The sequence below is a fragment of the Lontra canadensis genome, unplaced genomic scaffold (assembly GCF_010015895.1).
Source record: "Lontra canadensis isolate GAN:19392208 unplaced genomic scaffold, GSC_riverotter_1.0 scaffold127, whole genome shotgun sequence".
Lineage (NCBI taxonomy): Eukaryota > Metazoa > Chordata > Mammalia > Carnivora > Mustelidae > Lontra > Lontra canadensis.
In genome coordinates this window covers 999,157-1,071,245 of record NW_022631121.1, presented here as the reverse complement: position 1 = coordinate 1,071,245, position 72,089 = coordinate 999,157, and the positions used below count along the sequence as shown (strand labels likewise).

At 43.5% G+C, this 72,089-nt stretch overlaps 1 protein-coding gene across 2 annotated transcripts; it reads right to left on the bottom strand.

Annotated features, from left to right (window-relative positions):
- Positions 1–18,558: 18,558 nt before the first annotated feature.
- PTCHD1 (patched domain containing 1) lies at positions 18,559–70,737 on the bottom strand. Of its 2 annotated transcripts, XM_032842311.1 has the most exons (5): positions 70,363–70,737; positions 70,072–70,147; positions 69,301–69,652; positions 31,921–32,581; positions 18,559–20,282 (listed from the first exon to the last, which is right to left on the bottom strand). In XM_032842311.1, exons 3-5 carry the CDS (start codon positions 69,649–69,651, stop codon positions 18,628–18,630), a joined length of 2,667 nt encoding a protein of 888 aa, XP_032698202.1. In that variant the 5' UTR covers position 69,652; positions 70,072–70,147; positions 70,363–70,737; the 3' UTR covers positions 18,559–18,627. The 2 variants fall into 2 exon arrangements, with proteins under 2 accessions (XP_032698202.1, XP_032698203.1); XM_032842312.1 differs by lacking the exon at positions 70,363–70,737 and having other exon boundaries at positions 70,072–70,160.
- Positions 70,738–72,089: the final 1,352 nt, after the last annotated feature.

Genomic DNA, 72,089 nt, shown 5'->3' with positions numbered 1-72,089 from the left:
TAGGAGGTAGGAATATTTGATGGGTGAGTGGATGCAAAGAGTTTAAGAAGAGTTTTAAATAATAGTAGTAGAAAATTATCGTTCATGTGTAACAGCTAATAATTATTTTCGTTCCTAACAGTGGACCACTTTGCCAGAGATGTCATTTTTCACATGGACAATTTAAGTATATAAAACTTATAATAAGATCAACAAATTATTTATTTACTTATTTATTCAATCAAGCTCTGATTGGGGGAAATAACCTTACTCTTTAGGACTTCTCTTATGGTGTTACATATTGGTTTCATTTAACCAAGGGGTTCTTTGATATAGCAGTTTCCTTAGTTCATTAAGGAATTTGCTTGGCCCTTATTACTTGAAAGTCTGATGGGCAGAACAATTCAAACCCAAGAGTAACTTAATTGAAAATTAATTTGTAATTAAGAAAAAAATTTCTGGAATGATAATATAAATCAGCAGGGTTTCAAAAGAAAAATCCATTTAGATATCTTTTTATAATACTATGATTTTTTTAAAAAAAAGGTATGCTTCCAGCATTGACCAGTTCTAGGATAGCAAGAAAAGACAGCTCCAAATAGCCAAGCACCTGATAAGAAGAAATACTCTAAAAAATACTGTGTTAAGGAAACGAATTTTATTTAAATACAGATGAGGCTCTCCACTCTCCCTCTTGCCACTCCCACCCTGTATGTCATAGTACTTTGCATATCCAGGTCTTTAAGCCAGTTGTGCTTCCTAAGTGACAGCCTGCCATCTTGTATCCTGTCACTGTCACTGGAACTCAGTTTAGTTTTGAGATGAAGCTGAGAATTTAGAAATGTTGCCTTGGGACTTAAGATGCTGGTATAGGTTAAAGCTGACACATTCTTGCTACCAGGAATGAAGAGTAAGTACTTGGAAAAACACATATCAGGCAGTATTCCTAATTGTTCAATGGCCAGTTGTTCTTGTCTGATTATTTCTTCCACTAATAAGAAATACCATCTGGCTGCTGTAGATAGAAGGATGGGAGAGATGTGGTAGAAAGTGAAATATTTTGTAGATCACAATTTCTCCAAAGGAAAATCTGCCACAGAATAGTAAAGAAATGTCTCTATTTGAATAGAAATACTGGAAATATTTGAACTATATTGAAAAACTTTGTTACTCACGTTGCTATTTTCTGCAGCTAGGCATCAGATGGGAGCAGAAAATTATAAAAGGGGCTTGAAAATCATAGCCTTGTTTAGACCCTAGGGGCAGCTACCATGAAAAGAAACCCTAGAAAGAGAGAATTGTGAGCTTCTGGTTAGTTCCTTCCTTTAGATGCCTTTTGGACACTAGAACATGCAGAGCAGCCAGGTACAAATAATCAGAACTTTGTATCCTTTTATCCTATGATACTCCAATGGACATAATTAAGAGGGGTTTTTTATGCCATGAAACATGGGAACAAAAGAATTCGACTTCAGTTTGCCACATTAGCAGCAAAGAGGTGTAGGGAGAATTTACTGAGGTGCAGAGAAACCTAAAGAGTACATGAGAGGTGTCTTAGTATCTTTGAACTTATGTAAGACCAGAGAAAGAGAGGGAAGGGGAATATTTACTTTGAAAATAGATCTGTATTTCTTTTTGAACACAGAAGAAACCACCAAGAAATTGGGACACAATTCAGCATGAATCCAGAGTAGAACTTGTGTAGCTGTCAGGGAGTTTATAAAAATGTAGAACTTAATAGTTAAAGACACACAGGGTTTAGGTGATATAAATCACTTGGGAGGCAGTAATTATTTTGAAAATAGGAAGGTTATGGTGAATGCCAGGTAGTTGGGTGCAGCTATTTGGGCCATTTCTTAGAGAAAAGAGGTGGCTTCTGATAGGTTTGGTTGACAGTGACTTCTGTTAGGATGTGATGGGGAGAGAAAGGGATCCCTGAACTCTGGGTGGGAGAAAGCTAGATATTGTATGAACTGAACATGCTTCTCTATTTAATTGCATGTGTAACTTTCTGTTCATGGTTGAGGCAAAGTCTGCATTAAATACAGTATCTATAATCTTGAGCCACAGGGCTTTGCTACAATGAATGTTCATTTACTTCAGTACTCATGACAGTTCCAGGTTCTGCTTTTGGGTATGAGTATACTTTGATTTTACTTGTATGTACATGATGCAAATATTAGTTGGAAAAGACATGGAATGGAATAGACACATTATAGAGGTATGCCAATGTGCAAGTACAAGTAAAGGACTGACAAAGTCTAACGCAGAGGCACTTCTGCCAGAATCTCCAGTTCAGACACAAAGGGCTTCAAAGGCTCTAAAGAAGATGACAATGAAGGAGAATCAGAGGGTCTCAAAAGGCCATAGCCTCTACTGAGTATCCCCAAGACCCAAATCAACAACATCATCCACCCATACAGGTACTGAGATCATTTCAGGCATAACCCCCAACATCAAGAACTAGATATATTTGAGTAGTTAGCTGTTAACCCTTCAAACCTCAAAAACGTGACTGAATGTTGGGTGGAGAGCTACTGGCAGTGGTATGCTGGAGTCAGCTCATGCCATTTTGTGAGAGACAATTATTAATTTTTTAGGAATTCTGTGAGCCAGTTATTAAACTGTGAATAGTTTGTAATTGGCTATGCCTCCTGTTCCCAAGAAAGCCAGTTGTTAAAGTTTATAAGCACAGCACTGGATACAAAGCTTCTTCTATATATGAAGATAAGCCTGGGTGGCTCAGTTGGTTAAGAATCTGACTCTTGGGTTTAGCTCAGGTCATGATCTCGAGGTCATGAGATGGAGCCCTGTTTTGGGCTCCATGCTCAGTGCAGAGTCTGCTTGAGATTCTCTCTCTCCCTCTGCCTCCTCCCCTGTTCTCTCTCTCTCAAACAAAATAAATAAAATCTTAAAAAACCCCAAAACCCACAAAGATAAACCTAGAATTGGAACTCTTCTTGGTTCTAACACTAGACCTGATTTTTCTGGAATCATTTGGTTTCTTTTCTTTTTTTTTTTTTAGTTTTTATTTATTTATTTATTTGACAGACAGAGATCACAAGTAGGCAGAGAGGCAGGCAGAGAGAGAGGAGGAAGCAGGCTCCATGCTGAGCAGACAGCCCGATGTGGCGCTCGATCCCAGGATCCTAGGATCATGACCTGACCCGAAGGCAGAGGCTTTAACCCACTGAGCCACCCAGGCACCCCAATCATTTGGTTTCTTAATCCTGTTCATATCTCAGAAAGACCTAGCTTCCAGAGCACCTGATTGACCATCATCTTTATCTGTGCTGAGCACACCTAGAACCTTCATTCTTCTGTATCCTTCATCAGTTTTTAGTTTTCCCTTGGTGGTGTTCCTCTACCTGAGACCTTCACCTTAATTGTCTTCAGTTCTAGCATGGTCCTGAAACTCCAACATCCATGATCTCTCAGAGAATTAAATAAGATTCTGTTCATTATCTGTACATATCTTGAAGAATATTTCTAATTGCAGCAGACACTGCTGGTGCTCTGTCCTTATCCTTTGACACTCACCATTTTAGCATATGCCAACAGCACCTACAGAACACCTGCAATTCGCTCCTAAAGGCTGTTTATTCCTCAGGTCACAGATGGAGCAAGCTGGAGGGGCTAGTAAGTTAATGCCCCATAAGAAACCCTTATCCAATGTCTGATGGCAGTTGGAAGTTAAATACCCCAAATTTCTCATTCCTCATGTGGACCAACTCTGAAGCATTTCGAAAAGTTATTTCCCAGAAGTCTCCAGGGGGATTGGGCTCTGGTTGTCCAGAGGTAACCTGTTTATCAATAATCACTCCCCTGTCTTCCTTCTTGTCCATGTTCACTTTTCCTGTGCTCCTGGGGTCACCTCCTATATAAACTACTTACACATGTAATCCTTGTCTCTGGGTCTGATTCTGGGGGAGACGCAGCCAAAGATACTCATCACTGTCATTTTTATGCCAATAACAAACTGGAAGACATGAGCCATATTCTAAAAAACACTTGAATTCTAAAACCTGAATGGAAAGATTCTTGGTTGGCAGACCACGTACTAATAAATGTTCAGCTTGGCATCTACTTTATTTTTAATGCTGTGTGATGGTCAGACATTTTGTAGTGGTGCTTGTTGTGTTTTCCCTTTACCATAAGAGTAATGCAAAAGGGACACATATATATTTGTTTTTAGTCCTGTGCTTTATTTTTAATTCTGTATAAACAAATACAAAATGACAAAAAATGTATGTTTACTAAACATTGCATTTGATTGTATGACATCACACAATGTGTCACAGTATTTTATTTTCTGTGTCCTTTAGTTGTTAGTACTTATTTCTATAACTTTTATCAAGAAGGTGTATCAGCCACCCTTTTGTAGAACCCCTGCATGCTTACACTTGAAAAAGTTTGTTTGGAGAGCTTCTGAGCCACTCTGTCTGAAGTCTAGGGATATTTTTGGAAACATCTAAAATAGTAAAAGTATAAGGGATGAAGAGGATTTTCTTTTTCACATTCATAAAAGGCATGCAGGGATACAAATCTCAGAATGCCATAACTATAGTTATTTCAAGTTTAAGCATTGGACTCAGTATGTATTTTTATAAAAATTATTCAACAGCACTGATTCTAAAATTTACTTTTTAACCATGGAATGTCAGTTACCACGGCCTGACAACATTCAGTACTACTTCTAGGGTTTTGGGGTGTTTTTTTTTTATCACTTTCTACAATACAAGGTCAATTGAAGTGAAAAAAGGTACACACTTTACAACCTAACATTTTTTAATTCATGTAAGTGCAGACAGGTTAGGATCTTTTGTTTGATGGCCTCAAGTTCATGAGACTCAACATTCTTACAGATTCAATATCTGTATTCCTGTTCAAGCTGTTGTGGTGGGTATTTATTACACATTTTTAGGGTTCCCTCTCCTAAATGATGTTTTTGATTTGGTGACTTAAGTCCTGTGACTCAAGGGAATTTCTCGTTTTTATGTTCTTGTGAACCAGTGATGCTCCCTGCAGAAATGAGGATTTTCATGTAGATGATGAAATGTCATCTTGATGTAATACCCTTGGGAAGATAAAATAACACTTGCACCTGAGGGAGAAGCCTGGCATCTTGAACCATGCCTTTGTGATAAGAAATTTTGGTTTTGAAAAGTCCACAGTGGATATCTTTCTCTATGGGGAAAAACTGAGAACTTTTCCCCTAAGGTAAGGAATATGACAGAGACGCCCATTCTCACCACTGTTGTTCAACATAGTACTAGAAGTCCTAGCCTCAGCAGTTAGACCACAGAAAGAAATAAAGGGCATTCAAAATGAAAAAGAAGAAGTGAAACTCTCACTCTTTGCAGATGACATGGTAATTTTTCTGGAAAACCAAAAGACTGCACCCCAAAATTGCTAGAACTCATACAGGAATTCAGCAACATGGTATAAAATCAACACACAGAAATCAGTTGCATTTCTGTATACTGAAAATGAGACAGAAGAAAGAGAAACTAAGGAGTCAGTCCCATTTGCAATTGAACCAAAACCATAAGATACCTAGGAATAAACCCAACCAAAAAGGTAAAGGATCTGTACTCTGAAAACTACAGAAAGCTTATGAAAGAAATTGAGGAACATAAAGAAATGGAAAATTATTCCATGCTCATGGATTGGAAGAACGAATATTGTTAAAATGTCTGTGCTACCCAGAGCAATCTACACATTCAGTGCAATCCTTATCAAAGTACCATGGACATTTTTCACAGGGCTAGAATAAGTAACCCTAAAATTTGTATGGAACCAGAAAAGACCCTGAATATCTAGAGGAATGTTGAAAAAGAAAACCAAAGCTAGTTGTATCACAATGCCGGACTTCAGTTTCTACTACAAAACTGTAATCATCAAGACAATATGGTAATGGCACAAAAACAGGCACACTGATCAATGGAACAGAATAGAGAACCCAGAAATGAACCCTGAAGTCTATGGCCAACTAGTCTTCAAGGAAGCAGGAAAGAATATCCAATGGAAAAAAGATAGTGTCTTCAATAAATGGTGCTGGGGGAATTGGACAGCCACATGTAGAGGAATGAAACTGGACCATTCTCTTACACCATATACAAAGATAAACTCAAAATGGATGAACGACCTCCATCTGAGAGGAATTCATCAAAATCTTAGAGGAAAACATAGACAGCAACCTCTGACCTCGGCTACAGCAACTTCTTGCTAGACATGTCTCCAAAGGCAAGGGAAGCAAGGGCAAAAATGAACTGTTGGGACCTCATCAAGATAAAAACTTCTGCACAGTGAAGGACACAGTCAACAAAACTAAAAGGCAACGTATGGAATGGGAGAAGATACTTGCACATGACTTCTCAGATAAAGGACTAGTATCCAAGATCTATAAAGAACTTCTCAAATTCAGCACCCAAAACTCAAATAATCCAATCAAGAAATGGGCAGAAGACATGAACAGGACATTTCTCCAAAGAAGACATCTAAATGGCAAACAGACACATGAAGAAATGCTCCACATCACTTGGCATCAGGGAAATACAAATCATGATGTGATAGCACCTCAAACCAGTCAGAATGGCTAAAATTAGGAAGTCAGGAAACAACACATGTTGGCAAAGATGCAGAGAAAGGGGAATCCTCTTACCCTGTTGGTGGAAATGCAAGCTGGTGCAGCCACTCTGGAAAACAGTACGGAGGTTCTTCAAGATGTTAAAAATAGTGCTACCCTACTACCCAGCAATTGCATTAGTAGGTATTCACCCCAGAGATACAAATGTTATGATCTATAGGGCCACCTGCACCCCAATGTTTATAGCATCATTGTCCACAGTAGCCAAACTGTGGAAAGAGCTGAGATGTCCATTAATAGATGAATGGATAAAGAAGATATGGTATATATGTATGATGGAATATTACTCAGCTATCAGAAAGGAGGAATGCATCAGTCTGGATGGAACTGGAGGGTACTATGCTGAGTAAAATAAGTCAGTCAGAGAAAGACAATTATCATATGGTTTCACTCATATGTGGACTAAAAGAAACAGTGCAGAGGATCACAGGGGAAGGGAGGGAAAACTGAATGGGATGTCATTAGAAGGGAGACAAACCATGAGAGTCACTTAACTATAGGAAACAAACTGAGGGTTGCTGGAGGGGAAGTAGGTGGGGGCTGAGTAATTGGATGATGGGTATTAAGGAGAGCACGTGATATGATGAGCACTGAGTATTGTATGCAACTGATGAACTGTTGAACTCCACACCTGAAAATATTGATGTACTAAATGTTGGCAAATTTTATTTAAATAAAAGGAATTTTGGTTTTTCCACCCCTTACTCTTCATGCTTATTTTTTTAATGCTAAGAAGTGACTTTTCCATTTTATCAAGTAAAATTATTGCCCTTCCCCAGGTGTTGAATACAGACTGTAACCTTGTAAGCCTACCCATCCAAGTATGAAGCGCAAATGAGAATATGTTGCAACGATGTTTAAAACAAAAATCTCATGTTTAAGATCAAACATGAGTTTTGTCCTATTGCCCTGTTGATCTTTGCCAGCTGAAATGTATAGCTCATCATTCTGTTTTGGATTCTAGCAAAACCTAAATACTTCATGAGTTGCAAAACTCACCAACATTGCTGAAGGGTATGGTAAGAGAATCTAATTTAAGATCCAAAATCATCATCTACAATTCATTCTAAAATGAAATTCTTTTAAAAGAAATCCCGTTTTATCTTTTCTTATCTTTTCTTGTGGAAAAAAGGAACAGAAATAGAAAGTAAAGTATTTCCCCCTATCAAAAACTGTCCATGTATAGAAGGAAGGAAGTTGCCTGATGACATCATTCATGAAACATGGAGAGGGGCAGTATTCATTCTTTTTCAAAGCTTACTATAGGTTTTAGCAGTGCCCTTTAATAGATAGTAATTTGAATGCTGATCTATCTTCCAGGCAATTGTGGACAATAATGGAATAATAGACTAAATATCTCTATAAATCTGGAACGTGTGCATATTATTTTGCCATTAGATTGGAAACTTAACCAAGTATATGTTGAAATATTAAAATGAACCCATTCATTTTCTCTTTTCCCTTGGCCCTTATTTTTCTGGGCTATTTAGGGAAATGTCAAATGCTTGAGAGTAAAGCAAAGTGGGCAAAAGTCCAAGGGATTAAATTTAGTTCCTGTGGATGACTTTCTACCATAAAATATTCCTGAGTTAGTTAACTAAATTAAATGAACATGCAGTTATGAAATGGAATTCTCTAAGGAATTGGTAAGAAAGGCCTGGGTGTGATATGCTTATTTTTCTGACCTGGGATTTTTATCTACATTACAGATTGGCTTCTGAAAAAGGAAGTCAGTCTGGCCTTTCTTCCACTGCGGGCATTTCTTCCATTTGTGGAAAAGTTACCACTGATGAGAGAGTGTCCCCACAGAAATTCTCCTGTGGACGCTTACATGGGCGCACACACACACAGACACATGTGTGCACACACCAAACTATATACAGGTTTTTTCTCTCTCTCTGTGTGTGTGTATGTGTGTGTGTGAGTGAGAGAGAGAGAGAGATCTGATTTCAGTTTCCATGGAAATGGGCTAAATAAGGATTTTAACAGACAGGAGTATAAGTGCAACTTCTTTGCTATTCCCAGCTCAGAACTATTGAGATAAAATCTGAAATCATTCCAATCCTTTACATTAGGAAGTCAATAGCATAATTTGGTACCTGTGACATGTAATTTTGGATTCAAACTTGTCATAGTGACAAACATGCATCCATTTAGTTAACCCTGTGAAATAAACTAAAAAATGAAAACCCACTTGCTACTCCCGCCAACAATTGATTTGACACCCCGTTCATATATACTGCTTGTTACCCCTGTCTCAGGCTTTTCTCATCCCTCTATGCACCAGCGTTGACGTACAACTATTACATACAGCATTTCCTCTCTCCTCAACCCCAAATGCCTGTAGAAGACCAGAATGCTACAGAAGGGAAAGGCTGAACATATTTTCTTAGGCCTCTACTGACATCCTTTAAGCTCAGGCATGTAGGTATATAGAGTGCTTCCTGCTATGAGTTTTGTGTCCTGTTTATGATCATATATTAAACTAAGACCAGGAAATGGACTTTTCTTTCTCTAGAGACAGAGGTATAACATTGTGACCTTTAAGTCAATACACAAAGTTGTATAAAAAGACATCTGCTGGCTAAACAAACAAACAAAAAAAACAAATCTTTATCTCCTTTATCTGTAAGACATTAAGTTATATAAACTTTTTGACTGTTCATTTGAAAAAAATGATAAAACAAGAAAGAACACATACTAGTTGCTATTAAAGAGTATTGAAATAATCGGGATCTAAAGAAAGAAAAGGAAAAAACAAAAATGAAAATATTCCCCTGGCTCATTGCCATTTCATTCTTTGGTGTGTGTCTATCAGAGAATTAAAAACACGTATGAAAAAGTGAAAGCAATAAATATGAAATCTTCTTTACACTTGGAATTGGAGATCAAGATTAGAAACAGGATGCTTCATTGGCAGATGGGAGTTTAATATGAAAGGACAGTCAACTAAGAACTCCCATGATTTGTCATGAGCCATTTTCAAGGTTTAATATGCTAAGTAGCTTAGGGGCTTTGGCAGTCTATACTTTCCATGTGTAAGCCTGAAATATTGCCCTTTGGTGAAAGCTGGTCAGATGGAGAGGAGCTGTGGGATTGCCAATCGTCAGTGGGACAGTTTTCCCTGCTGATTTTGTTTTTGTGTAGCTGTGGGATGATGTAAATACATATTTTAGGCGTCAGAGAGACTCAAGTGGTACAAAATAGAGGATATCATTTTTTTTCCTGAAAGAGCTGGTCACTTGTTACATTGACTTTCCTTAAACATCTTCAGAACATCTTGACTTTAAGTAAAAAGTATAGTTTATTAATGTTCCTTATTAGACAAGTGTTTTAACTCTTTGTGGGAAATTTTTCTAGGCAAGTTTTCAATTGATTCCACCCAAGTGGGTGTGCCTGTCATGGATCAAAGGTGGTGTGACCCATGTTTTGTCAAGGTGGGGATGCCACTGTGCTATTTTTCCCGATAGGTTTTGATGCTTATCTCTCTCAAAACTGACCAACCTGAACTGATTATGTACTCTAGGATTTGGATATTCTTTCTTAGTTTAAAAACAGGTTACTAGAGGCACCTAGGTGACTCAGTTGGTTAAGCTGCTGCCTTCAGCTCAGCTCATGATCTCAGAGTCCTGGCATTGGGATCCCTGCTCAGTGGCGAGTCTGCTTCTCCCTGTGCCCCTCACCCTACTCTTGTATTCTCTCTCACTCTCTGTCTCAAATAAATAAAATCTTTTTAAAAACAGGTTATTACTTCCCAAATCACCTACTTGCCCTGTATGAAGAAACACAACTAGAAAACTGGGAAACATAACATAATGCTGGGGGGTTTCTTTTGGAGAAAAAGATCAGATTACTAAATGCTGTATGAGTGATAAATTTGACTGACAAGATGTGATCTTATGACTAATCCCCATGGATACAACTTAAAAATTCATTGTGATTTAGCTCAAAACTGTACAAAATAATACACAATTTCAGGAACTTCTTTCATCAGTGATGACAATAAGAGAAGGACCACATTTTGCCACTTAAACTATTTTATATCTAAGATGAGGATCTTTTCTAACATCGCTAGATATTTGATAGGGACTCACTTCCTTTTTGTCACTCACTAAAATTGGACTAAAGGAAATTTAACTGTTATGACTATGTCATTGTTAATAATTATTGGGAGGGGATATCTTTGATGTTAAAAAAGTTAAATGCATTGGGTGTCTAGACACACTTTTTATAGCTTTGAAACATTTGCACATTCAGAGAAGTGAGAGAGATTTGACCAAGGAGCTATTAAACCAAAGCTGTAACTTTCCTTGTTTGGGCCTGGCATTCAATAATTCTGCTCACAGGCTCTAAGCTGGAGTGTGAATACACAAGCAGGAGTGGGTGGTTGAACATGGGATCATAGACAATAGAAATAGAACCTGAATGTGTCCTTACCAAGTTACTAAAGAGAAATTATGGGCTGTGAATGCAAAAGAAAATGTGGAGTCCTTTGACTTTATTCAAAAAGTACAGATCAGGCTCCATATTTTTATCTTACAGAGATTCCTGAACAACTCCATGATTTGCAGCTTATATTCTCAGTCCTTTTGCACAAATTTCATTTGTTTCATTTTCCCAATCACTACTTTTTTCCTTCTACATTCTGTCTAAATTTTAGGAACTCTGCTAGGGTTCTGCTCCCCAACTCTTCTTAATGTCCACTTCCCAAGTGTGTGCATGTGTGCACTGTAAGTGTCTGGTCTTGGATAGTTTTGTTACGTTGGTGACTTTTCTCCCAAAGAGATGTTTCCTACTACCAGGTTTCCCTGGATGGCACCTTCTTTCCTTGAAGTGGATGAAAGGTACTGGCTTTCCTATCAAACTAATGGTAGGGATAAATGGAAAATTCCTAGTCCTTCTTAAGTTTGGGAATTGCTAAGATGGGGTGATCACCTGGTATGTCCTTCCTCTTTCCTCCCGAGTCCTTTTCCCCTTGTCTTGATCACAAAGAAAAATTTTAGATAAATTTCCACAGTTCCAGACATTGGGAGTAATCTCTGTGATTTTGGGTCTCTGCTGTTCTCACCTATGACTTAGGGAATTCCATCAGCAGTTTCCTGCTATAGAACTGTTAGTAATTTGTAAATTCTAAGAAACATTCACTTCCCTGGTTTTCTTTTTTTAAGTGTACTGTATGGCTGGTCTCAAACATACTCATGCACAGGAAACAACTAGAATGGGAAGATAATTTTTTTAAGGTTTCCTGCAGATAGCTGAAGACCTTGGCTTGCCAAGCACCACAGAACCACAGGGCTGGGGCTGCTAAAGCATTTTAATATATCTTAAGATGTGTCAGATATGTTGTAAAAGGCAGTGTGCATGCATTATGTGTGTGCATGGATGTATATGTGTTTGTGTTGTACATGTGTTATGGGTGTGTTGAGTGTACTCTGTGTGTGTGTGCATGTGTGTGTGTGTGTGTGTGTGTGTGTGTGTGTACGAAGCAGACCCAACAGATGATTACCAGTTTTGAGTAGTCATCCATGGTCCTAGGAGGCATCATGGGATCTGACTTGGTGATTCTGGACAGGATGCAGAGTCAATTTTGGCAGGATGTTAAAGAATAAAGATCTGAAATTCCGAGTTAAACATGTTGAGGGCTCACCTTGGAAATTAAGTACATTGTTTTGCCAAAGAGAATCCTGGTTTCCCAATGATGAACTGGGATGGGAAATGGAAATGGGCTGAGTCTTTGCCATTTTGTAGAAAGTAAACAAAGCACTTTAGATATCTCAGTGAATAAAGTCTTCTAACTTTACATCAGATGCTACAAAGTGGAATGAATATTCTTCCATCTCCCTAGAAGTCTTCCCTTATCATGGCTGGGCAGGGTGTCATATAAATGGACTGTTTGGCTACCTTTTTTGTGCTTCAGGGAAGACCAAGTGGTGATTCCCCAAGCAATGCCATTAGGACAACCCAGGTATGTTCCATTGTGCCCAAAGTTGTACCAGAGAAAGTACAACCAACAGGTACAAATAGAGTCATTTCTTTTCCAGCTTCCTCCATCAATGTACACTATATCTAGCTTATGGCTAGGAGTCAAGAAAACTGGGCTTCTATTTGCCTGTGTCCAAGACACACCTGTCCTTACATGTAACCATATGTTCATGGCCATGATTTCCTATTTGCCTGCTACACATATCGTGATGAATGAGACACTTGCTCTCCCTGTTTGTTGATGAAGCAGCTGCTCCAAGTGTGTGCATGCATGCCTCGTGTAGACATCTCAGAATTGCCTGGGATCAGCCCTTCTAAGTATGTGGTATATTGCTGCCCCACAGCTGGTACCTATATAACTTGGAAGTAGGTTCTTCTGACCCTGGTTCATTGACAGGACCTACTTTCATATGTTGGCTTCGTTGGATGCCCCCTCTGTATATGTATGTATGTGGGCTGTGCTTACTGTAATTTTGAGGCTACATATACTTTGTTGCAATAGTGAGAATGTAGTAGCAACCTGGTATTCTTTCTGTCAAGAAAAGCACAGGCAGAGGAGTCCTTTCCCTAGTTCTTCCCTGGAGATTACGTTTAGCTGCTGCTGGAACATAAATATGCAAAATAAGTAAACAGATGAATGAATGAAGAATAAATGAATGGAAGTAGGCACTTGGATGGGCATGAAGGTACCAATATTTGGAAGCAGTTTTGGCTTCTTGGAGAAAGAGTGGTTGAGGAACTCTTGATTGCCCATTAGCCAAAATGAGGACACCAGAATCACACTCCCATTGAGGTCTTTATTAATTTAGGACAGTGGTTCTTCACCCTTTTTGGGTCACGGACATCTTTTAGAATCTGATGACAACTATGAACTCTCCTTTTAAGAAAAATGCACATATTAAAACATATACACACATTTTTGCATATAATTTAATTTTAGGGAGTTCAGGGCCCTGCCCTCCCACCAACTCATTCATGGCCCCCAGATTAAGACCCCATAATTTAGATACATAGAATTTGGCAGTAAAGTGGCAGAATGGAAAAAGGACTGAGGCTAGGAGACTTGAATTATAGTCCTGTATCTGCTTCTAACTAGCTCTGTGCACGTCATTTCACTTCTCTGGGTTTCGGTTTTCTCAGGTGAAAAATGAGGGAGTAAGTGTAATTCTATCCAATGATTCAACTAGTGTCAACATTCTGGAGGGGGAAGAGGCTGGCACATTCCACAGCAACAACATTCCTTCCACCAAGGTTCCTCTGTGGGCTGCCTCCTTGGTATACATTGCTTTTATTGTACTTTGAGAAGAAGCCTTCTTTCCCTACCCAGTAAGCTCTTCTGATTACTTGTGGTGCTAATTTTAATCTTACTTGAAAATCTGCACAGAGGCCATAGCTCTCTGGTTGCTTCACTTCCTCTTCCTTGCATGGTACCCTTGTAGATAGCAAAGAGGACTTCAAACAGATCACCTGGGTAGAAGGGGGGCAGGGGAGGGGCAAGACTGGGGAAGACATCCTGACACTGCCTACTCAGGTGAACGGATTCTAGCTCATTCACTTTCCTATTTGCTTGCTCGTGGACTGGCAGGAAACAGAAATCAACAGTTGTAACCACCACGGGGAGGAACTCTGCCATGTGCTGGCTGCAGCCATCCTCAGGTCTTTGCCAGAGAATCCACTAGTACTAATTTAATATTTTCCTCCGTGTCACAGCTTTACCATGCTTTTTAAAAGTGGGAACTTTTTCTTCAGATACCTGGTGCTTTTTGTGGAGAACAAACTTAAAAGCAAATTTCCCAGCAGGAGTGTTCAAATATCTTCAATCAAGTCAGGCATAGTAATTAAATAGCAAGTGGCCTTCCCTCCCGACTCTCATCCCCAAGTGCCTATATCCCATTTTTTTAAAGGATTACAATCCAACCCCAACATCCAGAGCTTGTGCCCTTTTGACAGTTGCCCCACTGAATGGTGATCCAACCAAATTTTGGATGTCCTGAAATGACCGGGAGAACTAATTGCATCTTCATATAGCCCTAATTCTGTGCCCAAATCTGCAAAAATTTACTTCTCTGAGCTTTATTTACATCATGGGCCCTAGTGCTACTGTGTGGGATAGAGAAATTATAAATAATGTCTTGAGTTTCTTCTCTACACCAGCCCTTGCCATGAGCACTTTCTTAACATCATCTCCCTTGACCCTCACAGTAAATCAAATGTAGACTCTCTGAGGGCAGGTTTACTTTATCTGTTCACTGCTCTATCCCCAGTCTCTAGAATAGTATCTGGGTGGTATTAGGCACTCAGTATGTATCTGCTGAATTTAGAGACAGTTCCTGTTATTATCCCCATTTTACAGATGAGAAAACAGATTCACAGAGTTCAAACACTATTACAAGCTGCAGGGCTACTTTAATAGGACCCAAAGGAATAAAGCCATTGTGAGGAGGATACCATTTGTGTTCAAGAGGCTCTGCCTCTGCCACACCCCCAGTGTGGCTGTCCAACCCACCTGTTCTTGAGATAGACACAGCCACGCTCCACTGCTGGAGCTGGAGGAGAGTGGTACTGGGGTCCCGGAATGCCACTTAGAACAATTGGGTGGTGGTTAGTTAAAATAACAGGGTTATTAAGGGCCTCATTTAGAGCAGCATTTTGCATAAATAACCGTAGCCATGGAGGATGGCATCTGATTATCTCTCTTCTGAGTGAAGATTGAGGGGGTGAAAATGGTAGGAAAGACGGGAGCAAAACAAGGAAACAAACAAACACTACAAACCAAAGCAGAACAAAACCCAAAATTCCAAAACCAAACCAAAACTTAGGAGCTGGAACAATAAAGAGGGAGTTTCATGAGGGTTTGTCTTATTTTTTTTTCTGTGGAGAAAATGGCCTTCTTTTAGCACAAGGAGCCCTCGTGGTACTTGTTGGACCATTGGTATGGGGCTAAACAATAATGCCGTGTTTCAGTATCCTTTTCTTTGTTGCAAACCCCAAGCTTCTTGTAAATTTACATATTCTGCAGAGTTCTATTCAATGAAAGAATATCACCCTGACCCGTTCCTTTTCTTCATTATGACTGGTCAAGAACACCCAAGTATCACAGTTTTTTAGTTGACCAGGAGAAATGCTTTTGACGAATGGAATACTTTCTTTGGTAAACAAACACCAACTCAAAACCAACCAATAAGTTTCTTTGGTAAAGTGAACATTAATGTCTTGGTTGGAATTAATTGAAACTAAAACTTTTGCAAGTGTTTGCTAGGCTTGTTCCTTCCCTCTTTATAGCAATTGAAAAAGAAAAACTTCATGAAGTAAAGATAAAGACTTAAATTTTATGGGGATGTGATTTGGAGTTGCTTCTCAAGTGTCTTCTCCATGATGGGGCTAACCCAATGCTGTCAGAACAGTAATCATTAATGAGTAAATAATAATTAACGAGTAAATAATAATGATCTAACAATAAACAATAAATCTTGGCATGCAGAGTCCCCTGGTAAAAAAAAAATCATTCCATAGTCAGAATTCCATAAGCCTTGATTTCAAGTGCTGAAAAGGGAAGTTGACAAAGTTGAAAATGCCCTTCGTCTAAAAATACAATATTCCAAGATATACAGAGACTCAATCAAGTTGGGAAACTACTATCTATCATAAAACAAAGTTCCACAGCAAGTCATTCTGGTTGATCAAATTGAGTGATTAAATTCTCAGCAAAATCCATTTAATTGGTGTGTGTATTGTATCAGTGTTTGTGGAGTCGCTTTAACCCGAGGTGCTCCACGTGGCCGACACTAAATCAATGGCTGATTTAGAACACATTGCTCAGAAAATGATTTAGCAACATATGATTTAAGAATAAAACCGATCCCCTCTTCAGCTGTGTTTTATAAATAATAGCCTAGTTGCAGGCCCCTTGGAGAGAGAATTGATCGCAGATCTATTATGCGAACTTGCCCTTTTTCGAGGACTTTACTTGTCCTCAGATTAAAGCTCATTATCTTCTAGTTGAGTGCATAACACGTTGGTATGATCACTTAGTGTGTCTGCAGGAGAGACTGAACAAATGTGTAACGCACTAGCTACGTATTGAGAACTGAGTGAACGACAGTACAGGAAATAGAAAGCACAGGTTTGCACTTGGTGCATTTACACTGGAATCATTTGGGCATTTTTGCTGTTTGGAAAGACAATGGCAAACCAAAATCCCAAACATTACCCAGACATTTAAAAAAAAAATCTGCCATGTGGCCAATAAAGTCCTATGTTCTTTTCCTTGGAAATGTACTTTGAAGGGAGTAATAGCCCTCTTAAGGGAAAATCTTAAAGTGGCTTGCCCTGTCTTAGGCATGCTAAAATGATGGAAACCCTCTAGTGTTGTGACCCTGGCTGAGTCGCTTTACTCTCCTAGGTCTCAGTTTCCTCCTGTGCGGAGGATGGGGAAGTTGCACAGTACAGAGAGCAAAGGTGCTTTTGGGAAGCGCTTCCCACTATAAATGTCTAAATAAGCTACATCTCTAAAAGGGAAAAATACTGTAGACATTTGCCTCAAATGTGACCAGGAAATAGCGTCATTTTTATAGACATAAAGAAATGCAGAGGTCTGGGGCAACATACACAAGCCTCTTCCAGTCAAAGTTGTTTCTGTTTAGAGCCTGTAAATACTGTGACCAACAGTATAAACATCTAGGCTCGTTAATGTACAGAAGGGCCGCGCAGTGCATTGGACGGGCACCAGCAAAGGTATGGGGGGGGGGGGGGGGGGGGCACCAGGATGATGAAAGTGCAGCCAGCTTAGCAGAAACGTTTGACCACCATCACTGATAAACGTGTATTGGTGATTACGTCTTCCAGTCATTTCCATCTGTCTCCCCTTCAGTCCTTCATCTCCCTGCCTGCACTTCTAGGAAGCTTCTCAGTTTCAGGACTTAGCATTCACCAAAGAACTTCCTTTTCTCCTCTGCGTCTCTGAGCAGCCATGTCTCATGGTGAAGGCAGACTGGCCCTGCCACTTGAAATGTTACGGCAGATGACCATTTCAGGGTTCGTTTCTCCTTCCTCAGCTATGCACAAGCAGATGTTGCTTCTGGGCAGCCACACAAACACTGCATGTAGGATCAGACCACAAACAGCTGTACCGGTTGGCCATATTTTTTGTTAAAATGGAGACACTGCCTCTGGTTCAAGTAGACACCTGCTTTTCCTTCATCCTGCCAGGTATTTGGGTTTGGCTCTGCAGCTTTGGGTACCCGGAGCCTCCTGCCAAGAGCTGTAACTAATAAAGCAGATCCATTTGGTGACAAGCAACAAGATATTCCAAAATAGAATTGCTCCAACTCCACAGTGCTGGAGCTGTCATTGGTTTAAAGGTGTATTTACCAAATCATACACATGGTCAAAGTATGCTGATGGGGGGCTATGATTTCTTCATTCTGCACAACAAAACTGCCTCACTTGGGCAAATTTGGGAATCACTCAATTTCATTCCATGGGTGATGGCCACTCTACCATGGGTCACTTCCAAGGTTGTGGCTTGCTTTTGCTGGCTAGAACTTTTGAAAGCATCTCCTTGGGGTGCTGGGGAGCTAGATGAGACAGCTAAGACCTCAAACCACAGACTCTGCCCGGAGCTACTGCTCTGCAGAAGTTCTGGAAGCTTTATTGTTTGAACAATGCTTAAAGCTATTTCTGCTTTGGCAGCTGACCTTTCAATCAGTAGGTTTTTGTCACAATACCAGCAACATCTGCAGTGTGAATAAAATAGGATTCTGCTTGCTAATAAGCTTTCTTCTATTTGATCTTAGTTTAAGAGATGTGTCTGTGTGTGTCTGTGTGTGTAAATTCTTTCTGGTAACAGTCCTTTTGTTTAAAAGACTGAAAATATGCAATGCCCATTTCCCCCCTTGTCCTTTACTTTGGCAATGTCTGTTTCTTAAAAAAGAAAGAACAACTTTGAATTTGTTTCATTAACATAATCTCTTTGCTCTCAATAAGACCTAGGGTGAAAATATAACAAGCAGACTCTATCACACTGTTGTAATTTGGTCAACCACTCGGGTACTGTCAATATCCACCATTTCCACACATTCAATTTCCTCCCGGTTTTCAGGATTTTTCTTCTCTTTCCTTTTTTTCTTAGAGGGTGGCAGGAAAGTCAGTATCACAGGTAAAATGGCAAAGCAGTGAAAGAAGGTGACAAATGCTATTAAAAACAAGCACCTGAACAGTGTACAGGTCAGATTTGAAGGCACAGCTGCGAGAGGAATCAGACCAACGATATAGCAGAGGTAGCTCTGTAAAATCGCTACCCCGTGCACTTCCAGGGCATTCTTTACCCATTTAGTTCTTGTGAAATCCTTGCCCAGAACAAAGGTGGATAACAGTGGAGCACAATTGTCAATTGTGTAGTTAATTCCATAAATTAAGCATAGCACAGAAATGCAGTCCAGTTCTACTTTCCATAAGGTCATGAAACCTATAACTCCAAACTCCACGGACACAACCGTTAGAGTGAGCCAGACATTAATCAGAGAATCTGCCACCAGGAATGCCGAGAAGAAGAGCAGGAACAAAGCACTGATGCAGGAGTTGTGCAGGGGGGCTCCCAGAGAGGAGGCATATCGATCCATATACACGAAGGATGGGTTGAAGACAATGAACTTCACCTTAGAGGTGACAGAAAGTCTCCTGAGGGTCTCCAGGAGATCATAGAGTTCTTCTCTGTTAGTTTCCATGGTCTTGGCCACCAGAAACATTCTGGAGGCCACTACATCAACCTCATCATTGTACTTTTTAGAGAAGATGATGTCCTCTTGAAAATGTGAAAATTGGGGAGCTTTCAGGAAGGAATTCCTCAACATGTCTGTGAAGTTTTTCTTAGGCAAACCAGTGGACACATTGAGTTTCCGAAGGTAATTTAAATAGCTCTCAAACCAGGATATCCGCACGAACCCCTTGGTGTATTCTAGCACATCTTCTTGGACACTAGTGTTCCAGTATTCTATGGACTCGTATATGTAAAACCCAATCACTGGACTGTAGTTACTAAAGTACTTTTGCTGGGCAGTAGTGTACTCAATGGTTTGCGTCGCAGTTGCTACGATATTACTAAGGTCTGACCCTTCACTGACCTGCAGATAGCCCATTAAGGCAAAGGAAATATAAATAAGGTAAAAGAGAACTACAAAAGGCTTGACATAGGTGTTGGTTATCCAGTCACAGTAATAGCGTTTGAGGAAACATACCAATAGGTGACTCTCGTAAGTGTTCGCTTCCTCGCCGTCGGTTGTGTCCTCGCTGAATCTGGCTGTCAGGAGAAACCTGTACCATGCCGGCTTCTCCTGCAATGCCTCGGGCTTTGGGACTTTCCTACAGAAGATACTATGCTGGTAATTGTTTTCTATGTAGCCAGTGAATACCAGGCTGGAACCATAAAACGAGAGTACATAGAGGTAGTTGAAGAAGATTGCAATACAGGAATTGCAGCAGAAAATCCTGGCTGCCTCAATGTTCGTGAAAGGGCTGGCCCCTATGCCGAAGGTGACCAGGTACATGGCAGTGGTGAGAGAAAAGGAGAGCATGGAGTCTGCATAGACTGCTGCAGTTCTCTCTTTAACATGTTGGTCTTCTCTAGTTTTCCTCCAGGAGGATAACATTTCAAAAGTCCCATACAATCCATGACCTGAGGGGGCAGAAAAAGACCAGATCAAAAAATTGAAAAGACTAACCTCTTTCAAGAGAGGAACCGACTTGGTCACGGGCAACTACCGGGTCAAGGGGAGTACAACCAGCCTTGGTGGTGACAGATTGTGAATGCCAAGAATTTCTCCCGTGGAAGAGAGCCCTGTCTTTTAGTGAATCCTAAATGTTAATGGCAAGTGAAAGAGAAGATCGAGGAGCTAAGATCTCCATTGCTCCCTTCTGGCTCAAGAATGTGGGCTAGACTTTTGCCTATGGAAAGCCGAGTAGATTGGCATCTGTCTCTTGGGGATTATATACAGCGAGAGGTTAGGGCTGTTGAGGCAGCTTGCAGAGTTTTTGTTTCCCTTGCTTGGTGGAACACTCCAGAGAGAGCTCCTGGCCACTCATCAGTTGGCTTGGCATCCCCATAAGTCTGGCTGGAGGTCAGCACAGAGGAAGGCTGTGGGCAGAGGGTTCTGAGTTAATGTCTCATCATCTCATCTATGTTTGGCCAAATGGAGGGCGTTAGGAAGAGAAAGAGGCACTGTATTTAATTTGAGTCTTGACAGGAACCTAAATCACAGCCTCTTCCCCCCACCCCCACCCCCAAGTATCAGTCCAGGGAACAATAAATCTGAGACACAGAGGGAAGCACAATAAGTAGTACTGAGTTTGAGTGAATAGGAAAGATAGAAACTGCAACACGGTTCACATGAGCTCTCCCTGCCACTGATAAAAATTAAATTTCTGCTTCTAGGTGTATAGCTTGCATTTTGTCTTCAGGGACCTGTTTGACTAATTTTGCTTGTTCGTAGATGACGTATCAAGCAGGGGCTGACCCTGCTGGCTTCTCTGCACTATTTGGCAATAGCCTCTGAGGAAGAGACCCAGATCAATAACCTTTTCCTTAACTACTTAGTGCCTTGGCCTCCTTGGTTAGTACTCCAGAAGCACGGGAATAGCAGAGGTATGGGAAATGCCCATGTTTTTATTCCATTCTCCTGCTTGAGGCTGGATCTAGCTTGCCTTCCCCCACCTCTCCTGGTTGGAGGTAGACACTCTCCCAATGGTTCTCCCGGGGTTTCCAGGCCCTCGCGACACTGAAAAGCCACTGGAAGTGACCTGTTGTAGCTTTCATTCACCCCTATCTTGGCACTAGGATCAGCAGATCTAATTTTCTGCTTCTATGCCTTGGCATATTCAATCCCATTATTGAGGATAATAAAATCTTTACCTGCTGGTACAATAGTTTTGTTTTTAAAGAGGAATTAAAAATCTCTGGCCGAGCATAATGCTGAGTGAAGTGAGTCACTGTTCTCTTGTGTGCTCAGTAACTGGGTGAACACCTTCCCTCATGCCCAGGGTGGCATTTACATCCTTATTGTGAAGTCTTGTTCGCTCTCACACCTGAATGTCCATTTTGTAGTCGTGATACAGGCCTGTTTTCTCCGAAGGATTTGGCATTTATCTGAATTTACTAGGCATCATTTTGCAGCCACTTTGAGAGGGCAGGTTGGGACTGTCAACCCGATAACTAGCACTGTGGCCCCCCTAAATTGGAGGCACCTGAACTCCCCAGACATGCAGCCAAAAGTGCACTCATTGACTGGCATCCTGTTAATTATGTTTTAGAAAGTCAATGTCTAGTCTCCGAAGGGAAGACTATTAAGTCTGTTTCCACATTGTTCTCAGGAAGGACTGACTGACCTTTGTTCCAGGACAATGAGAGTAAAAAGAGGATTAATCCCTCCAAGGCATCAGCACCCTGGGCAGACAATACTGACCATTTCATCTGCAGCCACGTAGACTAAGTTCTGTTGGACTTAAAACACACTTTAAAGTTTCACTGAAAATGGCAAATGGAGTGTTTTTTTTTTTTCAACAGTGTTTATATGCTAGAAACAAGAAAAATGTTTTAAAACAGGGCTTTAGTACTGAGTCATTAAATATGTTAAGAATATAAGAATGCATATAGAAGGATTACAATTAGTCATATAGTAGAATTTAAATTAAATCTAAGTCAATGTGATGTTTTATGACATTATCTGATTCTGACTCTTGTTGAAAAATACCCTAAGAATCCCATTTCTTACAATGTTGTTGGAGTAGTCTTAGAGGCTAAGTGAGGAAAGGAATTGGAATTAACAAAGCTATTACGTGAAGAGTGAGGCTCGAGGGTCCAGAATGAAAATAATCAGACTCAAGGAAAGTTGGAAATAGACTGTGAGCTTGTCTCCTGAGTTCTGTTGCTGCATTTTAAATGCCTTGTCCTTTTACAGTTTGATCATTTTTATTGACTCCTGACTCTCTTTGCATATGATGTTGTTTCTCGGGGCAGCTCCAGAGAGAATTTTCCTTTTATTCTTAGGGGCTTTTTGGAAACTATACCTTTCCTTCTTTCTTCTCGCTACAGGGGTATGCATGTAGACACTCGCAGAGGCAAGAAGAGGAGGCCCCAAGAAAGAATCTGTTCCACTTGATCACTCAGAATTTGTTGCTAGTTATTGTTGTTTTTGCCTCTAAAGGCCCCCACCATCCTTCCTGATAGGCCAGATTCTTGTTTCTCAAGCCATCCATTTCTAGCAGATGGTTACACCCTAAATTCCAAATTGGAAGTGTGCAGTGTCTTTGAAGAGCTCTTGGATTTCAGGGACAACTGTGGACACCATAACTGGGCCTCCTTCCTGAAATTCAGTCAGTCAAGAGGAAGATGAGTGCCAGCATAGCTGGAGGTGCCCCCCAGGGATTACCAGCCTGCAGCACCTCGCTGTGCCTAGACCTGATTCACAGCTGGTAATTATGTTGAAGAGGTCAGTCTGTGACCCTAAAGGAAAGCTGAATGATGGGGTATCTGTTTCCTGGCCTGGACTCAAGGAGAGTCATACTCTAGGAGTCCTAGGACACGAGGAATACCCTGCCTGCTCCCGCAACCCCCCAGAATGCCTACTCTGCCCATAATTATAGCCAAATTCCCTTTGGTTTTGGCCTTTGAGGGTGTTCTTACAAATGCAGACCCCTCCGGGACAGTGTACTGTGTACTGAAGCAGCTTCCCTTCAGTCTGGGGGGTGGGGAGGCAGGAAAGAGGAAATTAGAGGTAAGTGGATTTCACAGAGACTAAACCCTTGGCAGTTTTTCTTCCAGCCAGCCCTGGCTTTATCTTTTATAGCCCATTTCAGAAACAAGCTGGTGAAATCAAGGAAAGGCAGGGAAGAAAGGTTTTGGTAGGTTCCTTTCCTCTTCACTTTCCTTTCTCAGCAGGTGCCTCCCTTCTTTAGTGTCACCATCATCCATCACCCTCTTAGCTTTGGGGCTGGGGTCCAGCAAGCAGGACTCTGAGGCCAGATCGCACAGATGTAGGCAAACAGATACTGCATGTGGACTGAAGATACTTTTCAGAGGTTTAGCTGTCATTTCCCCTATTTTTAAAAGGTGCTTTAAAAGCAAAAATATTGCTGTCTTTTTAGCATTGTAGTTTTTAAATTTTTCTCTATGAAGTCCGAACTCTGTAAGCCTCTCTATCAAATCTGACCAAGGGGTGTATATCATTGGTGCAAAGCATCATTCTAGCAAGGGACCATTATCCATCTCCCGAGTTGCAAGCCTGTTCACGAGCACTCCCTTGTAGCAGCACTCATGTAAGGAGCTACCCAAACCTGAAGTTCCAAACAGACTTAGCCTTTGGTGACCAGAGGGCCTGTGGTGGCTGTAGGAGGCGGGACACAACGTCACAATGGTAGGTCCATGGCCCAAGACCCGGAAGTAAAGACTATCCTGGTGAGCACGCCCGAAACCAATTGATATCCCACGGGATTCCCTCTCTTACAGTCACAGTGTTTAAGGCTGAAGAGTTGCCAAAGGGAACTGTTAAACCACACATATTGATTCTATCAAATTCTTAAGATAAAGAAGCTTTTAAAGTATTCACTTGTCTTTTAAAAGCACATGCAAGATGTTTGTTTCTATTTCGGTACACTGCAAGTCTGTATACTTCCATGGGTGTCAGTATGTGTCACACGTACAGGCCCAAGTTCTGATTATTCACGAGTGAACACTTTGAAACAGTGGGGGCTTTTAGCCAGGTCTTGGGGTGAGGACAGTGGAGTTCTTTGCCAACATTCAGATACAATTTGTACCAGGAGTGCAATTTACGTTTTATTAGCAGTAGACTTTGGGACTATCGTCTAGTAAAATCAAATACTAGAGGACTTAGGCTAATCATTTTTCTGCTTTTCCAAGTGATTTTATATCTGTATGTACACATGACTCTCAGGCTTTGGAGCCATGAGGAGAGAAAGCAGCACAAGTGATAAATAGCACTAATGGTGGAAAAACCCCAACTGGCTAATCTTCCAGTCACTTAGGGTGAGGCTCAGGAACACTCGCAGATCAAATCTCATCCTTACCCAGACCCTTTTCTGGGGCCTGACCAAAGCCTTCAGGGTTGTTTATGATCCACTAATGCAGGAACTTACCAACAAATAGTTGAGAGCTAACCCAGCTTTACCCAGTAGACGTGCTTTGGGAAAGCTATTCATAAAACAAATCATATTTTCAATGTATGTAATGGTTTTGCTATCAGAGGCAGTCTGGGTGATTTGTTTATTTTTTTTGCCAATGAATAATTGCAAGCAAATTGATCTATTTTGTGCATTTGGATTCTGTAGGACAGATTTTTCTCCAAGCCCAGATTCTCCTGCCTTCCCCGACATGCACAGACATAGCACAGAGGCTGATGCCTTTGGGCATTACTCACATTTTCATCCTTTCCATACTAGCAGGATTTCCTCATCTGGAGTTCCAGAACACAAGGAGTAGCTGAGAGGATGAGGAGGTGAAATGGGATGGCTTGCTGCTGGATGATCTTTTAGTTTCAGTGTAAAAACATTTAATATAAAGAGACAATGAAACCATTTATAGGATGCCTGGGCAGTGCCAAATTTCTTATGTGAAAATAAAATTACTACATTTTTCTAGAAGACCCAGAGTATGATGAATACAGAGTATGATGATTTTGTGTGAGCAAAATCTGCTTAAAACATATTTTACTCTTAGATGAGCCTCACTAAGTAGCTCACGTTCATAAAATACTTTTCTTTCAGTGGCATCCCCGTAAATTCATGATTTGGGGGTTTTTTTGAGAAGAAATTTAAGATGTATGAATGTAAGGGTTGAGTAACATCTATTTTCAGGGGGAAGTTCATTAATTGGGTTACATTTACACTTTGCCAGTTATAAACATTTACTTTCTATGCTGAATTGTTTGGTTTATCCCAGCCTGTTTTGTGTCACAGTTAAGAGTGAGAGTTAAGGAAGGTATACTGTGCTTAAGTTAAGAAGGATGTACACATCAGGGCAAACACACACATCCTATGCTTTCTACCAGAGACTTGTCACAGTTTGGCAATTCTAATCACAGCATTGGATTTTAATCTGAGAAATGCTTTTCCTTCATTAGAGAGCTGCAAATAAGAGTCTAAGAAATGAATATGCAAATAGCTTTTCCTTGTTGAAAGAAAGGTATTTAGATACTGAGTGTGTGTGTGTATGCACGCACTATATGAAATCACTGTCTGCAGATGGGGCCCGCAGTATATGCTATGGTCATTGTGTAATATCTTTACATATAGGCGACATATATAATATATAAATATATGCATATATGTCATATCCTATTCAAATATGTTTTATATATTTACATATAAAATGTGTGAATATATACTATATAATAGGGAAATATATAGTATTTATATTCAAATATTCAAAAAATATATGCTATATAATGTTATAAACATGTGAAATGCATATGTATGCACATGAACTTATTGCATAATGTATCACATTACATATGACATATAATATAGCTGATGTGATATATACCACGCACACACACACACACACACACACACATGATGGATAGTAGGCTAATTTGAAACTTATTTTGCTGGTGAGGAAGAGAAATGCTAGTGCTACTATACCATCAGTGCAGAGAAGAGGCTAGAATCTCTCTCTTATGTTCCATCTACATTTTGGCTCTTGGCTACTGAAGTAGCCTAGGTGAAATTCAGAATTTCCTTGACAATGACTGTGTATCTTCTTGCATTGTGAGCTCCTATAGACCCATTTGGTCACTACTACTTGGTCCCAGCAGTGACTTTCCCAGCAGTGCAACACCAAACTAGGTATTTTTCTCCATAGCCTATTATTACCAGCTCAATGTCCTGCTGTTGCCTCTCCTTTGTAAAATCTGCCATTTCCCCAGTCCCTAGACTAGGTGGGGCTAGACCACCTAGATTGTACCAAGACCAGGGTCAAAGAGGAGGAGTCACTGCATTCCTCTGCCTTACTGAACTCTGCATTCCTGGACCTGACCCATCAGTCCTGTTCTCATCCTCCATTATGGTTAAGAATAGAACAATAGAACACGTTTTGTACCATTTCCCCCAGAACTATTTCTCCCCACTCACCCTTTAATGGAATATGATTGGTGAGGCATAATAAAAGGGTGAGAACTACCCACAAAACTAGATTGCACAATCTCCTTGTAAATTAGTTCCCAAATAACCACCGGACATTACAAAAAAGATACCCAGGGTAAAAAACTTTGAAACTATTATATGGAATTACTGTCTTATTTTAAATCACATGTAAACAAAACTGAGAATAATAAAACCCTTATCAACTAGGGTTTTTTTTCCTCCAGAAATTACTGAACCATTTAGTGATTAATGTTCCAAGCAGAGTATTTCCACAGCATTCTATTCCGTCATGTAGACTGTCATATTGTTGCAGATAATGGACTTCTACAATAATGTATTAGGTTGAACCATAAGAAATTACTGCTTTTTAGTTCAAAAATGGCTGGTTATTTGTACCAATTTTGTAGGTCAAAAACAGTTAAATATTGGCAATTTCCTATGGCTTGAACTTTATAATTATCTGACCAATTTCCTCACCCCGCATGTCTCATGGCTTTAGAAATATATCAGAATATGGGGTGCCTGGCTGGCTCAGTCAGTAGAGCATGTGACTCTTGATCTTGGGGTCCTGAGTTTCAAGCCCCATATTGGGCATAGGGATTACTTAAAGAAAAAAGAAGAAGAAAGAAACATGCCAGAATGCTCAACCAGAAAGCAAAACCTTTCAGGTCTGCTTGAGTTTAGAGCAAAAGTAATTAAGAATTCTGATTTCTCAGAACTAAATTTCCTGCACAAGAACTTTCACCTCTTCAAAGCCTAAACTCATTATACTGCATCATATTCCAGGTGACATCAGATGAGAAAAAATTCTCAGAAAACTGAACCGATCTTCTGGTTTCTGTTAAATACAGATAATCTTGGAATATACTTGAAAAGAACCAAACACCTCTCCTATTATTCTCCTCCTATCACTTAATTACATCATTTCTTCCCTTCCTATCCTTGAATTTGAGTGGCCAGGCTTGAAAATTCAGAAGGAGGAGGGCACCCCGGATGTGGCATTTGACCTTCTCAAAAGTCCCAAACACTTGAAAGAGCTTTGAATCCCCAGCAGCTCATTGTGATCATATAGTGGTTAGCAATCTGTTATGAAATGGCTTGAGGAATATTTTTTTGAAGAATACTTTTTTTTGGCTCATCTGATCTCCATGGCTTTTGTATTTTGGTAAATGCAAAGCAACCCATGTACAAACTAATACCAAAACTCTCTTTCACCACAACTTCAGTTCTCTCCTTTCAGCTGGTCAGAATGTACATGAAGTCACAAACCTTCCACATGAAGAAGGAAGAAACCTTCCTTCTGTTCCCTCCTATATTCTCCAACATTCAATTCCCTTCCTGATTTGTATCTGACCAGGAAAGCTGTGCAGATAGTAAGCCTGTAAGGAGAGCTTGCATGCACAAAATCTTTGCCAATTTCTTAAATCATAGCCAACTGGAGGGCAATGGTGTAAAGCCTCATCCTTTAAAGGAAGTTCCATAACAGGTTAAAATGATGCGTGTTCAATGTTTACAAATGGCAGTTCAAATACTTCAGTACCTGATACTAATATAGTTTGGAAAGAAAGGGTAGTACTTTATGAATAATGGGTATGGATGAGACAAACTCTTCTCCAAGTTTATAGTAACTAAAAAATGTCAATGGACATTTATAATGAGGTAGACCTTTAAGGACTTCAGCTCTGAATAAACTGATCTGACTCATATGGACAGGGGTTTTGGCAGAAGTGGGATTGTCTAATATGCATGACACTGATTAAAAACATTCTAAATCATGATGTATCTATGCTTACATCATTGTCAAAATGATTCATCTGTGTAGGATATATTCTTATTGCCAGAGATGTCACGTATCGTCTTGGCTAGAAACACACAGTCACATCCCATTATGGCGAACTCTCAGAGTTTATCCAAATTCTTTCCTATTCTGGAATTTTGTCAGGTTAATACTGCTTGACACACGTGGTCTTAAAATTTTCCATTCTAAGTCAGTCTACTGCCATTTTGGCATTTGGCTGGATCTGGCCTTATGTGACCGGCATCACACTGAGAATGTTTAGTTTGTTGAATTTTAAATATAATGTTTATTACGTTATAGACCTGTTGTTGGCCAAGGAAATCTGTATAGAGGCTTCTTTTCTAAGATGCTTTTCCTTTTAAATGAGGCCACATAGTTTTACATTTTAATTTGATATTGTATTTATATAACATGGAAAATCAAGAAGTTTTGCTTAAATCTTAGCTTAGGCATAGCCTTTTTATATTATAGACAGGCAGATTTTAAAACTGGATGAACAGTTTATTGACTCATAATGCAAAACCCTTAGCACCGCATTTTTTCTTGGTCATTTGAAATATTTATTGGTGTTTTGGGACTGGTCATCAAAAATCCAGAATTAAACATGGGCTCTTAATGCAGCATTTATGAACATGCTCTTGCTTATATTTCATTTTACAATCAAATTCTGAGAATGAAGAGTTTATCTGTGAAACACAGAATGGTACCTAACCTAAACCTAACCTAAACCATCCTAAATCCAGGCACTGTTGGCTTTATGAGCATATTAAATACCCATTACATGGTGCAAACTATTTATTGCAGATGGGCCCCCAGCTACTAAAATGCATAGCTTCTTTTGTTGTGACTAAGTAATTTGAGATCTCTTTGGGCTGAAAATGTACAGGAAGTTTGCAGACTGATTGTCAGCAGGGAAAACTGCCATCAAATCAATGCATTTAACTTTCCTCACAAATTGCAAACAAGAGAGTATTGGGTACCTGCGGCACTTGGTCTCTTTCACCACGAACGCCAGATTTTTCTGAATTGAACTCTGACTTCAAGTTCAGTGATCCTCGATCTCTGTGGAGTTGCGGCACTACTATTTCTGGATTTGTTTTCTAAAGCCATTTCTTGGCTAACAGCATCCAATCTCTTACATCTTTCCTTGCACCGATCCTAGCTGGTATATTCCTTTTTGTGCTGACTTTGATTTACCATGTTTAAAACTTCTTTAGGAAGTACAAAAAGAAATTTGAAGAAATCTTAAATATCATAACTTAGTTTACTTAATAAAGTTAATTTATAGAAGTTTCAGATGTTCCATTTCATTTTACTTGGTGAAATCGATTTTTTTTTTTTTTTGGTGAGGTTAATGTTAAGAAGTTTTGACTACTGCTATGTTGTTTTACTTAGAAATAATTTTAAGAAGCTCTAAATATTGAAGTTTTATTTTACTTAATGCAATTAGTTTTTAGGAAGCTTTAAATATTGAATCATCCTTTGGCCTCACCAATCACAACTTGAAGTGTCATCAAACCTGGGCCAATGGTCCTTTATCTAGCTCTGACAGTCTTTCTTCTTGATCTTAAAAACCCACTTCCTTCAGTTCTCCACTCTTTCCTTATTTCTGTTTTCTCTTCCTCCCCTCCACACACACAAAAAAATCACAACAAAAACCACTGCATTTTTCAAACAAAAAGCCGAAAGATAAAATCCAAGCATGGGACTAATCATGGGTATAACATGTTCATTTAAAGAAACCTTGATTCAAGCGTCCATGGAAGCTACTACCCAGTGACACTGAGTCTTCGAGGAACCAGCATGAAGCCCACCATCGGCTCACATCGTCTTGGAGTTCAAGAGGCTAGTTATGCTGCCTTCTTAATGGACTGAATTCAGGAGGAAGTATGGCAGCCCTCTTCTGTGTTGTGTTTGATGGCAATGAGCAAAGCGACCTGGTGAATGTGCGACTTGCTAGGTTTCTGCAGTGCCCCCTTTCTCTTGAGCTACCATATATGTTTTTATTGCCCAGGTCTGTACTCCCACAGGCCTCAGAGCCTGGAGGGCAGCATGTTGTTTTGTGACCTTGCAGCCCTGCCACCTGCTTATCATTTAACCGTAAGGCAGCTGAGGTCTCCTGAGTAAATTCTTTTCTTTCCTTCTGCTACCCCTGAACTGGGCATTAGGGATTCTAATGAACTCAACCATAGTTCTTTCTCATTCAGTGAAAAATGCCACTTCATTTGTCATGTCAGTATCTGATTCCAAATGACATTTTAATTTTGCTAAAGGAATTGATGAGAAGTGGCCACAGAAAAGGGAGAAGCGAGCCCCTGGAACCCTTGGCCTGCAGGAACCGTCATCAGGCTTGCTGGATATGCCATCTTCAATACCAGATGAACAGAGCAACTGGTGTTGTACTAGAACCACTCTGGCTTTGTTTTCACTGTGATCTCTATCAGGAAATTCTCGCAGCCCCTAAGAGAGAAGAGACTGGGATTCTCACACCATCATTTTAAAACATTCTCCTGAGTTTATAGCAAGGACAGGAAAAAAAGATACCTTCTTATTTATTTCGCACTTGTTGCTTTCAAAGTTCTTGTACATTTATCATGTCCCTTTTTGTGATATTCACTTCCATTCCATCCCTAGGGTGGAGAAACTGAGGGTAGCAGACCCTGTCAGTGCCCAACCCATGTGCCCTCCGATTCACTATTTCGCAGCTCACGGAAGTCTTCTCATGACAAACACCATCCACCTGAGGGATTTTTGGGGCTGCAGGACTGTGCTCAGTCTTCCCTGGGGAGAGCTGTCAGTGACTCGTACATAGGTTTCTGGGTACATGGGCCAGCTTACAGCTTCCTCATCCCTCAAGGAGGACTTCTCTGAGGTGTGTTCTGTTAAGTCTCCCGAAGGTCCCCTGGGGGATTGAGCCACTGGAGCCTAAAGCAGTAAGCGGCCCATGAACATAGCCCGAGTTGTCTTCCTTCCCTGACTTGTGTTCTCACTCCGACCCTGAGGCTTCCTGGGCTCACCCCCCAAATTAACGACTTCTATCTAAATCCTTGTGTCAGGGTCTGCTTCTGGGGAAGCCCCACCGAAAACACTGCGGCACCAGAGAAGATTCATATCATCTTATTGCCACACCGCTACTTACTGGAGAACCAGGGCTGGGACCCATGGCTTGGGACTCCTGACACATTTACCCAATAAGGTTGCCCCTTGCCAATGGCCAGGACATTACAGAATTGGTCCCAGGACTTTGGGCAAAAGGAAGACATGATAAACAAAACAGAGTCGTTAGGTGGCTACTCTTTGCCATTTAGGAACCCAGTCACCACCAGCAGCAGGAGGAAATAAAAAAATGAAGGGCAGTAATTACCTAGCATGACGAAAGGGACTCCCAGGAAGGTGGAATTGTATTTCCCACCGGTAAGATTGATGATGCCAGCCGCGGTGAGCGTGGCCAGGGTTATGGTCACCAGCCCGAGCAGACCCAGCCAGGGCTTGCTGCGGACGCAGTCCTGCATGGAGCAGCACAGGATGGCCATGGTGACCACCAGGATCAGGCTGGTGACCAGGTAACGTTCTGATACACGGCTGGTCTTCTGGAAATCTTCCCTCAGTGAGGAGGACGTGTAAGGGTACATTTTGACTTTGCTGTTGGATTTCTGGAACAGTCGGACAGTGTCACAGAAGCTGGACTCCCACCTCTCAGCCACCATGTCGTTGAGACTGTTGATTGACTGCAGGTAGTAGGTGAGCTGGACGGCCTCTGCAGATTTTACCCGGTCCTTGCTGTGCACAGTGACGCCTCCAAGCTGGTGTCCATTGTACACTGCCCTCCCGTCCTTTAAGTGAGTGATCGGGTATGTGATAGCAAAATTGGTCCGGTTGGTGGCCCGAGCGTTCTTTAGCTCCTCCAGGACATGCACTATGTCATCCACGATGCAAGTCTTATCATTATTCAGGATACATATGTGGGCGAACGTGTAATTAAAACCAGGCCTCGGGACCTGGATCCTGGTCACAGCCGCATGCAACTATGGGAGAAAAAAATGAAAGTCAGTTTATTACCAAAAATAAGACCTTAGCTCTGTGGATTTAAATATGTCCATTTGGGGTGGCGGAGTCACTTGTGTCATCTTCAAGCTGAACAGTTCAAATGAAATGTTATAAACTTACAATAGAAGCAGGTAGCAAGGATGCAAAACCAGCATCAGCACAACCCAGGAACTTGTCAGAGGTGAAAACTGTCTGGTTCCACCTCCGACCCAGTAAATCAGAAATCTCTGGGGTAGGGCCCGGGGAATCTGGGTTTTCACAAGCTCTCCAGAGGATTCTGGTAAAGGTACAGTTTGAGAAGCACTGGCGTAAAGCACCAGCATTATTTCCATGTGTTCTCTTCTTTATTTGTGACTCAGTTGGTCTATAAGTGTCTGAAAATCTCACATAACGATCACCGTCTTGAAGATGTAATGTACCAAGTGAACTAAGGCACAACTTCACGTGGAGGCCGATCCCTTGCTGCTGATCTCTAGGGCCCCTAAATGACTTCCCCATCCAATTCAGTCACTTGGTGCCATAAAAGACAAGAGGCTCACCTTGAGGGACCTCATATTCTCCGGCTTTCCTCATCTGCTTATATGGGAGGGGAGACAGAACTGCAAGAGTCTGGAGGGGGATATACAGTGGTCATGCTAAGGAAGCACAGTGGGATTTGTTCTGCACACCTCACCTCAAGTCACATTTGCCATGTCCAAGCTCTATACACCTGTGATCAAAATGGACACTGGGAACACAAGCTCTCATTTAAAAAAAAATTCCTTATTTTTTAATTAACATATTATGTATTATTTGCTTTAGGGATACAGGTCTGTGATTCATCAGTCTTACACAATTCACAACACTCACCATAACGCATACCCTCACCAGTGTCCATCACCCATCCTCTCCATCCCTCCCACCCCCTCCCCTCTAGCAACCCTCAGTTTATTTCCTGAGATTAAGAGTCTCTTATGGTTTGTCTCCCTACTGATCCCATCTTCTTTCATTTTTTCCTTCCCTGCCCCCCACAACCCCCTGCCCTGCCTCTCAAATTCCTCATATCTGAGAGATCATATGATAATTGTCTTTCTCTGATTCACTTATTTCGCTCAGCTTAATACCCTCTAGTTCCATCCACGTCATTGCAAATGGTAAGATTTCATTTTTTGATAGCTGCATAGTATTCCATTGTATATATATACCACATCTTCTTTATCCATTCATCTGTTGATGGACATCTAGATTCTTTCCATAGTTTGGCTATTGTGGACACTGCTGCTATAAACATTTGGGTGCACGTGTCCCTTCGGATCACTACATTTGTATTACAAGCCCTTATTTAACAGCTCCTACTATATGCCAGGCACAGTTCTAGGCCTTTTACGCAGATTAACCCATTTCACCCTTACAAGAGACTATGATGTAGGTACAAGTACTAGGCTCATTTTACAGATGAGGAAACTGAGATGGTTGCTAGCCCAAGGTCGCACACATAGTAAAAGAGAGAGCCAGGCAGCCTGGCTCCAGAACTTGTGTTCCTGGCCCACGACCTCAGACTTCTAGGTTAACAATGCCAGTAGTTGAATCAAAGTTCTTGCTAGCAGCTAATGGTTGAATTGGTGCTTGCACTGCCCAAGTGCTAAGGTGGCCTAAAAAATCACGAGTGCTCAAGTTCAGATATGTAGGAGTATATGTATTCTACAGTCTAAGGTGAGAAAATTAGGCCTTTTCTCTGTAAAATGAGCCCAGTCGGCAACACAAGGCCAATGGTAGACATGTAATTGAGTGCTAAGTAATGAGTGTGCCTGTGCCTAGCACTGAGTGGGATCTTGCAGGAGCAGAGATAGTCATTCTGTATCTAATGAACAAAGAAAAACATTTCATATGTAAAGGGAATAAAGTTTAACACCCAGTTGCCACACCGTGACTATGCCATTGGAAGTCATAACCTTCTCAGAGTCTCCATGACCCTGATATATTTTCTCTTAAATCTGCCCAGATGGATTATTTGTGAAGATATTTTGCTGTGCTTGTGCCAGGGTGAGTGGGATATTTATTATGCTTTTTGAAAATGTCGGAGGGGTACCAGCTGTCAAAGTCCTTTAGTTAGCACAGAGAAAGAGTTGTTAAACCTAATTCTCAGTGTGCCCTCCCCCACATCTCCTCATGGGCACCAACCCTTCGGTTCAGGAAACACGTCACCATATTATGTTTGGCTGAAATAATTCTGAGTTCTTTCCCTCATACACACACACACACACACACACACACACACACACACACACGATCTCCCAGAGATACCTAAGATATTATTTTCACAAAACTCTTACCATCTGCTAAATTTTTGCATTGGTGTTTTGGAATTAATGATGAGCAAAATGTCTTCAGTGATTTTTAAACTTTGAATGTGTCTTCTTATCCATTCTTCTCTAAGTATGGCCCACTGAATTTTGATTACAAGAACTTCTAACTAAAAAAAAAATCCCAAATACAAAGTTACTTTAGGGGAGAGAAGAACCAAGGGGAATTTAAAGACAAGAGGGTTTTGATAAGTGTTGAAGAAAGACTTTGGGGGAAGATTCAGAATAGGCTAGAAAAGGAGTGGTATTGAAAGCATGCATATGTGTAAAATTTAGTGCTTTGTTTGTTCCTATGAACAGTCTAATAAATCTCCCTTAGAGTGATTACTAAATATGTCAAGAGGAAAAGATTGCCAAATTAGATGGTGTTAAGCCACAGGGCTGGACCCAGTTATAGCAAGGGGGATATTTTCCATCTATTCTCTAAGGCGACCGTGCCCTGCTGGGTGGGGAGTTAGAAACTATTTAGTGACCCACCAACTCGGCAGATCTGCTGCTCCGATCCCTGAGACCACAGACTGAAGAAAGCAGACACTCTTAACTCCTATACCACCAGATCATAGGAGGGAGACTTGGGAAAGGAGACCTTAATGAAGTTTTTGAGAAGGAACGTTTCTGAATTCTCAGCACCAGAGCTGCCGTGAGATGTAGCTGCTTTGAATTTCCAATGGAGAGGTGGGTAGAGTATGTGTCACTCTTGCTTCTGAGTGGCAGGGAGCTGCTGAATGACAAAGCAGCCAGAGAGGGGGTGTTGGCTGAGGCCACCCACCTGGCAGGAGGCGTCTGTGGGATTCTACTGTGAGATAAGAGATGAGAAGATAATAGGAGGGATGGAGAAGAACCAAAGCTCCTCAGTTCTGATCTCTGGTTCTTATGACCGCGTATCAAGCATACACATGTGTGTGTGCTTGGCCATGTGTGTAGCTGTCGGCAGGCACATTGCACATGCTACCTGGGTAGCACCCTGTTAGGGTTCTAGAATGCCCTGATTTACTTTCCTAAGGGAGCTCCACTGAGGACAGCATACACATTAATAGGTGTCCTTAGATATATTCCCAGGGCAAAAAGGAAGCCAGAGATGGAAGCTATGCTCTTTTTTGCCCCCTGTATACTTACTTTAAATATGCACTGGGAAAGGAAGGTGAAAATAATGACAGGTTAGTTTCTAGTGACTTTATCTTTGCCTTTAAATTAATGTTTTCTCTTGGGGCCAGAAAGGGGAAAGCGAGCCAGGAAAACCTTAGGTGACTAAGGTGACTAAGACACCTCCGTCCATGAAATGGACAACCTCCAGCCATGCAAGATTATTATTTAGTTCCGTAGGAGAACCTCAGGGGGGAAAAAAAACCCAAAAAAACAAGGGAAAGTGACACAAAGTAATAGTCCTGACCTTAATATAGTCTGAATCTGTCATGTGAATCAACACATAATCCATGTTTCTGTAACTATGTATAGATTCTAGATTATTCACTCAACACACATTCAATAAATACTCATCAAATCTGCCATGTTGCCAATAATAGGATAATTTCTCTGAATTTAATGTGCTCATGCTCACACATGGAAAATCACTGAAGAGATACAACCTTTGAAACAAAGGGAATATTCTAACAGTAGACAATGCCAAACACTTTGTGCTAGTAAAGCCCAATCCAATGTCAATCCTGATCACAATATTTTCTATTCTGTATTTGCTGCCAAAGAGGCCAGAACTGAATGTTAGATTGAGATTCATTCCCAGACTCTGACCATACCATTTCAATTGTTAGCTTCTTTGCTCTCATCACCCCTCAGGTTAAGAATGATAACAGTAATTGTAACTAGTCTGCTAAGTACTTTCTTTACAGTTTTAAAAAATTTATTCAATATAAGACTCGATGGGAATGAGTAAATGATTATCCTCATTTTATAGCTGGAGCAGCTGAGGCCTCAAGGATGTCAATAGGTCACCCACGCTGACCCAGTGAGTCAAGGGCAGAGGTAGGATCTTGGGGGCAGTGAGATGCGTGGCCATAGCCCAGCACAACTTTGAATGAGGGCTAAGAGGATTTGGGGAGGGGTGAAGCGCTGCGAGCTCACCCGGTTCACATGGCTGGCCATGGCGGTGACTGAGCTGTGGGATGGCCATGCTTGAGGATCTGGAGCCTATTAAGAGAGACCAGACATAATCCTAACAGCCAAACCTCATCTGTAGATGGCAGCATTACGTGGCAATATTAACAGGTAGTGAAGGGGACGGGCTTGGAGATTACTGCCTTTTCTTATTTTCCTTCCAGACTCTGTAGCTGCCAAATAAAACTTTTCACAGACAGGCTTACCAAGAAGAAAGGCTGTGGGACAGAGTGGAATCCAGTAATAAGAAGTTTTGGCTTCAAGTCTGGCTTCTGCTGCTTCCGTGGGAGTGCCAGAGACCCTAGGAATGTCATTCCTTCACGTCTCAGATTTATCAGTAAAAAACAAGAGGCTGGTTTAGCTAATCTTTATGGACAGACCCTTTTGGTTCCAACACGACATAATTCTAGGATGAGTGACATCCACATACTATACAATCGGATGTGGGTGAGAGAAAGTTAACTTCATAAATACCAATTTGAGATTTATTGTAGCTGCTTGAAGTATGCTTTTTCAACACACCGAAGTTCTTTTTAGGTCAATGACAGATCTCATAGTAGATGAAACCCAGAAAAGAAACCACAGGGTAGGGAAAATAGGTTTACTGGAAAAAAAAAAAAAAGGCAAAACAAGACTCCCTTCTCTGAGTGATTTCCCGTTCTGGGGAGGCACTGGCTCTTCTAATCCCCTTCTGCCAGAGCCTGGGACAAAGCCAGTGTGGGCTGCCGGTCACGACAGGCCAGAGTCTAATTTCCTTTCTGCCTCTCCTTGGCACACTGAGATCTTCCTCAGAAGACAGCAGGGGCACCTTGTAGAGAGTACAGAAGGGATCTGGGAGGAAGGAAGTGTCTAGTCCTGAGTGGTGATTAACATAGGAAAAATACCTGTGGGTTCACAGGATCTTCTACAATACCTTTCAGCTCCTCTCTGTATTTGTTTTTTATAGAGAAGGGGGAGGATCAAGGCCAGAAAGCCACTCTGCTAGGCAGGGCAATTAATGGGCTCTAGGAGATGTGTCAAGCGGTTCCCAGCATCCTTGCCTGTGAGGAGAGACTGGCAGGTGGTGAGGGTCCCCAGCTCCCTAGGGGGAGTCAGTCTGATGGTCCACCTTTATCAGTCGTCTTCCTTTCCTTGCCTCACCTTCCTACCCCCTCCTTCTGAGGGTTACAAATGAGCTGTGCTCATTAAAACAATTTTTTAAAAGATTTTATTTTTAAGTAATCTCTACACCTAACTTGCTTGAACTTAGAACCCTGAGATCAAGAGTTGCCTTCTCTGCCAGCTGAGCCAGCCAGCCGGGCACCCCCATTAAAACAATTTAAAAAGGGAGGTCATTAGCTTTTCTAACATACATCATTTGCCTCCAAGTACTTACCTTCAAAGTGACACTAAATCAAAATTGCTTTAAAAATGCTTTCAAGGAATATCTGCTTTTCACCCCCAAATGAAATCTTTCCTTCGTTAAATCTCTCCAAGTTCCATGTCTTAATCTGGGTCTATATTCTGCAACTGTAAATGGGTAGGAACTGACTGGCAAGGGATCCTCACCCAGGACACGAGAAAGCACCTCAAAGTGGATGGACTTGGTCTCAGCAGTTCATCAATTACGCTAGCTCCCTAGGTGTTATGTTCTGTCTTTGCATGATCTCACCCTCACCCACTCTCTTTCCTCTTCTTTTAATAGAAATGCATTACATCAGAACACCAGAAGTCGCAAGTTGGGGATTGTTACCGTGATTCATTTGTAGTGCAGCCAAAAGCAAGTTAGTCATCCCTTAATAAGTGAACAGAAATATCATTCTGCCTTTGAAACATTTCATGTTTGGAGGACACCAAATTTAAGCTGTAGATGTAGCCAAACAAGTGACTATCTGTCTACACGCTTCTTCTATACATGTGTGCCCGCTGTTGGCCTGGCCTGCTCTAGTGTCAAAAGACATGGGTACCTCTATGGATACTATCGTGCCAGTGGAACTCTGGGAGAGTGGGATGTGTCTGTTGTTCTTCTTCTTCTAACACCAGGGGCTAAACACTCTTATTGCTGGTGTTGACACTAAAGCAGCCAAGAGAGCCCCACATTGTAATTGTCCACACAGGCTGTTTGTCTTTGCAGCCTTGGCTGAAAAAAGCAATGCAGCTTTTGATCTGCAGCAAATAAATCTGAGATTTTAGAAACAAAAAACAGTAATGATGAAGGAAAAGACAAGTATAATATCTCCTTACAGCTTTGGCCCAAGTCCATGTTGGTCTGGAGGAGAAAGAAAATGTGGTGAGGCAGAGGTCTGGTACCCTCTATTTCCAGAGTCTGGGGGAAATTTTTAGGCAGTCTTAATTTAAAAAATTCCTTGGTATCATGCAGACCCCTGGAAATGTGTTGTGTTAAACTTTCTGATTAGAGTGGTTATCTTTTAATCCCAATGTCCTCACTTGACTTTCATGGTCAGGATTAAGCTCTGGTAGAGCAAATTTGTGTGTCATGAGTTTTGGTGAATATCTCTAAGAGGACAGGATGCTCTCAGAAATGGGAGAACGTTAAAGGTGATCGGCCAAGAGATAAAGAGAAGTCCCAAAGAGCCACATGCCTGGGGAATGTGTAACAGCAGTGTTAAGATTTGGTCAGGAGAGCACAAGTAACTCTTCAAGGGACAGGAAAAACAGAGTACCAAGGACATCCAGGTCTGGAAAATGACCATGAACCTGAGTGGGAAGAGCCCTGGATCAGGAGTCGGAAGACTTGAATTTAAATCCTGGTTTTATGTCTTGCTGATCACATGAGTTAGAGAGAAATTTTAAAAAAATGAGCCTTCAAGAACATACATCATGCCATTTCCCTGCTCTAAATCCTCCAGTGGTCCCTCCCGGCAGTGAGAGCCAACACCTAAGTCCTGACTGTAGCCAACAAGATGGTACGCTGTCTTTGCTGACATCTTGGGACTCACGTGTCTTGCCATGTGCTAGTCACATGGCCTGTCTCTCTCTTAATTCTGCCAGGACTGTCCTGTTTCCACACGGCCTCACTTCCTTCCCTTCCCTGCTCAGATGTAATTGGCTTCCCTAACCCCTCCCCCTCATTTTAAAAACCAGTATGCCTCGTCATCACCATCATTTTTTCTCACAGTTTTTCATGGCACTAACTATGACATGACGTTGCATTACACATCTCTTTGTGTCCCTTTATTCTGCTGTCCCCACTGGAAGATGAGTTAAACCACACCAGCATGTCTGCATATTGGGTCTACTTCTACATCTCCACTACCTAAAACAGTTCCTACCACAGGTGCTCAGTAGTTCTGGAGTGGATATGCATATAATAATCTTGTGAGTGACTGGATTTTAGTCTGTCATGGGCAAGAGGCAGGCCAAACGAAGTCATAGAGTGCATGCATTTTATGAACTCTAGAGGGCTCTGCAAAGGGGACTGCAGTGATTACGCAGCAGGGGAAGCCCGGGGTGGTATTTCTGCTGTTGAGTGTCTTATAGCTGTCCACATCTGACCTAGAACTGATTCCTGATCATCCTGCAGGCCCTGATCTTTCCTGGGTTTTGACAATATCTTGTGTGTTCGTGGGAAGGACATGGGTTATGAGGTCAGAATGCCACAGGTGCAAATCCTGCCTCTGTTGGTGCTACCTTTGGGACCATAGCAGACATGGCTGGGCCCTGCCCTTGTCTTCTCATGACTTCAGTGTACACTGGCCCGCCTTCTGGCCCGCCTTCCAGGCCGATGCGGGAATACTGGGGCAGTAACATACTGCCTTAGTCCTAAGCAGCCTGGAGTTCTGACTAAAAACAACTCGTGTATAAATACCCCAGCTCCCGATCCCCAAGGTGGGGTGACTCCGTGGCATGTGTTCCTCACTGGTTTGCAGAGTTTCCCAGCAGGATTAGGCTGTCATTGCCTAGAGGGTAACTAGCTTGACAAGGGCCTGATAACTGACTGCTTGCCTTCCCTGTTGTATGTTGCCATTCTCTGACTGGTGCTTTCTGGGATTGTCTTCCAGATAGATTCCTTGTATCGAGTCCTTGACTCTGGGTCAACTTTTGGAGGAACCCAAACTCAGACAATGACTTTATGCATTTAATTCCATTTCATTATATGTAAAGTGGGGTCATAGGGTCATTAGGAGGATGAAGTGTGGGAAGATAGAAAAGGTGTCTGTGCTGGCATTTATTATTGGATTAAGCCATATGGAATTGCCGTTTGTGTAGGAAACAAAGTGGTTGTGTGTTGTGGCAATTTTATGTAATTCGCCTAATTGACCTTCAATGAGGGACCGCTCTTCCCCGCCCTTTGGCCCCTCTTCCTTTCCAAGAGTCCTGAAGGAACCAGGGCTCCCCTCATTGGCACACTAGACAATCTTATTTAGATTCCAAGGTATAGTTTCATGGTACCAGGACATGCTTTTAGGAAGAAGACAGGAGTTCTGGGCTGGGAAAGGTCTCACACATCCACAAACAAGACTGCATGACGAGCCCCCACATGTAGCCAGAAGTCACATGTAGAGCAGTTTCGGCTTAAGAAAAAAAAAAAGTGAAACACCATTTAACCTACATCCCTGAAATATTTGAACCTATAAATAATTAATAATGATGTTAAATCCACAAAATTATGAAAAATGTCTCTGTTGGATGAATTCTTTGGCAATTTCTTTTCTCTTCCAACGATTTACTAAGTTTAACATGAGCACTGAGTTTGAGAACAGTGTAAGTTATGTTTTATAAAAGAAGACACAAGAAAAAAAGTTCCACCTGATGTCATGGTGATGGCACTCCTGAATGATGGACTACGAGCTTTCTGAGACTGATCACACGAGATAGTTCATCAACGAGTCTATTACCAGATACTGCATTTTTTCATATATATATATATGTGTGTGTATGTGTGTGTGTGTGTATATAGTTATTGTTGTTGTTGTTATCAAGCTTTTCTAACAAAACTACTGCCCTTAAGAATCACAGGAGTGATTCTGCTGCCCTCCTTTTCTGGATCTGCAAAGAGGCCTTTTGGAGCCAACAGTCTAGGCTGTGATGGTGTCTGTGATTCAGTTTCCCTGGGCCTTGACCCTTCTGGGAAGTGCTAACGTTGGTGGCCTAATTTGGGTTGGGGGACATAGTGTGCGTGGGCTCAAATGTTGTCCTGGGCACTTGGTAATTGTGTCATCCTGGACACTAAGCTGTAGCAGCTCTCTGTGCCTCCCTTTCCTCATCGGTGAAGTGGGCCCTACAGGGACCATGATAAGTGCCTGTCTAGTAGGATTGCTGGAGGATAAATGAGAAACTGAATGCAAACTGCTTGATATCATCCCTGACCCACGAGTGGCACCCTGTATAGGTTTGCTAGCAAAACCAAAATGCCCCATTTCTATCCTCTGTTTTGCCTTGTTGCCCCCCCACAATGTTTCTTTTTTCTTTAACTGAACAACTACCAAACAACTGTTTCTCAGTTGTTCTTGAAAAGCATATTCAGTGGGATGTAAAGACGTATTTTTGCTCACATCGTCACTGAGAGACTAAGGGATAGATGCACGCAATACACAGATTTGAAGAGAACAGCTGGGTTGTATGTGTTTAAAAGCTGGCACTTCCAAATCCAGGATCTGCTCCAGCCTGACACCATCCCACCTTTTCCAGGTGAGCTGCCTACTTCGATCACCATGCCCATCAGATCAGGCAGGGGACTGTGGTAGGGGGAGTGGGGAAGGAAGAAACTAAAAGGTTTGAAGTGCCCACTACATGCTGGGTTTTATGCAGAGAATGCTGCATCTATTACCTCATTTAATCCTCGTGGCCACTCAGGGAGGTAGATGGTACATCCACATTCGCAGGTGGGGAAACTGAGCCACAAGGAGCTTAAATAACTTGCTCCTGGTCAAAGGTGTAGGATGTGGATCAGCCCACATTTAAATCCTGGGCTTGGAACATTGTTCCCTCATGAGCATTCCTTTGGCAGAGTAAAGACTTCACACCCTCATCTCTGTGCCTTGGCCATTTGGATAGCGATGAACCTGTGTTTGGATATTAGGCTTCGGCACAGTCCAGCTACAGTGGGAGATGTTTATCAGCAGTTATGAGTTGAAAGGGGTGCTGATGTAGCAAAGTCAAGGGGTCAGACAAGACAAGGCAGCCTAGCAGAAGCAGCGAGACTCAAGTACTGAACACTGAGGCCCAGCCAATGCCGGATATTTACAACAGAAACCTCAGGGAGAAGCCACAACCCCATTACCAATGACAGGCATGTATGACCGGCTGGAGATGAAGACAGATGTCTAAAGAGATGAGACTTTCATCAGTCCAAATAAGCATCCTTTCTGTCTTGCATGTTTCCTGTGTGACTGACTGCCTCTTGCCCCGTACACACACAGAAGGAAAAAGAGAAAAAAGTACTTTACAGTACATACTAGTGGAAAGGGCTGGCAATTTGGGAATTTATTGTAAAACACTAGACTAAAGTTGGGGATAACTACAGGATGCGGTAGTCACCCTTCCCCCAAGGCTGTTTAATACCAGAATATATATGTTCCATGAGAGCAGACTCTCTTTCACTCCATGCTGTGTCCCTGGCACAGAGGGGAAATCCAACAAAGATGTACTGACTAAACTTTTTGTGTTTGTTCCTTCTTGCTGATTTATATTTTCTCTGGTGACACTGAATGATACCTCATTTGTAGCCCAAAGGCTACTGTGCTACATGCATATCATTTCCATCTTACATAAACAGATGACATTGAATTCAGTCCTGTTGCTTACATACTGCAGACAAATGGCTGATCTCATTAGATAAGTGGATATGGTTAGACTATAATCTAAAAAATATAAGAGCAGAGAAGCACTTTAGGTAAGAGATTAGGTACTGAAATAATTATGTATTATACCTCATTCTAGAGTAGTTTGAATTTTTATTGTATAGCTGTTGGTTTTCTGTTTTTGGAGGGCATTCTTTTTAAATACAAGAAAGTTTAGAGACTAATATAAAAACTCTCATGTACCTACATCTAATGTCATGTCTATTTGAAGATTCTGTACCACACCCCCCCGAAGTTAATGCTCTCGGTGGGTAGGGTTATCATATAATTTATCATCCAGACTGAAACACTTTTAAGAGTGCAGGAGGGCACTGTTAATTTCACAGAAACACCAGGCATAGTGTGGGACCATCACAAGCAAAGCAGGATACTCTCCTTATCTATGAGTGTCTCAGAGGATGTGAGCACTGATGTGATGTCATCCACTGATGCCTCACAGTGCGCAGAGATGGCCATCCTTTGGTTTGCAGATCCATCCCTGCTGATGGAACCTGGACTTTTACTACAGGTAACACTAACCTGTCACCAGTCTTCCAGGAAAGGAATCTGGGAAAACTACTTCCGCCTCTAACTATTTCCTAGCCTCCCACCATTGCAACTTCCTTCCATGGTGAGGCTCTGATGTTTTGCTGAATTCAGCTCTCATGTAGCCCATGCAGAGGTGGAGTGCATCTATAGCATCTTCAGAACATCCCGTCTACCTGCCCTAAGCACACCAGCCCTGCTGGAATTGACAGATGGCTTCCACTCGGTTGTCTCGGTGACATGGTTTCACCCAGCCAGGAGCGAAGATTGCTTTCATGTCCAAAGATGTCACTCTGGGTGATTCTGTCTTGCTTTAATGCTGGCAATGGCTCACAGATTGGCTGATTAAATTTTTCAAGGCTTGCACATGTGAAGTCCGTGCTAGGCAGCAGGTGGGAGGCCGGAGCGTTTTTGTTTTGTTGGGAGAAAGTCTTTTCCATTTCATCACCAATTATAGCAACGAACCATTTACTCAACATGTATTAAGTGTCTACACTATGTTGGATATTAAATAAGCCCTAGGAAGATTAAGAACATCAAGACAGTTTTACCCTCAAGAAACTTAAGAATCTAGTGGAAGGACTCCAGGCAGAGTCTCAGAATTGGTTAGCATATACAAACCACAAAATGAAGTAAAATGTTGCAGTTCCATGATAGAAGCAGCTAAAGGGTGTGCAGGGGCTCTAGGGAGACCAGTATGTTGGCATGTGTGTGTGTACAAGTGCATGCGCACAGCATGTGTGTAGCAGTGGGAGGGGTGCAGTGAAATACAAAGTTGGAGAGGAAATGGGGCCAGCTGGGGGAAGATCTTCCCATTCACCTATTCAAGGAATATTTCTTAGTAGCTATTAGTAAATCTTCTATCAAGCTGTGTGAACAAGACAGATAGGCTCTGCCTTCACAGAGCATTCAAACTCTGAGAGATAGACACCAACAAGACATTTACAAGATTTGCATGGAATTCTAAGACAGGAGAAGTGGGAAAGGGCATCTATGGCAACCTTGCTGGCACCACGGAAGACTTCTTGGAGGAACTGACTTATAAATTAGCACCTGAAGAATGAGGAGAAATTAACTACAGGCAGAGGCTTGGCATGGGGGTATGGTACCAGTAGTGACAGTTTGGGCAAAGTCTGAAAGGCACAAAATGGATGTCAGGGGAAACAGAAGTGGTTCAGGCTGGTGGGAGAACACGGGACAGCTGGAGGCAAACCAAGTCCAAATCACACAGGGCCTTGTCTGCTAAACTTGAGAGACAGATTTTGTCCTACAGGCAAACTGGGAGCCAATGAAGAGTTTCAAGCAGGGGATGAGACGATCAGAACTGTGGGCAGATTACTCTCTCTGCGGTGTGGTAGACAGCCAGTGGGAAAGCTGGAAAGCAGAGGCAGGGAGATGGGAAAAAAAAAAGGTCTGAACCACAGTGTACATATTGGCATGAAGGAGGCAGAACACTGATGTCTCTACCTTTTTAGAGATCTGGACACCTTAGCCCAGGGAATAAGCCAGCATACTCAAATTTGATGACAGAATTTAGATCCATGATACTGATTCAACATTTGATTCCCATTTCCTAGGTTTGGGTATTAATGTGTCATCTGTCAACTGTGGATTTATTAATGTGCAGAGCCAGCTGATGTGTGGCCTTGTACTTTTCTGTATGTACACTTCTAAAATGCAGTCATAGACCACACAGGTTCCGAAGTTCTTGGCCAGTTGCTTCAAGTTCCTCTGGAGCAGATGCACTTGGCATCCTGCTCGTATCCTCTAGTGCTTACCTCTTGAGAGCACACCTGCCTGCCTGCAAATGCCAGCACCCATGCTTCTTTGTCAGAGAGCCCACTTTGCCATCTGTTCGGCAGACCAGAAGTTCTGGGGCATTAACACCCCCTGGGAACAGACTTCAACCAATGACAGATGGGAGTTGGCATGGAAATACCCAGTTTCCCTCCCTATGGGTGGGACGATTCATGGGTGATTGTGTTTTAAATTGGTTCCCAGAGCTTCCGCAGTGGGGGTATGCTCCATTTACTTCCAGCCATGGCCTGCCTGGTCACATACTCTTTTAGGTTCCTTCTCCTTTCTGTCTTGCTACCCTGTTTCACCCCCCCCCTTTTCTGGTTGCCCTTCACTTCCTGAAGACACTACCTTTACTTGATTTCTTGTTTCAAGGTCAGCTTCTTCGGGAACCCAAGCTAAGATAATTTCTAACAATGGTTAAAGCCTCTGGAATTAGAGTTTCCTACTGTTCTCAAAACACTAAAGCATTCTAAAACCAACTGCTAATTTCCTGTGTATTCAAATAGGGTTATGTCAAAAGAAACAGACTCTTAACTCTAGAGAACAAACTGATGGTTGCCAGAAGGGAGGTGGGTGTGGGTGGGCTGCGTGAGACAGGTGAGGTGGATGAAGGAGGGCATTGGTCCTGGTGAGCGCTGGGGGACGTTCGGAAGTGTTGAATCGCTATATTGTCCACCTGAAGTGAACAGTACACTGTATGCTAATAACTAACAGGAATTTAAATTAAAAAAATATTTAGAGCCCCCCCACCCAAAAAACCTCTCAAAACCCAAATATGGTTATATCAAAATAAAACAACCCATGGGGAGTAAAGTTAGGATTTTTTGAGCTCCTCTTTGATGGTGGACACATTTTGGGGGATGATCCCACCTGCCTACAGTAGGTACACAACAGTATTTCTCAGGTGGCACTGAAAAGTTCATGAATGTAGATGCACTTCCCCTTCCTTTGGGATATAGTCCAGTCTTTCAAGTGTGAAGCCAATCACATGTTGGGTCCAGGGTATACTGATGACAAGAAGGCACCGTAACTCCTCAAGAAGGGCTTAGGCCTGCATCCTGCCGAGAGCAGGGAAGTGTGAGATGACATGATCTCTCCTCTTTCTTCTTGCTGATGAAAAAAGAAGTAGGCATTGCTTTGACTTTTACTTTATTTGGGGAAAAAAAAAAACCCACTCTGAGACACAGCAGGCTCTCTGCATCCTTCTGGGGTATGTCAGCAGGTAAGGTCCCAGGCTTCAGTGTTCTCTGTTGACGGCAAATGCTGGAATATTGCCCAAGTTGGATAAGAGTCCCTATCTTTACATTTCTGGATTTCTGCTGTGATGGCAGTCTCTGTGTGGGAGAGACAGCTGATGTGCTCACTGGATTCCTTCCCAGGCAGTGATGTGCCTGGGAAGTGCGTGCTGCTGGCGGCTGGCTTTTCACACGTCGGCCCCGCTATGGGACAGGTGCAGACAGGCTTCATGATGGCAGTGTGTCCCACGTCAGGAAAACTGGGCTGACGCGTCCAGCAAGATTCAGGCCCTCTTCTTTGTCGTTCCTCACCATGGCTAGATGCTTTGCACTGCTGGGCTGGTAGTCTAGCTCTTCGACCTCATTCACGGGATCACTGAGTAGAATGTGTGTGTGTACACTCTTCATCACTGAGGTATAACAGAGTATACACATCGGAAGACTACAGCTCAGTGAGTTTTAGATGTGCATGCCTATGTAAGTGTTACTCAGATCAGAACAGCACAGCTGCAGCTCCTTTCCCAGTCAATACTGTCACCCCTCCAGGGCACAACTGTTCTGAGTTCTAGGCACTTTGATTCGCTTTGCTCTTTCTGGAGCTTCTGATCTGTGCAGCCATCAGTGCTGTTTGCATCTGCCGCCTTTGACTCAACCCACACCTCATGACGTTCATCCATGTCGTGCTCATCAGCAGTTTGTCACTTCTTTTTGCCGTCTGGTATTTCATTGCATGAAGGATACCAGACGTCATTGTTCTTTCCTCTTCAAGGACCTTTTGCAGTGTTTCCAGGTTGGGGTTTTTATAAATAAAAGAGCTGCGAACATTCTTGTGCACGTCCTTTGGTGGACATGCACAGACATTTTTTTCAGGTATATACAGTGGCACGTTGCTACATGTTTAACAGTGAATTCTCTAATAAAAACAGCTTTGAGGGCCCAATTTCAAGCTTCCTAGGGGAAGTGAATTAGGAAGAGAAATGCCAGGGGCACCTGGGTGGCTCAGTGGGTTAAAGCCTCTGCCTTCAGCCCAGGTCATGGTCCCAGGGTCCTGGATCAACCCCACATCCGGCTCTCTGCTCGGCGGGGAGCCTGCTCCCCCGCTCCCACCCCACCCCGCTCTCTGCCTGCCTCTCTCCTTGCTTGTGATCTCTATCAAATAAATAAATAAAATCTTTAAAAAAAAAAAAAAGAAGAGAAATGCCAGCTCAGCTCTCGGGAGCCAGTAGGGGGCGCCAGTCTCAGGCTAGCACAGGGTGGGTAGATAGACCCAGGAGTGGAATTCAGAGATCAGAGTAAGCCTGTATATAAAAAGTTTTCCAAAGTGATTGTACCATTTTACATTCCCACCAGCAATGGGTGGAAGTCCTAGTTGTTCCATATGTTCAGCAACGCTTTGTATATCAGCCTTTGAAATGTTTTCCATTCTGGTGAGTGTGTGCTGGTATCTCATTTTGGTTTTGATTTGCGTTTCCATGAGGCCTGAAGCGAAGCCCCTTTGCACAATCAATCACATGAGCCCCATGGCTGTCCTCTTTTTCAAAGGGCCTGTTCCAGCCTTTTGCCCCTTCAGAGAGCAGATTGTTTTGTTTTTTCCTTGTTGATTTATAGGAGAAGATCTAAATCAAGACAATTAAGACTGACTGGAAAGATTTCCAGAAAGAAGAGCTCCAGAGGCAGCCTGGTATGCTGGAAAGAACCTGACATTGGGGTCCTACAGACTTGTGTTCATAGCGAACTAAGTTAGTGACCACCTGATAACCCTGAGCAGAGTCCCCTTCTTGAGCCTGTTTCCTCATCATCAAAACGGCATTACTATCTAGAAGAGTCGGTGAGTTCTGAGTGAGACAGTGAAGAGAGAGTGCCTGGCAGAAGAGCAGATCACGGGTTCTTAGTAAATGGTGGAACCTCTCCCTGCCTCAGTCAGAAAGAGCAGCTGGCACTTTCCCCCCTGGGTTGCTATTCATGAAACACGTGATAGTTTTCATTTAATGCCTGGAAATCCCATATTCTTCCTGCCTGACTAGTGGTATTCTTGTCATACAGAAACTGCCTATTTCTTGACGTGAGGGTTTCGTTCTTTGTGAGAAGCAGCATGTGTCTTTTGGCGGGGGGGGGGCATGACGGCAAGGTTTGCTGTCACGACGTTCTGCCGTGCCTTATTTGACGTGCGGCAGGGAGGATCTGCAGTGCACCTTTCAGAGCCCCATCCTCTATTTGAGGGAGGAGCGGCTGCAGCCCAGCATCTGTAAGAAGTGGGCTGCGTTGGAAAGGGCTGCTGAGCGAGCAGTCAAGTCTCCGTCCCCAGCCCTTCCTTCCACTTGTTAGGACTGGGAGGAGTGACGGGCCTGACTCACGCATTATCTCCTCCAGGAAGTCTGCCCTGGAAAAGCAGATGAGGTCCTCGCTGGTCCTCTGCATGGGGACACATCTGTCATCACTTCCCACATCATAAGGACATCTTCTTTCAGCTCTTTGAGCCTTATTCTTTGTTACGTCCCTCCTCCCTGCACCATGCAGGCACACCGTACCCAAGGCAGAGACATTCTGGACAAGCCAACGAACTCTCTCGTTCAGTCGCCTTGCCGTCACCGGCATGCATTAAACAGGTGCCATGTCTGTGTCCTGAAACCTGCTTAAATACTGTGACTGACTGGACTGACCAGAAGTACTAGCTAGTTCGCCAAGACTTGGTGGCCAGGGGTGGGGAGGAAGCAAAACAAAAAGGCAAACACACAAGGGGAAACGGAACAGGTTGGAAAAGATGCCGGGTACAATGAGCATATGTCCTTGTATGTGGAATGGTAAAGATGCGGCAATTTACACAGAAAACTAAATAGCATAGCAATGCTTTTCCAGCCCAGCCCTCGGGGGAATACACGGGCAGATATTAATATATGCAGCTCCTGAAAGAACAAGACATTAGAGTTAGGAATAAAGAGCCTTTTAAACTCTCAGTCTATCATTTCCACTCTTTTCCCAAGCTTTAGTAGCTTTATCAGAATCAATATAAACAAGCCTGCAGATTGCAAACTAGGTTTAGATTCATTTAAGAAATGGATGAGCTTACGTGTTACTCTGTTACCTTGTAAATAACAAAGCTAATAGAAAGCTGAGATGGACTAGAAGGACAAAGAAGTATCCCTGTACCTTAACATTTTTTTCACATTAACCATTTAAAAGAATAGTTAAACTCTGCGATGTGCTTCTGTGCTTTTATAATGGTTATGAGCGGGTTCTGTAACTTCTCTTTTTAAGTTAAAAAATGGGCAAAAAAAAAGCCTTTAAAGGGGAAAACTGAAATGCTAAAGAGCAGACCATTTTGAAATGGAAGCATTTCACGGCGCTTTGCACACAACTTTATAAAGACAGCTCCCAATAGGCAGCAAGCAACTCTCAGTAGGGAAACCCCAGATTGTTATAATGAGCAGAGACTGGTGGCTTTGGCAGGTCACCCTGTAAAAGACAGTCCGTTAGCCATCGGCTGCTTCCCACTTGCGGCTCTGAAAGTTTGGTGCATGCTCCCAGAACACCTTCCATGCAGTCTGGGGGTTTAGTAGCCCAGAGTGCTGACTTCAGAGGTTCCGTCGGCCTGAGGCCCCCAAGAGAGCGGGACCAACACCACACTCCACACCTGTTGCAGAGTTTGGATGGATTCCAAAACACAGCCTCACAGGACCAAACCAACCCATCCGACAGGAAAGACTTGGGTGGAGGAAGATGGAAAGAGTATCTGGGTGGATTTAGGAGAGAGGTTGGGAGGGGCTTTCCAGAGTCTGCCGGGGGACCAGGAGCAGTAAAAAACAAGGAATTTCACCTCTTCCCCAAAGCATTTAGCCCAGCCTCCTGAAGATTTCTTTGTATAAGTGTTTCAAAATTTGGGGTTAACAGAAAGTTGTGTTTAATAAGCTAAGGTGATGTTTAGATGACACAATTGAACTAAAAATAGATTTGCTTTGGTAAGGCACGAGAAAAGAGCTAGATTGCAAGGATTATGGATTTATACATTTTAACTCCCAAGTTTTACAATTTTACTCAACATAAAACAAGTGGAAGAGGAAGGGCTACCTCCCTAATTTATCCTGGCTGTCTCTTTGCTGCCTCCTCCTCCTCCTCTGCTGGTTAGCGGCAGGACTGGATTGAAAACCTGTGAGGTTTACCCTGCACTTCCCGCCTCCTCAGCCGGAGCCAGCTGCTCTCAACCCTGCTCATTTGGACCACCTGTGGAACGCTACAAACTCAGCTGCCTGGGCCCAGCCTCACCCCTTGGAATCCGAATCTCTTGGCGAGGGCTCAGGCATCTGTATTGTAAAAAGCTTCCTGGGGGCCTATACACACAGCCGGCATTGACAGTCTTTTGAGTCACTCAACAAATCCTGTTGATTTCACCTCCTAAATCTCACAAATCCATCCTCTTGTGTTCCATTTCCTTTCCTTCTGATTTGGTTCTGGCCCTGATAATCTATCTGGATGACAGACACCGCTTCCTAACTCACTTTTTTTTTTTTTTTTTTTTTTTTGCTTTTAGTCAGTCCTCCAAACTGCCACCAGATTTATTTTTCCAAAACACAAATTCAAACCTGTCATCCCTCTGCTTTAAATCCTCCAATGGCTCCCTTCCGAATGAATGACGGAGCCTGTTTATTTCTTAGATGATGATGGAGAACAGCTGTTCCTTATCCCAGGCAGGCTTTCTCTTTGCTTAAAATGTTTTCTTCTTAACTTTTTATTTTAAAATAATTTAAGACTCACAAGAAGATGTCAGTATACATCAGAGTTCCCATGTATCCATCACCCAGCTTCCCCCAATGATAACTTCTTATATAATGAAAGCACATGATCGAAACCATGAAACTGACTTTGCTACACTGCTATTAACTATGGGTCTTATTTGGATTTCTCCAAGTTTGTATGGGTGGGCTTGCACGTTGAATGCGCTGACATTTTATCACATGAGCTAAATACAGATTTAAAAGTATCTCCTTTTCTGTATAGCAGTGGTTCTCAACTGTGGTTGCACAGAAGTTCCCAGGGACCTTTAAAAAAATACCCATGTCTGGCCCCACTCTAGACTATGCTTTAGTCTGGCATGTATCAGATTTTCATGTGTACACAAATCAACGGGATCCTGTAAAAATGCAGACCCTGATCTAGTAGGTCTAGGTGGAACCTGGGATTCTGCCATTCTCACACCGCACTGGGGATGCCGCTGCTGTTGCTGCCAATCTGGATGTGGAGGAGGCCACCCTGTTCCCAGACACATAGAATGAGAATCTATGGGAGTGAGACCGAGGCCTGGTATATGTGAATCCCTCCAGTGATTCTACCATGTAGTCAGGGCTGAGAACCACTTAGGTATGTGATGGAATTTGAAGACTCTGTCACCCTTGGAGGTCACAGCTCCAACCTCTATTTGAACCATTCTAGGTCATGTCAGTGTCCTCTGATGAGTCAGCCAAATACCAACCAACTTTTAGAGTTAAGAAATCCTTCTTTCAGGCATCTGGGTGGCTCGGTCGGTTAAGCATCTGCCTTCAGCTCAGGTCGTGATCTCAGGGTTCTGGGATGGAGTCTCACATTGGGCTCCCTGCTCTGCAGGGAGTCTGCTTCTCCCTCTGCTCCTCCTCCCACTCATTCTCTCAATCTCACTCTCTCTCAAATAAATAAATAAAAATCTTTAAAAAAAAAAGAGAAATACTTCTTTCTACATAACCTGCGTTGTTTTTCTAAAATTTAGAGCTATCCAATGTGAATTTTCTTAACTTGCCTTGCACTTCAGTTTCTTCTCTATACTTTTTGCCCATCTTGAGACAAAAGGGAAAGTAAAACTCTTGGTTTTCAAACCCAAATTCTGCTCAAGAGATGGCTTCCAATTTACTACCTGTTACTACCTCATTGCCTTGTCAACTGGCTTCCAAGCACCTAGATATTAGACAAATACTCACTTTCCTTAGCGCTTGACAAGCTGCATTTTCCACTACCGACCTTATTTTCTGTCTTGCAAAGAAAACCCAAGCCATCACTTAGATATTACCTTCAACTTGCTGACACCACATCCGTTTCTGTCCTCTCGTCCTGTGGAAATCAAGACCATGACCCTCCCTCTAAGATCTGTTTCTTCCACTGGATTCTGGCTTTCCTTTTCTTTTCCTAGTCTTGTTAATCTCCTCTAATATGTCCTCTGTTTCTACTAGTTCCTTCCCATGAGCTTTGAAATACACTCATGTCTCCCTCATGTTAAAAAAGAAAAAAGGCCTCAGTGACCCCACATCACTTCTAGCTTCTGCCACATCTCCCCTTCTGTAAGGAGCTCTTTACATTTTCTGTCTCCAGCTACACTTCAGAGAGTGATTCATGCTTGCTAACTTCATTTCCTCACCTCCCACTCACTTCTCAAACCACTCTAGACTAGACTCTATCCCAGCACTCAACCAAAACTCAACAATGACTTCTAAGCATGTACATCCAACGGCTACTTTTCAGTCCTCCCTTTCTTAACTCCTAGCAGATACTTACAGTTAAGGCAATAATATGGGGTCAAAGTAATACTTTAAAAATATCTAAGATGATTAAGCATCTTGACCTTTTCAAAGGGAATCCTTTGAATTAAAGCGTGGGTGTGCTTTCTTCACTGCTGCATCCTCTACCATATGCCTGGCAAACAAATGTGCTCAGTAAATACATGTGGTTTGACCTGAACCCTACCTCTCTGCCATGAGGAATTTCATGACATGACTTTCTTCTCTCCTACTACCTCTTAACCTGGGTTTCCAGTGTCTGTCTGACTCCTTCCTCTACCTTTGCCTACGTTTTAGATCTGATATTACTCAAGATTCTGTCTCTGGCACTTCTGATTTTTTTCACATTCAAATGCACTCTTCTTAGGCAATGAATTCCACGGCCATGGTTTGGTGTGTCACCTTTATGCTGTCCAATCACAGGTTCACATCAATACCTCACCTCTCTTCTAGACTCCAGATTTGAATTTCCAGCTGCCTCCTAAAGATTTGCAAATCCATATTATGGCACTATTTCAACTGGTATATATCCAACAACAGAATCTTTTCCTCCAGATTTTTCTCCCACCTGCTTCCTGTTATGGTTAACAGCATTCTCTTTGTACTTACCCAGGTGGGAAACCTCTAGGCCAATGTCACCTTTTCCCCTTTGTTTACTCACACATCCAATGAACATCAAGTCCTATTAATTGCACCTCCCGATTTTAGGGACAGTGTTCTCAATGTGTTTTGAAGCATATTAGTTCCTTGGGATGTTAGTAATGGTCACCAAAAAAGTAAAAAGTACCCATGACCAAATAAACTTGAGAGATTCTGAGCTGGACAGAGTTAAATAGATTTCCTCTGAAAGCATTTGATATGCTAATTTGCATTCAGTATGGAGGATCTGATATGGAGATACTATAAACATTGTTTCCCAATGTTATTTTGTCACAGAATCCAGTTGTTGTTGTCATTGTTGTTGTTGTTTTTGCAACATCAAAGGAAAATTTCCTGAAACACATTTTGGAAAATGGTGGTCTAGTCTAGGTCCTTTTTTCTCCTATAGCGATCCTATTCAAAACCTCTTGCTTACAGACTTGAAGCAAAAGTTCTCTGGGTGGAGGAGGGGATCTCCCTATCTCCAACATCTTGCTTTTCCAACTTAACCCCTATACTTCTATGAGTTGTCCTTATAAAAATTGAGTCATGACTCTCCCCAGATTATTAAACATCCTGCCACTTCCTTCTGTCCAAGTCATCTGTATACTTACTGATTTTTTGCCTGCTTGCCCTGTCAGTTACTAACAGAGGAATGTTGAAGGCTCCAACTATAACAATGGTTCTCTTTATCCTTTCAATTCTATCATTTTCTTGCCTCGTGTATTTTAATGCCCTGTTGTAAGATGCATACATGTTTAGGATTTAATGTCTTGGAGAATTGATCCCTTTATCTTTAATGTAATGCCCTCTTTATTCCTAATAATTTTCCTTTTTCCAAAGTCAGCCACATCTGTAATGAATATAGTTATTCCAGCTTTGTTTTGATAGTGTTAACATGGTATAGTTTCCTCTATCCACTTATTCTTAACCTGTCTCAGTCTTTATATTTAAAGTGGGCTTCTTATAGACAAGATAGAGTTGGGTCTTGTTTTTTCTTGGTCTCCTCTGAGTCACTCTGTCTTTTAATTGGCATATTTAACACCATTCACATTTAAAGTAACTACTGATACACTTGGGTTAATATCTGCCATAGTTGTTGTTATTCTGTATTTGTTGCATTTGTTCTTTGTTTCTTTTCCCCCCTTCTTTTTCTGCCTCATCTGGTTTTAACTGAGAATTTTAAGTTATTCCACATTATCTCTTTCCTTGGTATATCACTTTTACTTCTTTTAAAAAAATTTAGTGGTTGCTGTAGTACTTACAATATATATTTATATCTAAGTTCATCTTCAAATAATACTGTAATGCTTTATGTGTAGTACAGTTTGGTTATAATAGAGTATTTCCAATTCTTCCCTCCTGTCCATGGTGACATGGCTGACATTCATTCCACTTAATCTATATGTTATAATCACATAATACATTGTTACTATTATTGCTTTAGACAGTTACCTTTTAGATTAAGAAAAAGAAAACTTAAAAGACTTTATTTCACCTTTTATTCCTTCTCTAACACTCTTCTTTTGTAGATATGAGGTTTTAGATTTTATTTATTTATTTGACATACAGAAATCACAAGTAGGCAGAGAGGCAGGTGGGGTGGGGGGAGGGGGTAGCAGGCTCCCCGCTGAGCAGAGAGCCCAATGTGGGGCTCCATCCCAGGACCCTGAGATCATGACCTGAGCCGAAGGCAGAGGTTTTAACCCACTGAGCCACCCAGGAGCCCCTAGATATGAGTTTTTGACCCATATAATTTTTCTTCTGCCTGAAGAACAGGCAGGACAGGTCTTTCAGTTTTTGTTTGAGAAATTTTTCTATCTCCTGTTCTTTGTAGAATAGTTTTGCTGGATATAGAATTTTAGGTTGGTGAGATTTTTTTTCTTTCAACTCTATAAATATTTCACTCCACTGTCTTCCTACTTGTGTGGTTTCTGATGAGATGTCTGCTATAATTTTTATCTTTGTTACGTTATATGCACAGTGTTCCTTCCCTTGCCCCCCACACCAGGCCTCTTTCAAGATTTTCTCCTTGTTTTTGTTTTTTTCTAGTTTGAATATGATTTGCCCAAGTGTGGCTTTATAGGTATTTATCCTTAGGGTTCTCTGAGCCACCTGGACCTGTAATTTTGTATCCATTAATTTTGGAGAGTTCTTTGCCATTATTTCAAATACTTTTTTGGCTGTGTTCCCTCTTCTCCTGTTGACATTCTAATTGTTCATGTATTATAACTTTTGATATTATCCTACAATTCTTTTTTTTTAAGATTTTTATTTATTTGACAGAGAGAGATCACAAGTTATCCTACAATTCTTTTATGTTCTGGGGCGTTTTCACTCTTGTATCTCTGTCCTTCAGTTTGTGAAGTTTCTATTACCTTGTACTCAAGCTCACTGATTCCTCCCTTGGTTGTGTTGAGTCTACTGATGAGTCTATCAGAACCATTCTTTATTCCTGCTATAGTTTCAATTTCTAGCATTTCCTTTTGATTCATCCTGAGGGTTTCCATCTGTCTACTTACATCATCTATTTGTTCTTAATGTCTACTTTTTCCATTAAAGCCCATAACATATTAATCATAGTTATTTTAAATTTGCTATCTGATAATTCTAACATTTGTGTCATATCTGAGTATGGTACCAGTGTTTCCTTTGTCTCTTTAGACTATATTTTTTTCTTTTGACATCCTTGTTTTCTTTTCCAAAGCTGTTCATGTTTTATCAATTAATACTAATGGAGGTAAACGGGCCTTTACAGTGAGGACTTACATTACTCTAGGAGTCAGGATGTATTTAATGTTTATTGTGGCTATATGTATCAAAAGTTTCAAATTCCTCAATTGTCACAGTTTTTGTTTACACTGTTGACTTTGGACTTCCCTAAAGTACTCCCTCTTGAGAGAATTTATGTCTTGCAGCTGAAATCTACTATTATTATACTGGAAACTTGTTGATATGGTGGTAAGATTTAGGGAGGGGAAATGCTATATGATAATCTCCTGATGCAATTTCAGTCTTTAATGGGCCTGTGTTTTGGGCAGGACTTTCACAAATATTTCTTCACTGGTATAGTACCCATCCCCCAACATCGTCCTCTGTTTCCTTCCCTGGATGTAGCACTTCTAGTCTATTTCCTTGCAGTCTTGACACATATGGACTCTTTTTCCCCCCACTTAGGTGAGACAGAAAGGCTGAAGGGGACTTCGGTGGGAAGGAACCTAGGACAAAATTTCAGAATTGTGCTCTAGCAAAATCCTTTTCTTTACAGAGCAAGCCTTTGTTATGGGGAAGATCAGGTGGATTTCACAGTGATTACTCTTCCACCTCTCCCTGCCAGATCTTCACCTTGGGAATCTGGTGGGGCTTCTGGGGATGAGGCCCAAGAAAATATGAGCCTCCTGATTCCTCCCCCTATAAAGACAGTGGCTGCAGCTCCCAGGAGTCTCTCACTCTCATGCTAGTTCATACTCAGGCTCCATCAATTTATCAAAATACCATTTAAGTGTTTATACTGGAGCCTTCTGCTTCAGGTAAGCAGATTGTGACTACGTCTATATGGATGTGCCTGCTTCTACAGATTTTGGGAAGACAGTTTCCCTGTTCTTTGTTGTGTCCAAGAGAAGTCACTGATTTTCAGGTTTTCTGTTTTTCTTAGTGTAAAGACGGGAGTGACAACTTCCAAACTCTTAACATGTTGAAGCAGAGACTGAAGAGAGGTTAAGTGACTTTGATCAAGGACAGACACGTTAACGGTTCCAGCCTCAAATGTGGAACTAGGGGGCTCTGAAGTTGTTATTCTACTATGCCCAAACCAGTACTTACTGAACTTCACTCCAGCTCTACTTTGACTCTCTTGAACAGCACTGACATCAGACAGTAGCTGAAACTGAACAGTAGCTGTCAGGGCCCTCCCGGCGGATACCTCGCCTCTGGCAACCACAGAGCTGGGTCCTTGCCTCAGAAACGCAACATGCAGCTCCTATTTGTACCCACTGTGCCTTCTGGTTTGATGTAAAAGAAAGTTTCTGCAAAAGCAAATGGCAGGTGACCCTGTGTGGGAAGTCTCTGGAAAAAGGAAACTTGGGCAATCACACGGTGATGGTAGCAATAACATCTACAGTGTATGCGTGGGTAGGGGGGCTTTTGTGTCCTCCCCCACCCCCGCTTCATCTCAGACTGTCTTTTCTTATTCTCAGCCCCTTCCCCCCAGACTCCAGCCCCTGCAGACAGGCAGCAGAGCATGCCTCTCTGTCCAATACACTTGCCTTAATTTGAAAACTTAAAAGGTTCCTACTTACGAAGTAGCCTTTACACAACAGCCGTTGCAGCACCATTCAGAATTAACTGCTGAGCAAATACATCTTGCACCTGCTAATACCTGTGGGCTGGGTTCTACAGACAGGGACACTGTATTTTTGGAACTAGACCTGGCAGCTAATTACTAAGCAACTTTATAGAAGTGGCTCTTGGAGTATGTTCCCTGAACCAACGGGAACAGCATCACCTTGGGAACCTGTTAGAAATGCAAATTATCAGGCCCTAGCTCAGACCTAGAGAATCAGAAACTCGGGTGAGACCCAGAATCTGTGTTGGGACAGACCCTCCAGGGGATACCCCGCTCAAGCTGGAGAGCCCCTTCCTTAGAATATGGAGGCAGTTGGGGTGCCTGGATGGCTCAGTGGGTTAAGCCTCTGCCTTCAGCTCAGGTCATGATCCCAGGGTCCTGGGATGGAGTCCCGCATCGGGCTCTCTGCTCAGCAGGGAGCCTGCTTCTCCCTCTGCCTGCTACTCCCACTGCTTGTGTTTCCTTTCTTGCTATCTCTCTCTGTCATAAATAAATAAAATCTAAAAAAAAAATCAGAAATAAATGGCACTGAGTAATAAGTCAGGATACACAAAGATTCCTTGGGTCCACAAAGCATGGTTCTCAAACCAGCAGCAGCAGCCCTGGGAGCTTGTCAGAAGTGTAGGATCTTAGGCCTGCTGTCTCAGACGGACACTGCATCAGAATATGCATGTTAATAAAATTCCCAGGGAATTAGAAAGCATATTCAAATTTGAGAAGAAGTACTAATCCTCACTTACTCTGAGGTTAGTTCCATTTGAAGAGTTCAGGCTGTAGAGAACCAGGTAGGCAAGGGAATTTTCTTTGGTGGATTTGATTTTGATCCTAAATAATTATAGATTTCTTTTATAATCCCATAAAAGAAATTTTAGAAAGGGGAAGGTAGGGAAATGCACTGACCTAAATGATTAAAAACCCCAGTCAGCAAAATTTTACATTTCACAGTTTCAAAGGGCTTTACAATTATCACTTTGCCTGGTTCTCCTGATCTCTGGCAATTCTGACGACACCTTTCCCTTTGAAGTGCTTGCAGATCTACTTATGTGGGCAAGATTTCGCAGGGAAACACTGTAGTCATGTAAATTAAGTGAGAGAGGAGAGTTATCAACTGTCTCACCTAGAGAGCTGGAGAATCCTGGTTTGGCATGCTGTGAAGAGTGCTGAAGGGAACACTGAAGTGGGAGCCCACAGCCTCCCAGAGCTTTTAATTCCAAAGACATTTCCCTGGGCAGCAAGTGAAGGCTTCCTTTGAGTGTCAAGCCCTGTCAAGCATGAAGATGAGGTTCTGAACCCCAAGGACGCACCTCGAGGGGGCAAAATGCAATCCACCCATCCCCACTGACAGCTCTGCCTGTCCAAGAACTTAGGAGCTGCGTGTTCAGCAGTAGGATGAATCCAGTCTTCTGTTAGGACTCAGATGGAGTCATTAAAAACCAACAAATTGCCAATCTGAGTATCAAGAATGGAGACCGTGCACCCATTATGGCCTGCTGGATCAAAGGGGAAAAAATGCTTACATGTGTTGTTTACTCAATGGACGACGACGGCTCTGGAGGAATTGGCACTTAGGAAGGAATAACAGACATTTTCAAGGCCAAGAGCCATAATGATAACATAGCCTCCAGAAGGCTGTGGTTACACAGTGCCATCATATACCTTATCTCAGTGTGTCCTTACCGTGAGTGGGTGCAGAGGACGCTGTTGCGGATGAGGAACCTGCTTCTCACGGAGTGACAGCAGCTTATTCAGAGTCTCAAAGTTAGGGAAACTGGGACTTGAGCTTGGCTTCCCTGACTCTAAATCCAGTGTTCTGTTCACAAGGACTAAGTCTGAGCCTTGCTACTCAGCCTGCACTCTACCGCCCAGCAGCATCGCCTGAGAGCTTGTTAGAAATCCAGAGTTGCGGGTCCCACCCTGGCTGAAGTGGAATCTGTGTTTTCCCAAGATGTCCAGGTGACTGGCCTCTTAAAGAGTCCAAGAGCAATTCATCTTTTACTCAACATGACCACTGGCCTAGATGCCAAGCCAAAACAAGAACAAAGACAAGAGGCAATGATGGGAACCTCACAAAAGTAAGGTATTGAATGTCACAAAGATTTTTTTGAGTACTTATAATAATGATGCTATAGCAGAGATGCATTTTTTCCCCTTGAGACAATTAGGATTTGGCGCAGCTGTGGTATTTGGCAAAGTTGTGGTGCCCATGGAAAAATGGGCAAAAGAATTTCACTTTCAATGCTGAGAAATTAGTAGTTCTAGTGTGACCAAAATAAATCAACACGGAAGGGAGAGCACATTTTCCATCCTATAAAGCATGAACTGGCAATATTTTATTAACCACCTGCGGCATACTCTAGGTTCTAGGAGAAATTTGGGAATAGGAGACATTGTTCCTGCCCTTGAAGAGCTTATGATCTTATTTAAGAGAGAGTATCAGGTGACAATACAGCACATTATGTAATAACGGTATAGTTAAGCATTAAGGAATGTGGACATGACTGAAAGCCAGATAGATTTAAGGGAGGGAAGGAGCCATGAATGTGGGAAGGCCTCACAAAGTAGGAAGCATGTGAATTGGACCCAAAGTAAGGAGTGAATGCATTTCTAGGGAGGAGAGCAACTAGTGTCCACGTGTGGAGATGGAGCTCTGAGAAGAAGCCTGTGGACTTCTCTTGTATTCATGAAAAGTGGCTGGATCCGGACCACTCACTCCTGGGGGATTGGCATAGAAACCCCCCAGTCCTGATGGTGTCCAAGCCCTGTTGGGAATCATCTTTACCACCATCCAGTGGCAGAACTAAAAATGAAAATGGGTTTTCAGATTCGAGAATAACGAAACAGCTCTGCTGGAACATTCTTGCCTGTAGCTTTGTGGAGATGCAGTCATGGCCATTTTGTTGAGTGAAAAGATGAACATGGCCTAGGAATGGGAGCCCTGAGCTCTGAGACGTGTAACCCTAGATGGGATAAGACCCTTGGGGCAGACAGCCACTGTCAGGGCCCCACTTGCACGCTCTCAGCTCCCCCTTCCCTCTGCATGCCAAGTCCTCTTACTGTAAACACCTGCAGCTCTTTGCCTGAGGCTTTCATAAAGCAACAAGGAGAATTCTGATTCTAGGGGGCACATACAGCATCTGGAACTGTCGGGCTCATTTAGTGCCCCCAGATGCAGCTGGACCAACTGATGATGGCTGGAGAATTGGGGAATAAATATCTGGCGTCTTCACCTACCGGTGGGGTAACTTGGACATGTGTTCTAGAGTGTCTCTCACACATCCCCAGACACACTGATCCCCAGGTGCCCGCAGTGGACCCCTGGCTCCCCTGACTGGCTGCCTGCCACTCCCTTGTTTCATGTCCCCACTTTCTTACTGGGAGTTTTGGATATCACCTCCCAAGCTAACCACTTGCATGGAAATCCTCCTCTCGACTATACTTGGAACCCACAAGTCAAACTTAAAGTGTAAGACCTAACAATGGGGATCTTTCAAAATACCAGAAACAATATTCTCAGGAGGATTTCTTCGAGAGCAAGAAGATAAAAATAGCTTCCCTCATCCCTCATTGCATCCTTTTGTTCAAAATATGAATTCTGAAGTTGAAGACATGACATATTATTCAGGGCCTCCCGTATGAAATAACAACTGGTGTTGATTTCCCTTTTTTTTTCATCTTCTAAAGGTTAGAGATTACTCACCTCCCCTGCTGGTCATTAAATCAGTCTGGCAGGAGTCCTCGGAAGTTCTGCGGCCTTCCGGGCCTGTGGCAGCAGCACAGGCAGCACGGCAGACAGGCCTGCTTGCTGAGATGTGCCACCGAGCAGCTGACTTCAAAGGGCTGCTTCGAGCCTATCTCAAGTATCACTTGGGGCTCACACTGAGCCCCAAAGTCAGGTACCAGATGGCGCATCTCACAAAGTCAGAATTGATCACGTTCCCTGGTCCCTTGTGCCTTCCTGGCTCCCGTGCAGGGGGAGGAGGGGATGCTGTGCCCTCTCAGGCAGGAAACAGACAGCTTCTTTTAGCTTCCTTCTCCTTCTCTTAGTGGAAGAAGTCACCCCCTAAAGGCTCAGCTGTTCTTTCTGTGAGGTTTGTAAGTCTGGTGACTCCTGAGAGGTTCTGTTTTTGTGTGAATTTTTTAGGATCACACTTCTCTCATTCTAATAGGCATCTATCAAGATACTATGTGGCATCAAGAAGGTGGGCTTCCTCTCCCCCTATAGCTTTATTTGTACATTTCAGTGTGAATGAACGGTTTACCCAAATTTGCGCCCAGTGCTCATCTGCCTGGGGAGGTAAGAGATTGCTCCCCAAATCTAAAGGAGACAAGCCGGGCGAACATTCAAGGCTACTACTCACGCCATGGAAGTGTGTTTAGAAGGCAGACCACCCTAGAAGGATACAGTGCTTGGATCACTGGGATGCACCTCCTGTGAGAGGAAAGGAGAGTGAAGAGTCATTTCAGTCTCTCCTTAATTTTCCCCTAGTGCCCAAATAAAGGGCAAAAGGCATGTGGCTGGCCCAGGAGCTCCACACACACTACCCCTTCAGGCTCGGACTCCATCTTTTCTCAGAGTACCTGCTACTCACAGAGCTCACAGAGTGCTCCAATGGCCATGGCACCTGTCACCAGAAAAAGCACCTTGAGATGCTAAGAGCAGATTCCAGTGTCAGCATTAGCAGAGGTGACCTTTAAGACGGCCTCCAAACCCAGGGGCCTTTGGTCCACTCTTCCTTGGATACAAGCTTGCTCTTTTCTCATTTTGTGTTCTGAAAAGCCAAGCACTTGGACCAGGCAACAAAACACTGCTTCCTGCCTCCTCAGGAGGTCACCGCTCCAGGGGGTGAGGGGTGGGGGGTGGGGGTGCTTACACGCTGTCAGGAGGAGCCCCGCCTAGTGCACTAGGACCACTGCTACAGCTCGCCCATCCAGCCTGCCAGCCAGGGCCACTCAGACAGGTCTCAAGGCCAGGGTCAATGGAGCAGCTTTGCCATTCGGGCGGCTCTTGGCTTTAGACCATAAAGAACAGAGGTGTGAGGGAGAACAAGGAAACAGCATCTTGGGGAAGATAACACTGGAGAATCTGATCTCTGCTCGACCGCACCTGAAAGCATCTCCTCAAGAAGTCCTAGTATTTGTCTCCAGCCGAAGTTCTGTAAGACGTGAACTTCTCTTTGGCAGTTTTACATTTGATGTAATCCGTGCAGCAGAAAAAACTTAAACCCTAACAAAGCCAGAGAAACACGGAGGAACCCCTTCAAGCAGTGTTTGGGGCCGGATAATTCTCTGCTATGGGGTGCAGCCTTGTGTGTGCGGGATGTTTAACAGCATCCCTGACTTCCACCCACCGGATGCCCACAGCAGCCCCCTCCCCCCAATCGTGACAGTGAAAAATGTGTCCAACTGTTGTTAAGTGTTCCCTGGGGAGCCAAAGTACCCCTGGGCGAGAACCGCTGCCTTCCACGTGACTTAACAGTATTCACTTCTGGAAATGGCTCCAGTAAAGGGGTTTGGAAGACAGTACAGGAACTTCTCTATGTAAAGAACTACAGAATAAATAGTTTAAGGCTTTGAGAGCCATATGCCATCTCTGCCTCATATTCTTTGTTTTTGTTTTGTTTTGTTACAATATTTTAAAAATATAAAAACACCTTCTTGTTGAGCATAAGGAATAACATGGAGGGCATAGGGAGAAGGAGAGGAGAAGTGAGTTCAGGGAAATTGGAGGGGGAGAGGAACCATGAGAGACTGTGGACTCTGAGAAACAAACTGAGGGTTTTGGAGGGGAGAGGGGTGGGGGGTTGGGTGAGCCTGGTGGTGGGTATTAAGGAGGGCATGGACTGCGTAGGGCACTGGGTGTGGTGCATAAACAATGGATTTTGGAACACTGAAAAAAATTAAATTAAATTAAAAATAAAACCTCCTTCTGAACTCAAAAGTCAGCTGGAATTGGCCCATCCTTAGACTGTAGAGAGAGGAACAATGGCTCTTCCTGTAGTGACTACTAGTGCTGAGACAGTATTTGAAGACAACTGGAATCTGGGTCCAGCTTCCAGGTCTTCATGACCCCAAGCGAGCAGTTCTGCTGCCCTTCTTGGAAAGCCTGAATTAATTAATTCCAAGTTAAATGCTGTTAATCTCGTTTTGCGACTTAGTTCTATTTAATGTATTTAAACGTAGTAAGTTTTTTTTTAATTGAAACTCAATATTTGAATTTAATAAGATTCCTCCATAAGCGGAAGAATGTCTGCATAGTGAGGATGTGTCCTTCCATTGGTTTGGAATAAAATATCCTAGGAGGTTCCTTCGAAGAAGAAGTTGTACAAAGGAAATGCCCCCACACAATTTGAAAACTGACATACGTTTTAATAGGACTACAGAGGTTATCGAGGAAAGAAGAAGGGTATTATGGACAAAGAGAAGCCTAGAAACTGCAAAAATAAAAACAAGTCATTTTGAAAGTACATTTCAAGGTAGTTTCTATGGAGTCTTCTTACCCGTCACATAAATGTCTGAATGAACTAAGGCAGGTCCATTTGACAAGTACTGAGGGTTTACAATGTGCCAGGGACTGTGTGAGGCACTGGAGTTGAATCTCCCCGGACAGTGCACTGTGCTCAGATAGGAAATAGCTTCATCCAATCATCCAGAGATTATGCCAGTAAAACATTTTATCTTTCTATCTTTGTGTATTGTTACTTCCAAGTCTCTTATGCTTTCCTTTGGGCATTTAGAGTTTCTCTATGGGGATTTTCACTGACACCAGACAGAATCAGTCAAGAAAATGTCCTCACCATCCAGTTACCACTGCTAAGATGACACTGGGAGATGGGAATGAGACTTTAGTCAAGTATACTTCATTTGGATTTAAAAAATGTACATTTTAATCATTCAAGTAGTTTATCATATGGGAGGCAATAAATTGTTGTGAAGAGTACTGGACCGGGAATCAAAACCCCGTCCTGTCCTGTTTCTGTCCTTGTCTTCTTTCTGTGGACAATTCAGTGAATTTGTAAGGAGCAGATTTCTCCTCTGTAAAATGGGATCACAGCACTTTTACCCTGAGGTTTTTGCTCTATTTAAATGTACTGTGTGTTTCTAACATACAGAGTGATATAAAGGTGATATTATTATTGTAAGGACTGTGCTAAGCTGGTTCTTCATTCTGCCTCATGACTCTGGGATAAATCAAGTAGTGTCTTGGTCACAGCCTAGATCAATTACCAACAAGACCTTCTTACACTTCATTTTCGGTGATCAAGAACAAACAGATTTATAAAAGCTCATGAGGCGCTACTCTGAAATTTGCTCTGAGATGAACATCCTGGATTTTCTGTTAAAATATAATAGTGAGCTAAATTTAATCTTCTAGTGAAATGAAGACTTTTAGAGATGTCCAGAAATTAGTGGTTGATCCTTTACTAGCAATATCAGGTCCCACCCCCCCTTCACCCCACATCACCTCTGCCTCACAGACCTCAGTGGAAATCATTGCTAGGGACAGTCACCCCTCTCATAGTTTGGGGTGGAAATCTATGCTGCACAGTCTGAGCATGGCAACCATGTCACCTGCACAAATTTGAGAAAGCTTCTCCAAATAAGATCAGTTTAGATTTTTTTCTTGCTGATACTCTCAGTTGTATTTAAAAAAAAATCAACCTGGACTTGTACTTTTTGTCATCATCCTTTCCCATTCTATTTTTGCTAAGAAAGTAGCTGCACTAATATCCCAATGATCTCCTTCATAAAATGGGTCTAACCACAGAGAACCATGAGGAGTAAAGGACACAGCCCTGCAAGGTACTTCCTCTGGTTTCATAATGGGGCCTGAGAAAGCCTTCATAAAACCCTGCTTATGTTTTGTTCACTTTGTTTCAAATGCGATGCCATTGAATAGGCAGGAGCTGGATGGTGCTGTATATAATGTTAGCTGTCAGGGCTACCCTTCATGCCAGCAGCGAAGTATCAGAATAACACTAGAAAGGTCAGAAACAGTGATTCTTTGACTCTTAACACCTTTTGTAAAGGACACATCTTCATCTCATGGAAAGAAAGACAGATGACAATAAGTGATCGTTCCCCCACTTCATATTACCATGACTATTGGAGGTCCATTTTTCTGTCCCCTACCTCCAAACTGTCCAGATATAGGAGTTAGATGTAGAAAGAAAAAAATGGATATATAAAATTGAGGCAATTCCCTCAGTTTTCTAGGTTTCAGTTTTTATAAACTGTATGAATTCATTTGACCAGAGAGCCATCAGCTTGAAATGGCTTCTGACCACTATTTGACTTCGTTCTGATTTTCCCCAGACACCTAGCACATGAAAAACCATCTTGAATCTGAAAACAATTTACTGACAAGACCGCTGTCCTTTAAAGTTGCCCTTTAGCCATGGAGGTAAAGACAGCCTCCCTCTTTCTCTCCAGTACCAACTTTCTCTGATAATACGGTTTTGTGTCCTGAACAGATCAAAATCAAATAGGAGAGAAACAATCCTGTTGAAAAGAGGTCTGATGTGCCTGTTGATGTCTCATTAACCTTGAGAGTGAATGTAACTGGTGACTGTCTGTCACAGTGGCGTGATGGTTTGTTGGGGGTGGGGGGGAAGCCAGTGGAAACATCACCTTGGGGGGAAGAATACAAAGAGAAACATCATTTAGTCGATCATCTATCAAAATATAGGACAGCTTTCCAGCTGTCAGGACTGGCTAAATTATAGTTTCCTTAAGCCAGCGATGAAACTACTACATGTTTTCTTGGGAAGCATTTGGGGCAGTATTTTTCTGTGTGTCAGAATATGTTCACTGAAATATCGGGACCAAAAAACAAAACAAAACAAAACAACCTCACTTCGATATTGGAAGCATAATCATGAGAAAATCAAATATTTCCAGACCACTGTTACTAAGGTTCTGTGATGATGTGTATGCCATTTAAAATATCATAAGCCATCCAACGTGGGAAGGTCCTAATTCTACTGGGTCCCTGGTCGGGTTCCCCTCATTACTTATTGCCGGTAGGTAACACATCAACAGAGAGAGGGAGGGAAATAACATAGGAAAATTAGTGGGTCTCCAGGGATATAGAGGGTTACCTGTAGAGGGAAAGAAGAGAGAGTTCCCCAGGTTCACTGGCTGACTCCCAGTGGCATAGAGGACTAGAAATCTAACTGGCTTCTTCTAATCCCCGATCTGGACCAGAGACCCTCACAAAACCAGCCCTTTTCGTGCCTCAGCCCCAGGGCTCCAGCTGGGACTGGTTGTCGTCACCCTCCGCCCAGGGGCACCTTAAGTAAACAAGCCCCACAATTCCCACCAGGGACTTGGATGGAACATCCTCACCTATTTTTGCTTTTCTTTCTGAAGGTCTCCACTTTTCCATCTCTAGTCCTCACTCCTCTGCTTTTCTTAGGAACTTCCTGAAAGTTATCACCATTAACCTCACTTTTCACATCAAATTTCCACCTCGGATTGACGGCACAACCTGTTTCCACAAGTGTCACCCTCTAACCAGCTGCTAGATTTCCTGTGCTCTTCTCAGCGCCACACAACCTGGCTTCTCTCCTCACCCTTTTGGCTCTGCCCCTCACCCTCACACCCAAATGCACCCAAAGAAAAGTAGATTAATCGAATCCCTGTTTTCCCAAAGAAGTTTTTGCATTTCGGAAGAGGGGAGCTACTGTGCAAGACAAAATAACTGCGAATGACAGACATCCTTTCCTACCCAGGAAGACAGAGATGGCCACCTCGCTCTGGGGAGAGGGCAGCAGGGCAGCCCTGCGTCCTCGCCAGGGACCACACTTATTCCTGGGTGGGTAGGAGGCATTTTCCTCACCATCCCGCCTCTCTATCCTTTGCCCCCTCCCGGGCCCTCCGGGCAGCCTTTCTGAAATCACTCCAGAGGTCAGAGGAAGAGAGTAAAGAATGGGGACAGGGGAGAGGGGTCTCTGAATACCGCCCCCCCCCCCAAGCGTAATATTTTGTTTTCAAGTACCAGGACTTTCTAGAATGTCTTCTCTTGTTCTGCTCCTTCTTGGCCCAGTTACCCCCAAGCCTCTCTACCCCCAAGACCACTTTGACCAAAACAAGCGCACCGACCACAGTACCGTGGCTGCCGCCGCCCCAACTGTTGCAGCAGTTGCCAGGGTGGCGGCGACAGCGGCCAGGGCAGGGCAGGGCAGGGCCCGGACCCGGACGCTCCCCGCCAGGAGGCTAGGAGGCTCCGGGCGGCCTCCGAGGGGCGCGCGGTGCAGGGGAGCCCCTGCGGCAGCCGCCTGGGATGGGAGAGGCGGCGCTCTCAGACCGGACCCCCGCGCAGAGCTAGCCCAGCCGCGGCAGCGGTGCCGGCGGAGGCTGCCCGCGCCCGCCCCCCTCTCACCTTTAAGATCAGGTCGGTGTGATGCTGGTCCAGCATGTTGGCTTTCTGGAAGGAGGTGACGATGACCCGGCCGTAGCGCCCGGGGGTCTGCAGGTCCGAGTAGAGTCGGTGCTTGGAGCGGTTGACCGGGAAGAGGCTGTTGACGAGGTTGCGCTCGATCTTGGCGAGGCTGTGCTGGGGCGCCAGCAGGTGCTCCACGCTTTCCTCGACCTGGTAGCGGCTGAAGCTGGCGCCGAGCAGGATGGAGATGAGCACGGGCGCCGAGGCGAAGAAAACCGGGTGACTGGCAATGAAGTGGCCGAGCCGGGAGAAACACGTCCTCAAGCCCCTGTGCAGAACCTGCCGCAGCATCCTAGAGCAGAGCGGGCGCGGGAGGAGGGCGAGGCGCACGCTCGGCGCGGGCTCGGGCGGCGGCGGCGGCGGCGGCGGCGGTGGTGGCGCCCGCGGCGGCGACGGCGGCGGCGGCGGCGGCGGCGGAGGCGAGACCCGGAGCTCTCCCGGAGCCGCGGCACCACCATCGGGGAGTCCCGCGCCGCGCCTCGGGAGGGTCCCCTCGGGCCGGAGACACGCCCTCCTGCCCGCGGCCGCGCCGGCCCAGAGAGCCCCCCAGCCTGGCGGCCTCCGCGCCGCCCCCACCCCGCCCTACCCCGTGCGCCCTCCCCACCCCCCGCCGCCTCCCAGCCCGAGGGGCTCCGCGCGGCGGGGCCGCGTCCCGGCTCAGCGCGGGAGGGGCCCGGAGCAGCCCCCGCGGCGCGTCATGACCCCACTCACCCGACCCCCAAGGCCAACGACGGGGTGGCGCGGGGAGCGGCGGCGGCGCTATCTCGGGGAGACTCTGCGCGCCAGCCTAGGAACACGAGGACGGAGAATTCCAGGCTACACCCAGTCCCCTCCCCTGCCCGCGCTCCCCTCCCCCGGCCCGGCCCGCCTCGCACGCCCTCCCCTCCCCTGTCCTCCTCCGGGGAGACCCAGAGATGAATAAAGAAATGGCCCCGATTTTCCAAACAAAAAGTAAAGAGTTCTCCCGGGGGGCGTCGGGTGGACCCGCTCAGAGCCAAGTACCCCCAGAGGCGGAAAGGAGGAGGCTGAAGACTGCGTGCGCCCGGGCTCTCGCCAGGCTCAGGTGGTGGCGCGCACTGGCTGGTGCGGAGAGGGGGTGGGGAGCGAAGACGCTCGAACGTGGAAATCACGCCTCCTCTCAAGTAAGAGCCATTTAAATTATCCCCAACACTGCAGCTGCCGCGGGACCACGGGGTCCGAGTGTGCGTCTGGGGCACGTCCACCCAAAAGGCGTCTGGGGAGACTGTTTCTTCTCGCCCTTATTTAGGGTCGCTCCAGAGTGTATTGGGGCTGGGCAGTTCTGCTGTGCGCCCCTCAACCTGCGCGCCCACCCCGGCCCCCAATAGCAAAAGTGCGGGTCCTGATGGTCAGTCGGTGGAGCTCCCGGACTCCCGGCTCTCCGCCCTGCCTCCTCCTCCTCCCTCTGTCGTCACAGGCGGGTCTGGGGGACCTGGTGGCGGCGGGGCTGGAGCAGGCGCCCCTGCGGGCGGGCGTAGAGTGTTTGTGAACCGGGAATCCGTAGCGTTACTCCCCTTCTCTCCAACACCCCGCCCTCTCATTCTCAAAGACGCAAGCGTGGGAGTGGGGGACACCTTATCTCAGACCTGGAGAGATACTGGTCTCCGAGCATGCGGAGCCGCAGGGGGCGCGGGGGAGCCCGGGGGGCGCCGACGTCTCGGCAAAGTTGGGCGTGTGCGTGTGCGCGCCAGCCTTGAGCTACCAGGCAGCCACTATGGTTCCCCTCGCACTCCCCCTCCAGAGAATTTCCCGGGAAGGCGGGCGCCGGCTTCGGGCCGGGGATAGACCTGCGGCGGCGGCGGGAACGGCCACGCACAGGTACAATTTAGCGCGTTTCGTTGTGCGCTCTAAGCCCCAGGGTGCATCCATTGCAACTCAATCCGAGCCGGATCTCGGAGTCTGGGCCACTGAGGCGCTCGGTCCGGCTAAGGGGGGTGGGGACCGGTGCGCGATGAGGGGGTCCCAAGGTTTTGCGCTCGTAACGCTCGGTTTTTCCGTTCCACGCCTCCTGTCGCTCCCGCTTGGCTTCCCAGTGCCAAAGGTCAAAGAAGAGGCGGTGGCGACTGGAGGCGCGGTCCCTGGAGTGTAGTCCGCACTATGGAGCGTGGACAAGCATACTGAAGAAGAAGGAAGACGGAATAGGGAGAGGAGGAGGAGGACTGGAAGGAGGAGGAGAGAAGAGGAGAGGGAGAGAGAAATGGGTGGGAGAATGCGATTCAGGGAGGTATTCCCCTAACGTTCCCATTCCAGACTCCCCAATGCCAAACGGCCCTTCACTTCTCAAACTGAACTTGGGAACTTGCCTGTTAGAAACAGGAAGTCTTGGGCTGGGAAAGCCGCCGTTTTTGGTTTCTCTCCTCCCTTCCCCCACACCAGACCCTCCTTTCTACATTCCCTCATCAGCACCTGCAACTGCTGCGCTGCCCACCCCGGGGGCGCACCCGCTCTGCTCTGTCTGCTCCCTAGGTCCTTCTACCCATCTGTACTCTAGTCCACTTTCTCTCCTCACCCTTGTATTCCCCACACCGATCTCCGTTTCCAGAGGCTCCCCCGGGCTCCTAGGTTCAAACAGCAGCTTCCAGTCAACACCTCCCCCACCCCCGCCCCAGTACCGACGTCCCGGGGAGGGACACGTTGGGAGGGGCTAGAAATCCCCCTGCAACACTACCCTTGTGCCCTTCCCCCAGCACCGTAATTTCTGCTTGAGGAGA

Bases quoted from the DNA above. Each gene is read 5' to 3' on its own strand.
- PTCHD1 (XM_032842311.1), bottom strand. From the start codon at position 69,651: ATGCTGCGGCAGGTTCTGCACAGGGGCTTGAGGACGTGTTTCTCCCGG. The intron at 32,582-69,300 runs GTGAGAGGGGGG...TTTCTCCCATAG, and splicing joins ACACCGACCTGATCTTAAAG to TTGCATGCGGCTGTGACCAG. The intron at 20,283-31,920 runs GTAATTACTGCC...CTGCCCCCTCAG, and splicing joins AGTCCCTTTCGTCATGCTAG to GTCATGGATTGTATGGGACT.